This window comes from Aythya fuligula, chromosome 4 (assembly GCF_009819795.1).
Source record: "Aythya fuligula isolate bAytFul2 chromosome 4, bAytFul2.pri, whole genome shotgun sequence".
Classification (NCBI taxonomy): Eukaryota; Metazoa; Chordata; class Aves; order Anseriformes; family Anatidae; genus Aythya; species Aythya fuligula.
The window spans coordinates 43744263-43816351 of record NC_045562.1 but is presented as its reverse complement, the minus strand read 5'-3'; the positions used below and the strand labels follow the sequence as shown (position 1 = coordinate 43816351).

General features: G+C 40.9%; 1 protein-coding gene across 4 annotated transcripts; it reads right to left on the bottom strand.

Annotated features, from left to right (window-relative positions):
- Positions 1 to 26407: 26407 nt before the first annotated feature.
- QRFPR (pyroglutamylated RFamide peptide receptor) lies at positions 26408 to 42806 on the bottom strand. Of its 4 annotated transcripts, XR_004253222.1 has the most exons (7): positions 42436 to 42806; positions 32001 to 32159; positions 31593 to 31654; positions 30783 to 31018; positions 29104 to 29201; positions 28851 to 28973; positions 26897 to 26957 (listed from the first exon to the last, which is right to left on the bottom strand). XR_004253222.1 is itself a non-coding variant. In XM_032186818.1 (6 exons), exons 1-6 carry the CDS (start codon positions 42773 to 42775, stop codon positions 26554 to 26556), a joined length of 1299 nt encoding a protein of 432 aa, XP_032042709.1. In that variant the 5' UTR covers positions 42776 to 42806; the 3' UTR covers positions 26408 to 26553. The 4 variants fall into 4 exon arrangements, 3 of the variants coding, with proteins under 3 accessions (XP_032042709.1, XP_032042711.1, XP_032042710.1); XM_032186818.1 differs by lacking the exon at positions 28851 to 28973 and having other exon boundaries at positions 26408 to 26957; XM_032186820.1 differs by lacking the exon at positions 28851 to 28973 and having other exon boundaries at positions 26893 to 26957; positions 29104 to 29148.
- Between the last annotated feature and the right edge of the window lie 29283 nt (positions 42807 to 72089).

Sequence of the window (72089 nt, the reverse complement as noted above, 5' to 3'; positions counted from 1 at the left end):
TGGGACTGGAAATAGTTCAGCGGGTTGTTGTTGTCAGTTTGTTGACATCTGTCAGCTAAGCAACAATGATAGAGCTAAATTAAGTCTTTCCATGTGTACTGTTCCTGCGTTTAATATCCATCACCTGTTCAACTGCACTGCTATGGTTTCTTCCAGGGAGACCAGGAGTAATCAGATTTCTTCTAGTCCAGGACCAGGTAAAGCTGGGACAGTTAAGCCTTTAAGATCAGGTGCCTTCTTATCTGGAAGGCTGGGAAAAAAAGCAGACAAAGATGCCATTCCTCAAAGAAAATGTTTACAAACATTTCTAAGTCATTCCAAAGAATCCAAGATGAAAATGTGGGCTCTTCCTATCATGTTAATGCCAGTTTAGCAGCCACCTTGCCTCAGAGAGTCATATTGTTTCATTGTGAACTCTGAATAAACACTAGTGGCATGAACATAATGCTATTTTCACCACCACAAGGTAGGCACAACAAAATGTTTTGTGGAGACAGAGAAAAGTAGACAATGGAAAAATTGAAGGGGGAACCCTTTCTCTTAACCTCCAGTGGAAAATTGTGGGGGTAAAGCAGAAATCACACATGCATCTTTTTACCTGACCTCCCCGCTCCCCCATTCAGAAGAGGAAAGCCCCTTTGGCTACACCATAACGTGCCTGAATAATAAAAAATTCATTGCTTCTCATGCATACCCAAGCCACTTATCTATAGAAAGTCCAGATTGGATGGCTGCCATTCAAATTATTTTATTGTCCACTAAAGAACTGTTTGTGTAAGGGCTTTCCATATGGGAAAAATAAGGAAATGAGTTAGAGAAAATTTAATATAATGTAAAGACAGCAGCTTAAAGTACCGGATCCTAGGTGACTTGTAAAGGGCTTAATTGCCATGTAAGTATTACTGAGAAAAGATCACTACAAGGAAGAACAGAGATTGGAAAAAGAAAAAAAATCAAAGTGCTCAAAACAGTTCAGGACTCTGCTATTCTGGAAAGGAAGCTGAAGACAGATCTGCTGTACAGGAAGCTTCTGAGACTTAGTTTTTAAGTTTATACTTTGATACCACACTTAGGGCATTAAGAATTCATCTTGCCGAACAAAGGCAGCCTGCTATTGTCAACATCAATGTTACTCACTGGCTGTCTACAGCTGTCCTCCTCTTTTTGGTGCATGAATGAGAACCACTCCCACGCACTTACATTTTTGTCAAGCTAAAACACTCTTCTGCTTCACTCACAGAAATAGATTGGTCGCTATCATCATTTTTGTCTCTTTTTTAAACAGACTCAGATGCCCCAAATCAAGAAGTAGGAACACAAGGCAGTCAGTCCTAGCTGTCATGTTTTTGATGAAAACTCAGTTAATGGGTGTGGATGCATCTTGTCCACGCTCGATACAGAGTTGAAATACATTTTTGTGCTCACAGAAGTAACCTTCCTGGAGAGGAACATACTGCTACCCAGTTCTAACCTAAATGTTAGTGAACAGCTTTGATTTAGGTTTGGACTCTGTAGGGTTTTGCCTGAGATGTACAAGAAGTCAGAGCACTTCCCACCCACTCTGTTCCTGCTCCCTGTGTGGTTTACTGCTTAGCCACAAAAGAAAGACCACCCACAACAAATTCTCCCTTCCTTATGGGAAAACTGGAAAGGCCACAGCTACTTTATGAGGTCTTGGATGGTGATTCAATCAATTCTTCATTATTACTCAAATATATTTTTATGGATTTTCACTATTTCACTGGATTTTCATGAAGATGCTCATGAAGTTGATACATTCGCAAGGTAAGGAGAGACGATGGCAATGGTCTCACCTCCATCCAACCACACAGCTCTTTATAAGTCGATTGCTGCCTCAGATTTTGATGAAGATGGATATCTCATCCCCAAGTCATCACCCTCCTCCAGTATCTTTCCTATAAACTTCCACTGCAAGCATACAGCCTGGTCTTTTTTGAAATCAGTTGGTATGCTTTCATGTTTTTCCAATGGACCTGGTCTGATGTAAGGTCCATTGGAAAAGGAAGTAAGGTCTAACGTACCCGGTAAGAGCTAGCTGTTTGTTCCAACAGAGGAAGTTTGTTTGTTCCAACAGAGGAAGATACCTTCTCCTGGGCTATGCTTGCAGCTGACCAAGGGCAATCAGTGGAAATGAAGGCATCTCACAGGAGGTATCCTGGTTGTTGGTGGACAGGAAGAATGGCACTTTGCAGCAGAGGAGGATGGTGAATGGTGACATGTCCACTGCATTTCAGATGAGAATTGTACTCTTTCTAGGCTCTCTGAAGGACCTGATGACCTTTTTTTCACAACCACTAATACTCATCATAACAGACAGAGGAAGTCCTCTGTCCCCCCGAAAAAGCATATGAATCTAATTTTCCCTTTTTGTAAAATCAAGAATAATATCTGCTTACAACTTCACTATATGGTTTTGCAAGACATAAAAGCATGTGTGGTAAAGCTAATACCCACATTAGAGGGAGAGTTCTCTCACTGTTAGAAGCCAGATCCAAGCATTTCTAATATAGCTCCCCATAACATATGCACACAGACAACAACAAAAAATCTATCAAGACAAATGTTCCCATATATCACCCTACAAGAAAATTGCCTTAGAGTTGTTTCCTGCTACTAAAAGAAAGAACTATAAAAATAAAGGAACTCCTGAACTTAGGTTGCTATTTCCACCTTGTATGACCTGAATTTTATGGAAGCAGTACCCCTGTGTTATTCAGATTTACTCATAAAACATAGACAGACGCAGTGTACAAACATTGGGGAACAATCAAGAGCAAGGTAAAAAATTCTTTGAACAGTAAAGAAAAAGGTTGTTAAAATGATTAATTTTTTAAATGTTGTAAGGAAAAGTCATTTGCTGTAGCAGAGATAAGGTTGCTTTTTTTTTTCTCCTCTAAGAAAAAGAAAAGCCAAGTGCTTGGAGCACTAGGAGACTATAGCAAGCAGTTTTACTTCCTCTATGTACTTCCCCTGCAATCGTGACCTAAAAAAGTCAAGTACAGATTACTTTACAAAGTAGGGACAAATATATTACCTATTAATTATAACCTCTCTCTAAACCTTGGCAATACATCTCTGAGCATCCTATTTTTCAAGAAGCCTTAAATCACAGCAGAGAGCAAGTTAGTCCAATAAATGATCCATTACTCTCTTACAAATGCTAGCAAACATTCAACTTCTATTCACCATAATTTCTCTAAAAGGCATGTTCAACTTCTACAAATCAGACAGATTTAATCTATATGAGAGTATTATTCAAACAAGACAAATGGGGTACAAGTTTCAAAAATGTGAACTCCAGATCCATGTAGGTGTTACACTGTGGTGGAGCTTAGCAGCAGCTTCTGCTCAGCATGATGTGAGCCAGTCTAGGTCACTGGACACTAAGACAACCTCAGCTGCACCGGGTAAATGGTAAGCCCAGTCTTACTCACATAGGACCTTCACTGGAGCAGCCTGACCTATACTGGCCAAGCTGGTCGGCTCCCAGACCCAGGGTGACTCCAGACTGACCCACCTGAGTGTATCTTCACCGTGCTGCCCTGGTTTGCAATGCAGGGTTTGAGTTTTTCTATCCTATGGACCGGCCCAGCTCTTTTGGTCCTGTTGCCCTAAGAGGACCATAGCTAGGCAAATGAGACATTTTAGAGCATTGCTATAAAACTCAGTCTTTAGCACCTAAATACCTTTGAAAAAAGGTAAAGCCCCAAAATAGTTTTGGGACTGGGCTGTCTCTAGTCTCCCATTCATCTGGGCAGATGTTCCTCACTGTTAGAAAATGACTCCTGAGGTTATAGTTTCAGAGCAATGCCCCCTAAAAGCATTCTTCCTAAGGAAATCCCCTCACCTTCAGCTAAGACTATTTTTTTAATGTTCTTTCTATAAAAGCATTAGTCAAAGGCTATGGGAAATTGTACAACTTTGTGGCTTTTATTAACTTATTTCCTTTACAGCAATAAGCTGTAAAACCAGTAGTGGGACTATTTCTAAATTCAAGAGTGTTACTGTGGGGCCTTCAGCAACATCATGGTTCCTTTTCAATGCTTAATAACCACCGTATCTCTACATGTAACCACCCCCTTCCATATGATAATGAAGATACTGATATGACTTGCATTTAAGTAATACACTCAGGGATGGGGAGGGAGAGGTATTTTAGGTAACTTAGAAATTGGAATTGCTGAGTTCTGTTTAAATGACAAATAAAACTAGAAAGGGTCAAAAATATTATATAAGTGTACATATGTGTGTGTGTGTATGTATGTGTATATATATATGTATATATATATAAAATAGAATGGCTTGGATTGGAAGGAACCTTTATGATCACCTAGTTCCAACCCCCCTGCTATAGGCAGGGATGCCACAATATAATTATATAATTATATATTATTTATAAATAAATAAATAAATATGTATATATACATACATATATATATATATATATATATATATATATATATATATATATATATATAAGCAGGTATTTCCAAGTCTGGAAGCAGCAGAGAACAAGCTATCTCATGCAGCACAAAGGTAGATGTCACCAGCAGAACAGGACAGTCTGTATTACAGCCTGTAGAAACTGTCAGGTAAATAATGAAAATAAGGAAGGAAATCTGGAGCTGAAAGGGGGAGCAAATCAATTGTCCTGTGAATACACCTGAATTGCCTGCATATCTGTATATGCATGAGAAGGCTGGACCAAAGGCTATTGCAATTTGAAATTTCCATCTCCTGTATGCACACACAGTTTTGAAAGGTGATTAATCAAGTCTCAACATCACTCCAGATCACAGAATGTGGTAGATGAGGGTTTCAGAAGATGGCAACCTAAAGCAACGTGGGCTAAAACAGCAGTAATACAGACAGAGATACTCAGATCTGTAGTGAAACAAATTCAAAGCGTTTTTCCATGCCAGAGTAAAAAAGAAATCAGAGCAATTAAATTTTGAATCCAAACAAACATACAAAAAAACCTAAACCAGATCATGCTTCTTGCTGAAGAAATCCTAATATTCACTACTGGGAACTCACAAGCTTTTATGCAGTTTGTTTTTTTTGTTTCTCCCCCCAGCCCAGCCCTACAGATCTTCAGAGATTCATAACTGCTGAGTAATTTTTTCAATTTGAGATGTGTTTTGATCTATTAAACTTCTAACCTGCTTACTTCTTACTGGAATTGCCATTAATCTCCAGTTTAATAAACAAAACTGACAACAACTTTGCTTGTTTAACCTACTACTTCCGCAAACCTTTCTCTGTTTCAAACTACAACCTACACAATGGAACAGGATTATATTTAGCAATAATACAATTTAATAGTTGGAATCCCCTTCAGCTTGAAGCAAACATGGGTAGTGACTCATTACATAGCATTTTAAAAAGGGGATTTCCTGCTGAAGTAAAACACCAATGAACACAAAAAAAAAAAAAAAAAAAAAAAAAAAAAAAAAGCCAAGAAAACAGTAAAGAGGGATCCCAAAGATCCACTAGGGAGGCAAAATGATTAGAGAATAAAAGCAATGGCTTTTATTTCAACTGGATGTGCATGAACTGAGCTGGATTTGTTATTCTAAAACTGAAACCAGAAGACACACCGAAATTTGAGCCTTCGCTCTGAAACCCAGCTGAGCCAACACAAGGCTGCTTTCATCAGTCAGCAGCGGTTTTGTAGTTTTTCACTTCATCCTAGATTCTGGCAAAGACAGAGCAGTTCTATGCGTCACCTACAACACTGAATCCAACACAGAACTAGCCATCATTTCAGCTATTGCACAAGAAGACAGAGAAATGGATTATCAAGAAGCAAGCCGTTACCCAATATCTGGGCTCCCTTCCATGAGTCAGAGTGGAGCAGTCTACCGCTTTCAGTAAGTATGAAGGTCATTTTTGCAATTACTGTTTCTAGTAAAGATAAACTCCCCCACACACAGTGAAAGCAGGAGGGTGGTTACGAACTGTGTGGGATGTTTCATATGTAGGCTGTGAGAGCATGGGACACCTTCTGCCTTGGCTATGAAACTCCAGGAATTGGGATTTTTACTGACTGTGTGACGGCCCAATGAGCAGGGCTCCCACAGAGCACTGGCACACCAGCACATTTGCATTGGTGGCACATTAAGGGAGGAAGATCACCAGCAGGCCAAGGATGAAACACGGGGATGTTCTGCCACTGAATCACGCTGCTACCTCACCCAGTCACACTGCTGCCTACTTCCGTGCAGGACATCTAAGAAAGTTCCACAGCTTCACATTCATACTATACAGAGTCTTCTGACTGCTGCTGAGCACGGTTGAGTTTAGCTATCATCTTTGTACCGAGAGTTACTGCATAAATTCTACTTCATCACTACAGAGGTGGCAACACAGGCAATACCAGAAAGTCACACCATCCTCTGCTTCTATCAGCACTAAAAAAATATGTAATTGGTGATTCAAAGGACTCACTTTCAAATGGTAGAGGAACCAAAAAGAAAGGTAAGCAAGTAGTGTAAGTATACGTTAATTAAAATGAAAGTAGTATGAAGCACATCAACAACTTCGTTTCTGAATCAGCTGCTGCAGAACAGGGCCAACACTTCCACCAACTTGTTTGTGAAATCTTAATGACTACTAAATTAGAAAAGGTCAGACACCCTTAATGACTACTAAATTAGAAAAGGTCAGACACCTCTCTTGGTAAAATTGTTTTTCATTCGCAGGATGGTTTTGAGAATGGCTTTTTATTTTAATAGGCCTTATTGGACTGAGTTCCAGATCCAGCTATTAAAAACACCTTTTTTACTTCTTCTCAGCCAGCTCAATGCCTGCATATAGAGAAAAGACACAGAAACAAAACTAGCAATGGAATCAAGGACATCAGTTAAAGGACTAATCACACAACCCCACAGAAGCAAAATGGCCTGGGGTGGCTGAGGAAAGGACAGGGAAAATTAAAAATGGAATGCAAGGAAAGGAAAAGCTGTGTGTTTAGACAAAGCAAAAATCAATACAGCTGTGCTTGGCTGAAAGAGAATCCATAGCATTTTCTCAAAAACAAGTTTCTGGTTCCTTCTTCTCAGTCAGCAAAGGACCAAGCTAAATACACATTCATGGTTTTATAAAAACACAGATGAAACATTCTGCTGGGCATGAAAGGAATGGTCAGTCTTGTACATTTTTTTTTCCAGCACTGCTTTCCAACCACTCTTCAGGAGATTTATCTTACTGTATTTCCCACATTAAAGTTTCCTCACCTGTAAGCCTAGGTAAATTGGTTATAAATTTTCTTTGAAAAAAAGTTGGTTTTATTGAATTACCGTTTTCAAAAACTCTTCCGCAGATACACACTATTTACAACACTTTCACTGGGTGCAGAATTAAGTTTCTAGTGAAAATGAGAAGAGGACAAATACTGGGGCCAAAAGGAAGGAGGAGGACACACAGCTACTGGCCTTATCCAGCCAGTACCCAGATGACTCAGGCACTCTAGCTTAAGCAACAGCTAGCCTTTCCTTTGCCCTTCTTCACACACACAGGACAAGTAGTTGAGCCCCCACTTGCAGAGGAGCACACTGAGAACAGAGTACGCTTCCAGGCAAGATGAGGCACAGGGGAATACTGGAACCTGCTGCCCATTTGCTCCCCCCTCCACCCTGTGCACAGCTGGGCACCCCGGCCTCCTCACCCCCAAGCACAAAGGAGAGGCAGGTGTCAGGGAGGAACAGCCTCAGGGGCATCCTTTGGTGCCCTTGCTGCATATTCCTCTCAGCCAGTTGCTGAACTGCTACCTGGGGTCAGCACCCTCCTCACCTCCACCCCTTGTGCAACCCCTTGCAGGGGCAGATCAGTCATCCCTCATTCTTAGTCCTGCAAAGAGCTTCAATCAGTAAGCCAATGCTCTTCTGCAAAAATATCCTGTTAGGAAGGCCCCAACCATTACTAAAATTTTGTTAAATCATGCAATCCAGATGGAAGATAACTGCTCACCCCCCCTCTCCACCCCTGTCAAGTGAAACAGACTTTGTATTGGACAAAGATGACGCCTGTGGGTTGAATGCCCACGTGCCTGCCCTCCAGGCAGCATCTTGCTTCGCATTCCCAGTTGTCTACCTGCTTCAGAGTGCTTTCGTAGCATAGCTTCTACTTGCTTGTTCTTCTCCAGGCTAATATTACTACTTCACTTCTGGAAAACTATTGCAACTAGTTTCAAAATTCATCTATAACGAAGCATTCATGTAAAAAAAGGAAAAAAAAATAGAAAGAGAAATCACCCACACTCATTGGCAATCTGCTCTGGGATCAGAGCTCCCAGGACAGTTCTCTCCCGTGGTGCCTAACCAAATGACAGAGCTCGTGGGGAAAACTCATAATCAAACCAGCAAACTGAACTGACCAAATACCAGATATACATCCACTAGAAGGAGCCTGAGTATATTTGTTTAACTTCTAAATATAAAATACACCATTCATGACAGAAAACAGCATAATTTTGCAACTTGCATTTTTTAATTCAGTTGAGTTAGTTAACTCAGTAAAGTTACATATTGATTCAAGTAAAGGCAATTCTGCTGTTCTTCAATCCTCCTATTTTGGTATTTTCCCATGCCTTAATTTAGCATCACCAACAGGCATTAAAAATATTTTTGGTATACTTAGCATGTAAGACAAATAGAGGGTTCAGGTTGAGGTTTGTATCTCCAGAGTTTGCAGCAGTTTTCAGAATTGTACTGAAGAAAACATGCAAGTTAACCTTAAAGCACCGCAAGAAAGAAATTCATTATGAAATAGATTTCTTTCACAGAAGTTATTAGCATTTATTAAGAAAGTAGTGGATAAAAATAATTCCATTGAAACCATTTTATATAGGCCAGGTATGTTTTTCCTGGTATTAACTAGGAACCAGATACCTTTCTGTCAGCCCAGCCAATTGCATTTTATGTAACAAAGCTACGTCCTGTAATCACAGAGGTAGACACATTGACTGTGAAGATTAGAAAAATAACTTGGCACCAAATTGTCCAGAAATAATAGCAAAGAACAAACAAAATGCTGCCTGTGCAAGAGAGAAGCAAGAGAAGCAGAAATTCCAAAGGCATATTCAATGAAACCACTGAATAAAAACAATGAATCTGCTATTTTTCTCATTATTTTATGATCATAATTAAATCTTATTCTTTACTAACAGTTATTGTTATTTTAAAGAAGGGCTTATAATAGATTTTTGTGTTTGTTTTAAGCAGGTATGTCACATGCACACAGGGCTGCTATTTCTGGCATGCAGCAGTGACTTCACTCAGCAAAACGTTCTTTTTCTCAAACATTTGCATGCAAAAGAAACGACAGCTAGTTTTGCCACTTACCTTGTTTTCTCCACTGCCCCAGTTCACCTCCTCACCTATGCACACCTGGGTTTTCAGCAGCTTTGGGAATGGCCTTCTTCAGCCCTCTCCTCTACCTTGCAGCTGTCCTGCATCTAAAGGATAGTCCTGAAGCCACTAAACTGAAAGTTAAAGGTCACTGTTGAGTTCACTGGAGCAGAAACAAGCACCCAACTCTTATTTTTCATGGCACTCGTGTCTTTCTGAGGAAAAAAATGCGACCTTTAGCTTATCTCTCTCTTACAGATTAAAGTTCACTGCAAGTTCTCAGGTTCTAGGAACAACTTTAGTGGCACATAGCCAGGGAAGGTGAAACTGTAATAGACTTTTAAGTCTGCTGTGTTTCTAGATTTCAAAGCTAAACAAGTGAAAGGCAGTTACCATCTTACCTGGCTAAGTGTAAAACATGAAAAAAAAAAAATATATATATATATATATATATATATAAAGAAATAGTTGAGAAAGCATGCCAAAGTGCTTTGGACAATGATATATACGCCTTTTGCGTGTGTTTGTGCTGGTCTGTTATGGGTTTGATGTTTCAAGAAAAAATGAAGCTAGAATATCAGTTATAGTCCACAGGACCTACTTATTTCAAGTGCATTATCTCTACCTCTTTTTGCTGAGAATACTTCATCAGAAGTCTAATACTTCATTAAATCAGCCTAATTTGAAGTCCTGTTGAATTAATTACTAGCTGAGTCTACAAGGGGATGTTGTTTCAATTGACTTCATCTGTTCACCCTAAGAAAAAAAAATGGTCTGACAAAAATCAAGAGCCAATATTCTGTTTACAGAAATTCCACTTTAACTGGTGTTTGCAAAAGATCAGCTAACTGTTTTGGTACTTTTTGTTCCAGAATGCAGCACTTGGGGGGGGGGGGGGGGGGGGGGGGGGGGAGTGCTGATTATGTAAACAGAGAATTCAGTAAGAACAGTAATTGCTTCCAGGTGTTTTGTAAAGAGTACTGTATATAACATCAATTTTAAAAACAGAGAAACAAATGTACTATTCCAAGGAAAGATTAATTCAATTAATTTGCTGCATCAGTTCTGAAACCTCAGTTTTAAACCTGAACATCTGGCTTATAAAGTAGCAATCCCAGAAAAAGTACTGAATGAAAATCCAGCAGTCATCATGAAAATCTGACAAACCAAGTATCATCTTTCTGTTCTCTGCTGTCTGTAGCGGCCAAATAGTATCTTGGTTGTGTATTTATTTTATCCTACTAACTACAAGTTACAATGGGAGTCCCGGAAGAGAAAAGCAAACAAGCAAACCCAAAACAAACAAAAAAGGCAAAACCTCTAAACTGGTGCAGAAATTCAAACATATCTCATGTGGAGTATTTGGACAACTTCTTGTTAAATAAGCCTTTCAGTTTGTTTATTCCTCAAAAAAAAAAAAAAAAAAAAAAAAAAGTGAAAAAAAAGAAAGGTGAAAAAGAGTTACAGAAGATTCTGTAAAACATCCCACAAGGTGTCACTAGAGATGCATCAGCCAAAATCTTCCTCAAACACCCTCCCCTACCATTGCTAGCTAAGATAGCCTTTCTCTTTCCCACGGAGAATGTTATGGACAGCTTTGAAAACACGAGAAAATAAAAGACAAAATGTGGACAGAAGCATGTTTACTTGTGTAACTCTGTACTTTAAGTTGTGGCCTATTAACCATCTAGGCAATAATTTGAATAGTGAATGAACCAAGCAAATATTGATCAGTGGGAAAAGCACTGCAACTTAAGCATCAGCTTTCAATGAACTGTCTCAAAAATATGCAACAAGGTAAGTTTTACATAAGAGTCAGCAGAAGATGCATTGTCCCTGTTTTCAGACTCCTAATATAGAAAGAGGGACAAAATCAATTACCAGATCTGCCACAGTTTCCCATTAATACTAGGAAAGATGTCATGTTTTATATTCTTCATTAAGTTTTATACCCATCTTTTAACATTCACACCTATCCCTGAGTGTCACAGATGTCTTTCAAATACCCATTATCTTCAGATATGATGGCACGATAGGATCCCCATTTCCAGTAATTGCTTAAGACCCTTTCTATCGAGTACTGTATGAACAAAGTATGAATGCAAAGCTACTGTGCTGGACAAAAATTACTCCCCCTCCCTGTGTTCCCCCACTCCACCCCAGATTTCCATATCTAGAAAATTATGTACCACTTGAGAGATGTGTATTAATACAGAGCAAGTCAGAGAGCTCAAGTAGCAGTTACATTTCAGTGCCCAATTGTTTCTATGCTATGAAAATTGAAGCAGACGGCATGCTGAACATGAGCAGAACAGCTGAGCAGCACAGAGGTACATTCACGGACCTAGTCAGTCTCCTGCCCCAAAAAGGCACAATTATACCAGGTATAATGACTTACATTGCTTATTGCCTGGCAGCCTGCACTGTAGTTAGTTAATTGCAGCAGAAAGTGTTCAGTTCACCTCATCCCTGGGCTAAATGTCAGGTTCCAAAGGATGTCCCAAGCAATGCAAGCAGTTGAGTCTTATGTGCTCAAGCTATGATCCATAGGACTCACCTTTATTCATTTTTATTTTTTAAGGGATCATCCCTTCTTCCTTTGAGAGAATCCCTCAGATGACTGCTTGTCCCTTGTTTCATTCTTCACAAGAAGCAGGGAGATTGAGACAATCTATCAAATCTTTGCAGAGTGATACCAGGCAGCGTAGCTGCTAATGAACCTTGTCCTCGCTACAAAAACCAATCTGGTCAGAGAGATTCTTAAGCAAAAATGAAACCACAAAGGATGAGTTGTTTTTTGTTTTGTTTTATCCTTTTTTAATTATTTTGAAATCATCAAAAGTTATGAATATAAATGCAATTAGTTTAGATATGAGAAATCCTTCATGAAGGACAAATACTGGCTTTATGGAGCGAAAAAAAATTAGTACATATACACATTAGTGTAACAGTATTTAATAAAAACTACAGCAAGTACAGCACATATATCAATATTGTTTCTATTACACAGTATACAGTTAATACAAGAACACAAAATGTGACTGGTGACAGGTGCACTCAGTATACTCAGGTGTTTTATCTGGTTGATTTGTACATTATATTCATGATAACACTAGTAACAGCCTATAATATGTCCAAATACAACCTGTAAATAGTAGTCATCTTACATTTCTAGAATAAGTAAATAAATGATTTTGCATGGATGAGCATAAATAAGAATATTTAGCATAAGGCCTGACAAATTTTATGCTGAAGTTGTTTCTCAATATCTCAGTCATCTGTGAGACAAATGAAGCAGATAACAATGATTACAGCACAGGTTCTAAGAAAAAAAAAATCAAAGGAGCATTTGTGATCGCTAAAATATATTAAAAAAAAAAAAAAAAAAAAAGGAAGTAATAGGATGACTACTGCAAAAGTAGTGAATGCAATTTTGTAGAAGCAAAATTGCCTATAACCATTCACCTGGAACAAACAACTATGTTTTGTAACCTATTTATAGCTGATGATTTAACTAAAGGCTTGCTTTCTCGATATTTTCCTCTCCAGTCTCACCATTGCGTAAGTTTACTTGGGAAGTTTTACTTTGGAAGTGGAAATGCCACACGCTAAGAAAAATAGTATTTTTGTAATATGTCTATTTAAATACAATATTTTGCCTTATTTTTCATGTGGCTATCACAGATTTCCTTTAAAAATAGTTGAATACTGTAAACTCAGCAAGTTCATCTTCCTTTTTGTTGTTGTTGTTGTTTGTTTGTTTGTTTACTTAATCATTAAAGGTTTTGATTGTTTTTGGTTTTAAATGCACTTCTTACCTGTGCAAGTTTTTAAACAGGTATGCACTCCCAGGAGCAGAACTTCTATTTTTATTTTTTGTGTGTGTATCTCTCAAGCACATTCTTGGTTATTCTTTCAACTTAGTGGTCCTTAAGCCCTCTCTTTCCTTCCGACGTATTTTACTTCGACAGAATCTCAGTCACTTTTTATTATTTTCCTCTAAAACTCTCTACAGATCTAGCTGATTCTTAGAGCTCTAGCTGCTTCTACCTTGAAAATAGTAAGTTTATCTGAGTCATTTTTGCTCTGGAGCAGAAACTGGAGCAAAAGCTCACTGAGAACTGGCTACCCCACTATATACCTTGTTAAAAAACAAGACATCACACAGCCAAATAAAAGTAGCTTCTTACTTTTTTCAACCTTTTTATTTTTTTACCTCCCACCCCCGATAGGACTCAAAATGCAGTTACTTCTGCAGGGACCACCACATACAACTTGCGCTGAAGGCACCATGGCCCTCACCTTTCCTGTGACTTGGATGCACAGGGAGGCCACCAGCCTCACACCAAGGGGGACACAGGGCACGAGTAAGCAGCCAGCCTGGGGGGAGGACTCCAGAACAACATGCTAAAATAGCAGCTACCTGCAAGAGGTGAAACAGAGGTACAAGCAAAAGAGTCTTGTCCATTTTATGCTTCCTAAAGGACTGTGGTTTGATTTGTGTCTTGGGCAGGCTTGCTGAGCAAGGCAGTTACCTGATCAACATACAAAGACAACGTTGGCAGAAAAGATGGAGACCTGCTAGTGGGGTTATGCCCAGCCAAGGAACAGAATAAATGTTCTTTACCATCTCCAGACTTGGCCAGAGGCCCAAATACAGCTAGCAGTGCTGAGGAAAGACTGCTATGGAGTCTCTCGCCTATAATCCCTGTAAAAACATATTTAAAGATCCCCCATCATATTCACAGGACTTTTTTTTAATTTTAATTATTGTACTTGGCTGCGGACCTAGAGGACATCTAAGACAGGCAGGACACCAAAAGGAACAACATACACCTTGCCTTGACTTACACTAGTGTTTCTATCACTATCTGCAATGTAGCTGCCTCATCAAGCTCAGCCCAACCTCTTTACACCTCACACCTAACTCTGAAAGTATTCAACATGTAAATTGTGCCAAAAGTAGCCAAACAATTAAGTAGAGAACGTATATTACAAAGCTGTCTGTTTTTATTTATACTTGTATGTTTTTAGTTGGTAAGACTACCATAATGATAAGAAATGTGCCCACAGAATAAACAAAGTCAAACCACTGGACAGCATCCGCTCTAGGGGTACCTTCCACGTAAGGCCAGGGGACCTTCTGGGGACTCCAGAATTCATTGTACTGACTTGTACACTCTTTTTGCTTCCCACCTGTAAAGTATCTTTAATCCACTTATGACTTTATAAACATACATCAACAACTTTTTGAAGAGCTTTATAAATATATATGCATGGTCCACATTGTAACAAAGATGGCCAACTTTTTTCTCATGGTTTATATGGTCTTGAATAGCTAGGGTTTTCTGTGTTGTTTTTTTTTGTTTGTTTGTTTTACTTTGTTTTGTTTTGTGTTTTTTTTTTTTTTTGTCCATTACCCAGCTCTTTTATATATATACACATATATATATACAAAAATATGCTATTTATGTTCCATAATAAACCATAACACTTTCCTATATGTATATATTTTATGACTGAACACAACTTATACAACCTCATGATAGACGTAGCTCACTAGATGAGTGCCCACAGTTTAGGAGAACTCTGGGAATAATTTGGTCACATGCCCTAGTGTTCACGAAGATTTAATCTATATCACCATGGTAAGACCTCTTACAGCTGATTTTGACAAGTTGCCAAGTTTGTTTCTCTATACAAAGGTAATTTTTGCCTAAAAGAAAAAAAAAAAAAACACAACACATTGAAGCAATGATTCCCCACTCCCTTTGAGATTTTAAAGGCTATTTTTGTGTATAACATATTTTAATGAATACCTGTGGAGACTAATAAAAAAAAAATAGGTCACTTTGAGACCCTTTACATTTGAAAAGCTTCGTAAGCAGAAGTTTTCCAAAGGCAAGAGGATGACTTCCAGCTGTCCCTCTCAAATAGAAAAACTTAAATCATTTCAGATAAGACTTGACCACAATAAATAAAGCCAATTGCTGTTGGATTGCTTATGCAGTTGATCTTCAGCCACTCAACAGCTCTAACTCCCTTGTTGAGGTTTTTGTCCCCACAAAATTTCAGGCCATGGCTAAGCCCAGAGGAACTCATACCCCACATAAGAGGGTGTCCATCCCATTTCCTGCCAAGAACATCCTCGTTCTGCAGGGCAAATGTCATTTTAATGTTCCAACATTTGATGTAGATGTTTAAATTGACAAAGTCTGTAATGCGTTGGCTTTCATTTTTGGTATTTTCCAAAACATCGCTGCTATAGTAGCCTTTTTAGAATTATCACAGAAACCCCAAAGATGAAAATAAAGAAATTCTTTATTAAATCCCTTGTCACATACAGCTTTCACAGGGAGCTGAAATAACAGAACCAGTCTTTATTACTCCTGTGAGAGAGAAAGAGCTATGAAACCAATGCATTTCAAAGCACCATCACACAAACACGCAAACCTAACACCTCTCCCATTGTTCCTTCCTAACATTCAATTCTACAGAGAGGGGAGCTCAATCAACCCCCTACCACCTCCTATCAGCAAACACATGCTTTCAAAAGCTCGTGACAAATCCCTTTGGAGTAGGGTCACTAGAAAAGCAAGCTCGGGATCACTTTTGGTGTACAGCAATGGTGCCATCTACAGAGTGAGCTATGCCACAACACAACCATATGGAGTTAGCGTAGATGAAATGTTTTCAGACATTTTTGTAAAAAATTACTTTTCAAGTCTGAACAAGGATGCAGCTTTAATGTGATATTTAGTAGGATGTATTTTAATACTTTAGCTATGGATAAACTATGTTTTCTTGCTATTTGTTCTTAGGTTGCATGAGCTTTAAAGACTCTTCAGCTATGGACTGAACGCAGTAATAGCTAAGCCTGGTGCTTAGCAGATGTGTCTGTGGAATACAGATGTTTGAGACAAAAGGTGAGAAGCTGAAGAGCATAAGATTTTTATTGTCACACGCATACAGGACTCCAAGAAGAAAGTTACTGACCTTTTTGTAAATCATAGTTCAGCCGTTTCCTTTACAATCAGCATGTGCCAATGTACATCTTATTTGAAGTAAGAAAGTCACCACTCCCAGTGCAACTGGCACATCACTAAGAAGCCTCTAGCTTCTTATAAATATGCAGTCAAGTTCAGAAATAGCAATCCATAGTACAGGCAAGCTACCATGAAGAGAGCATAAAGAGAGTACCTGGAAGCCTGTGCTAATTCAAGGCCTGGAGAAATGGAGAAAACATTTTGTTTATGCAATGTCAAATGGTGCTGATCTATTTCAGTGCTGCCTGGCTTGGCCTCCATCATACATCACTGCACATCCCTCCACGTTATCCCATCTCACCACCTTCCCTGTCATTATGGCTGCACCCAGATCTAATGCCAAATATGTGCCTGACAGCTGCATACACTCCTCTTAGTGGATCTCCAACTCCCATAATATATGCAAACCTTGTGTTACAGAAGTGCAGGGGTGTCAGTAATTGCAAGTTCTTTCCATATGCAAGCCAAATGTAACCAGTGCAGTCAGCAAGGTCTTCCCAAGAGCAGAGATGGCCTAAAATAAGGATGGGAAATACAACTCATACATCTGATAGTCAGACTTTTGGAAATGTAAATTCAAAAAATGCAGCAGTTTCACTTCACAGACACAATTTATTACACCATCGTCTTAATCTGCACAGAACAGATAAGCAGGTCACAGCAAAAACCGAGGAAATGCTGTAAGGCAAGCAATAGAGCACACGGAAAAGTAAAACAAACTTATAAGGAGAGAAAAGGAAAAGAAGTGAGACAAAAGGCAGGAGTCACATCTTGGTTTTCCCCTAAATGCATGCATGTCTTAGGAGCGATCTCAAGCAACAGGTAACTGCAGAGTTCGGTGACTCTGTGAAGGCACAGAATCAGAAGAACAGGATTACAGAATGGTTGAGGCTGCAAAGGACCTCTGGAGATCATATAGTCAGAGTGCCCTGCTCAAGCCTACAGCATGTTGCCCAGGAGCACATCTCACATCCAGGTGGGTTTTGAGGATATCCTGGGAAGGAGACTCCACAACCTCTCTGGACAGTTCCAGCGCTGTCACCCTCACAAGAAAGAAGTTTTTCCTCACGTTCAGAGGAAGCTTTCTGTGTTGCAGTTTGCACCCATGGCTTCTTGTCCTGTTGCTGGGCTCCACCACAGGAAGTCTGGCCCCATGGTCTTGACGCCCTCCCTTCAGGTATTTGTATGCATTGATAAGATCCCCTCTCAGCCTTCTCTTCCCCACACTAAACAGGTCCATCTCTCTCAGCGTTTCCTTGTAAGCCAGCGCTGCTGGCTCATGCTTAACCTGTGGCCCACCACGACTACCAGGGCCTTCACAGGGCCTGTACTGCTGCAGGGGCTGATTCCTCCCGAGGTGCAGGACCCCACACGTGCTCTTAGTGAAGTTCATCAGGGATCTCTGGCCAACTTTCCAGCCTGTCCGGGTCCCTCTGAATGGCAGCACAGCCTTCCAGTGGATCGGCCACAACTCCCACTTTGGTGTCATCAGCAAACTTGCTGTGGGTGCGCTCTGTCCTTCAGCCAGGTCACTGAGGAGGAAGTTGAACACGACTGGACCCCGTAGGGATTGCTGGGGACCCACTAGCTGGCGTCACTGGACTACCAAAAAGCAGAGTTTAGGAGGTAGCCCTCACGCAAACTGAAAACTGCAATGCAGCCTTGTCACTGAGTGACTCCAACACAGCCCAGCGAGCAGACTTTTTGTCCTTCACAGCACAAGCTGGATCCTGGAGAGTGAATCCACTGTGATCTATAAAATTGACACCACTTCAGCTGCTTTCATGAGTTTTGGGATTTCTTAGCTTTTCCTTACCTTTACTCTTTAGCTGAAATCAAGTTCATTTAAATGAACTCATTTCAGCTTTGCCGAGCAGCTGCTCTTGCAATTGCTGCTACAGCTGCTTGAGTCCCCTCCCCAGTATCACAACCCGTGACCTTGGGGTTTTCAATGTTTATTGTTCACTTAGTTCTTCCTTCGTGCTTCCATGGTGGGCAGAACAGACATGTCACCCTGCGCAGAGATGGGGGGCAGCCTCTCCCCTCCCAGCCACACACACAGGCAGTGATGGGACCGAACTGGGGCACGCTCCTGGCCTCTCCCCCTCGGCGGGGAGCTCTCCGAGCCCTGCAGGGCAGGCAGCACAGCCCCAGCCGGACCCCAGCACGCTCCCACAGCCTGCTGGCACAGCCCCGCAGCCCTGCCCAAACACCAGGGCACATTTGCCACCACCCAGCCCGGGCCTGGGCTCCACAGCACCTGCTGCCCCCCCCCCAGGGATGCCCTGCCCATGGCTCAGCAGGCAGGGGGTGCCCCATGTCACAAAGGGGCAGGGACGGCCTTGCCCCAGAACGCTGGCCCCAGCGGCACTTGGGCCCTGCCATGGCTGCCCGTGCTGACGGGGAGGCTGCTCGGCTGCCTGCTCCTCTCCTGCGGCTCCAGCCTCCGCTCTGGACACAAAGGCGAGCACAGCAACTCAGCTCCTCTCTCCTCAGGCCCTCACCTCAAACAGCTCTCAGCGCCCTACAGGACACTGACCGAACTCAACCACCGCACACTCCCGGCCGCTCCTTTCCAGCACTGTGCTGGATAATTGTTCACAACCTACAGGACAGGTAAGATCACCCCAACCCACACACAACATGGTTTCACAGCGAGCAGCCAGGTGACATGAGCGGGCCAGGACTGCACTGACCACTCCAAAAGGACGACAGGACACGGATGGACGTGGTGAGACTTTGAGACTCTCGGGCACAGAGGCAGAGGCTGCCTGTGGTCACAGGGGGATGCTGCTCCCTTTGGTGATTCTTCTCCTTCAGACAGAAACACACAGCGATGGGTCCAGACCACGGCACACTCCTGGCAACTCTCCCCTTGAGAACTCAGCCGGAAAAGATGCCAACACTCTACAGGACAGGTAAGACAGCCCCAACGCATTCCCCACCACGGTCTCACCTCGCTAGGTGGGAACGTGACACGCTTGTTCTACGGTGAACATCTCCCGGGCATCAGGAAGATGTGAGATGGACGGCACTGTTATGAGGCTGGGAGAGCCTCGAGGAAGGAAGGGAGGGCTTCCAGTGCTGGCAGGGGGTGGCTGCTGGGTTTGTCGCCTCCTCTATTACAGCTGGACAAACTGACAATGCTGGAATGCAGCCACGGCACACACCTGGACTCTCTCCCATTGAGAACTCAGCTCGACAAGGTGTCAACGCTCTCCAGGACAGGTAAGATGACCCCAAACCCACACCCAACATGGTTTCACAGCAAGCAGCCAGGTGACACGCTTGGGCCAGGACAGCAGTGACAGTTCCATCAGGACAACAGGACACGGACGGACGTGGTGAGCCACTGGAGACTCTTGGGCAGAGAGGCAGGGGCTGCCCATGGTAACAGGGATGCTGCTCTGTTTGGTGCTTCTTCTTTTCAGACAGAAACAGACAGTAATGGGACCACAACACAGCACACTCCTGGCCTCATTGCACTGAATCACTCAGCTGGAAGGAAGAGCTGCCAACGCCCTCTCTACAGGACAGGTAAGATGACCCCAACCCAAACCCACCACGCTCTTAGAGCGAGCAGGAAGGTGACACAATCAGGCCAGGATGGCAGTGACTACTCCATCAGGATGACATGACAAGGACAGCCTCGGTGAGATGCTAGAGACTATTGGGCACAGAGTCAGGGTTGCCCTTGGTCACAGGGGGATGCTGCTCCCTTTGGTGCTTCTGCTCTTTCAGACAGAAACACACAGCGATGGGACCAGTCTATGGCACAGTCTTGGCAACTCTCCCCTTGAGAACTCATCCGGAAAAGATGCCAACACTCTACAGGACAGGTAAGACAGCCCCAACGCATTCCCCACCACAGTCTCACCTCACTAGGTGGGAACCTGACATGGTTGATCTACAGTGAACATCTCCCGGTCATCAGGAAGATGCGAGCTGGACGGCACTGTTGTGAGGCTGGGAGAGCCTCGTGCAGGGAGGAAGGGAGGGCTTCCAGTGCTGGCAGGGGGTGGCTGCTGTGTTTGTCGCCTCCTCTATTACAGCTGGACAAACTGACAATGCTGGAATGCAGCCACGGCACACACCTGGACTCTCTCCCATTGAGAACTCAGCTCAAAAAGGTGTCAACGCTCTCCAGGACAGGTAAGATGACCCCAACCCACACCCACCACGGTCTCACAGCAAGCAGGAAGGTGACACACTCGGGCCAGTACAGGAGTGACCGCTCCATCAGGACAACCGGACACTAATGGAACTGGTGAGACCTCATGACCCTCGGGCACAGAGGCAGGGTCAGCCCCTGGTCACAGGGGGATGCTGCTCTGTTTCTTCCTTCTCTTATGAAAGCCAGACACACACAGCGATGGGACCAAACCACCGCACACTCCTGGCAGCTCGCCCCTTGAGAACTCCGCCGGAAAAGATGCTACCACTCTACAGGACAGATAAGCTATCCCCAACCCATTCCCCACCACCGTCTCACAGCATGCCAGAAGATGAGATGGGTGGGCTCTGATGGGCATCTCCTGGCCGTCAGGGGGACGTGAGATGGACGGCCTTGGAGTGAGGCTGGGAGAGCCTCACGCAGGGATACAGGGCATGGCCCTGGCAACAGTCTGGGGCTGCTCTTCTTGATAATTTTCCTTTCTCTGCCCAGCAGAAACCCCTGAGCACACCAAGGTCTGCCACTGTCCTTTCCCTCCTCTGCCTAATCCCTCCGCGGCCACTGACCTGGAGGCTGCTGCAGCTTTCTACAACCACAGCCACCAGAGGAGCAGGAAGCACACCAGGACCCTGTCTCTACTCGCCTATGGTCCTACAAGCACAGCAACAGGCCCCGCGGCTACAGACAAAGAGCGCTCAGCACGCCTCCGCACCACCCCACCCCACGTCTCTGTCAAACCTTGCTCAAATAAATGTTCTCATTAACAACCTCATCACTGCTTGTTCCTGCCCTTCTTGGGGAAACTTTGGGGGGCTCTGCCTTTTGCAGAACGAGCAAGTGCACCAGCCTTCTTCACAGGCTGGCATCAACAGAATTTCAAAGCAGACTAAGTGGCCTAATGTAAGACCAGATTCTGCAGGCCGTTCAGGTAAGCGTTTAATGACAAACACTTAGGCGACTCTGGAGGAGAGTAGTCTACTGTGTTCTTCATTTATTCCTGCAGATGGAATACAGCATTACAGTTCAGTTGCTGAATCTAAACACATTGTGCCATTAGTTCTTCTGATGCACCAGCTTCATCTACAGTTACGTGAGGTTAAATACCTTTAACAGTAATTTACTCCAGCATGACTTTTGTTGTCGTTATTCATTAAATGAAGGCATAATGAATCACCTTTTTGTTTGTTTCTTTGTTTGTTTGTTTGTTTTCCTGCAAAGATTAACACCTCTTTAAAATTAAGTCTGAAGGAGGCAGCTCTGATCACTGCCCCTGCTACTGACAAGTCAAAAAGGAAAACTCCCACTTCTGGCAAGACAGAGGAAAAAGACCAGAAATCCTAGAACAGGAAATTACTCTTGCAAGTAGGAGTAATCAGAAGCTGGTAAAGACAGTATCACATCTTAACAGCAGGACCAGAGATAGCCACCAAATCCAGAATATATTGGAGCATCAGAGAAAGTCTGCATAAACGACTAGAGTCACTTGCAAAGCACTGGTAATGACATAGTAATAGCATATATTCCTTCCTGTCTCAAGTCACCAGGGAGACTTCTAAAACAACATCATGAATGTCAACTCCACAGAGGCTTCAGAGTAAACTAATGATTCCTAAAACTTGCAGCAAGACTGACAGAAGCCAATTTCGAGGCGTTAAAGCAGGACTTTTGGTACGGACAGAAATAAAAGTTTATGTAAATGTTTCTCAGCTCAACACCAGACCCACTCCTCACATTCCTTAAGAAAGATCACCAGACAAGGGACTGGTGTGTGAGCTTCATGTAACAACAAACACCCCACCCAGCCACTCACTCCCTCCTTCCCTCCCAGTGTTCAGCAGGGGGCAATACAAAACAAGACAAATGATTTCTCATTCTTGGGTCAAGATAAAAAAGATGGAGTCTGTTTACCAATTACTGTTGTGGGTAAATTAATTCTTTGCCAATTCAAATATATTAGGAGATCGAGATGGGGCCTATGGTCAGCACACAGCAGTTCATCTCTCACTTCCCTCTCCCTTTCCCTGCTTGGCGCCATGGCTCCCAGGGCCTGTGGTGAGCTTCACCACAGGGCAGCCCCCACCCTCTCCTCACACAAGAGCCCAGGAGCCCCCTGCCAGCACCTTGACACATCAACCCTGTCCAGGTGACAAAACCAACACTTAACTCTCTACTGGAAGCGCAATCAGTGGAGACCAGCCGCCTGGCACCCTGAATAAAAACAACTCGAGCTGTGGATTCCCTGCATCACCAACTAACCACCTCCTAAAACAGATCCTGTCTTCTCCTTGGAGTGTGCTGTGCACAGCTCCAGCTGTTCCTTGTCCCAGATAAACACACCCAAACATCACGCCAGCAGTGCCACATGCTCAGGCCCTCTTCCATGAGGCCTTCCATTATGCCTTGGCTGCACATAACCTGGGCTGCCCCGACAGGGCCCCTGCTCTCAGTACCACAGATGTCCTACAATAACCCTGCTGGTGCTGCAGGGAACTGCAAGCACTGTTCATTACATTCAGATTTCTCATGCCTAAGTCACATTGTGCTAGCCCGTAACAGAACAAAGCGTCCTCAATAAAAGCAGAGCTCTCTGTCTACTTGAACTATCACAGCCTAGTATGCATTTCTACAGTTTAAAAACATAGCCATAAAAAAAAATCCACCTGATATCCTAAGAAACTAATCCCCCACAAACATTAAAACACTTCAAGGAAATAATTTCATGTGATTTTTATCCCTTTTTTCTCCCCATCCCAGAGAAAGCACTCTGTGACAGCTGTACAGTTACTGGAGTGGTTCATTGCCTTCTACTCACTGCTCTTCATGTTTATACCCTCTGAACTCACCTGAGACAACTGCATCAAGACTACATCTCTGATGCTTTTTTTCTGGTCTATTCATGTTTTCAGACTCATGGCTTCATTTCTACGCCAGTTGCTGGCATCATTTCATCATAAATTTAGAGGTATAGATCCTTACAGCTGAGAACTGTTAAAAATGTAATTTGAGCAAAGAAATTTTATTTATTTGTTTCAATATGTAACTGAAATTAAAACAGATTAGACAGGAACTTTGCAGAAGAAGCATTTTTCTTCAACCAACGTAACAGCTCATAAATGCTCTCAGTTCGGGAAATCAGCTTGGTTATCTTTTCTATTCACCAGTAAATCTCTATCCAGAAAGCTTTCTGATCAGGCTCACCATGAAATTCTACTAACAGAAAATAGAAAGAAGCAGGCAAGCTGGGAGAAGAGTGGGGCTGTTTTTTTTGTTTGTTTTTGTTTTGTTTTGTGTTTTTTTTTTTTTGGTTTTCACAGCAGCATTTGCTTTCCCTTGGATAGAGTACCCAGTCACAGCTGAACACTCAAACACATGATATGAGCCATTGCAACAGACAGGGACAGGCTACTAGCCTGGACAGAAAATTGACTCAATTCAACAGAATGCTGTGTTAGTTAAATCAAAGCTAAAGCTCCAGCAAATTAAGAAAACATGGGCAAAATCTTGGTTCTGCTCAATTCAATAAAGCATCTTCTATTCCTTGCAGCTAGGATTTCTCACAAGATTATCTGGCTCGAGACTGGCACTAATGATATAGTTTATTAAGATGTACAAGAACTGTCTGTATTAGTTTGGCTTAGATTAATCTAACTGTAACCACGTATCTGCGCTGAAATACCATTTTTCTCTCCTACAACAAGATTGGATTTTTTTCCCCGTCCTACCTTTTTCAGTAAAAAGCCTTTTAAATCACATCTCTCAGGATGACAGTAGCAGCTGGAACTTGTAATAGAACTGGAAATTAATCCCTAAAAATGTAAATATAAGCTTATATAAATCTCCAAACAAACAAAAAAAGACTCGAAGTTCATTGTAGATGCTCCCAGTGCAAACAGCACTAGCAACGCCAAAATGGAATTTTAATTAAAAAAATACAATACTATAACAGTCATTTGTTGAGATAACATTTTATGATACAATAGAAGAAACAGTTAAAACAGAAACACAAAATACTTGGAAGTTTTACAATGCAGCTATCAACTTTGTTGGTAAAATGTCATTGAAATTAGCAATACAAATAAAGTGAAAAGCTTAAGATAAAGTGCTTTTCAGTAATATGTTCTGTTAAACCACGCAGTTCTCATCATCAGCCAGATCAACTCTGCACCTAGGAAAATGGTGGTAAACCTTTGAACCCCTATTTGCAGGGTATAAAACTTCACTGCGAGACACATTTCTAGAAATTTGAACTAAAAAATGCAAAGAAAATCACAGATGTAATCACAGGCAAAAATTGTTGTTGTTGCTTCCCAGCATTATTCAAAGGTAATGCACAGGGGAATGTTTGCATGACTGAGGCAAAATCTGATTTCACTCATGCTGTTTCACCCAGACCTAGCTCTCTGAAATCAGTATTTTATTTAATATATATACTAATATAAGCAAGAGTGCTCATAATTCCTGGCTGTCAGGGCAAGTTCAGAATCTTTCTCTGTAATTGCATCAAAGTATATCATACACAGTAAAATAAATACCAAAGAGTATGTCACAAGCCAGCATCAGAATGCCTTACCCAACTGTAAATATTACACAGAAGGACCGGTGTACTTCCAAATTATCCATGAATATCAATAAATCATTTTCATTGACAATTATGTGTAAACAAAATACAAAATCTACTAGGGAAAGCAAGGGATGACAGAAAAGCATCAACATTTCACAGGCAATCAAAGGATTCAAACCAAACTTAACTGGAGTTGTAAATTATGTATTTCAAAGCCTTGCTTGAGGGATCAGATCACAGTATACCATTCTAGATCCCAGTTTTGTTTTTTTTTCCCAGTCCCACAATCATAAGGAAATTTTGATTTTACAAAGTTTCAGTTGGACACACTGATAGCAATGTTTATTTATTTTTTAGAATTTTATGGATTTCGACTTTGTAATACTGGCTTTCCACAGTATTTAATCTACTTCAAGGATGAAGGAGAGAGAAAAAAGTTTGTACAAATCTCCAGATTTTACATCAGGTCAAAGAGAAACAACAGGTCAAAAGACTACAATATTCAACTGGAAATCTTCTGTAGAGTCCAACAGGCTCTGAGCCTGGCCCTCATATACCTTCAGGAAACAGCAACACAATTTCAACCCCATAAACTGCATATGAAAGCATGACTAAGATAATTCCAGTGTTTACAGACCACACTTCCAGGATATGCAGGCCCTTGATTTGTATAGCACTTTTTCAACTTCTACCTTTTCCAGGAAGAATAATGCAGCGTACAGGGAAGGACATTGGCCTTTAAATTTGTACCCAAAAATTAACTTGTAAAAATAGCACATTAGTTATACATGCATTGTTAGTTTCTATTAACTTCCTGTTAACAAAATCCAGACATGCACAAAATCTAAATCATAATTTCTTCAGAACCAATTCTGGCTGGCTTTCACATACTTTGCAAAACAGAATTGCATCTCAGTCTGCATTTTTCCTGAACTCAGATACGAAGTTTCTCTGTCCTCAGAGCTGCATAGAGCATATCTTATAAACAGTGTTAGACCCATGTAAGATTCCTAAGCTGTCCAAAGGAACTGTATACGCTCTCCATAGTTCTTGTCTTCTGGCATTCAGAAGAGTACAGTCCAGCAGAGTGCCAGGAACCAGACAGAATAAACAGACCATGTATACCAACAGTTGTTTGGTATACCTAAATCAGAGGGCAAGTAAGCCCCAAATTAGCTGAGGAAGAAAAATGTTTGTCTGGAAATCACAGTGAGATTGTTTTCCAAAATTTCACTCCTTTTCCTTATAAAATATATTTTCTTGACCCTTATTCCAACATAATAAAATTATTTTCCCCCTCTCTCATTTCAACACTTAAAGTAGAAAACTACTTTAAATGGCTTGTTCAAAGTTATGATATAAAGAGAACATTTTTTTCCCCTTCTGAAAACCTTTGTTATGCTACTGTCCACTTCCCAACACAGAATGCCCAGTAATCTCAGAGCTGAATAAGGAAAGGTGCTTTTTCAAATTCCTTTTTGAAGCCGGTTGATCACAGAACTTTACTTCAATGTTGCCATCGCTGAATGCCTCCCTCCTTGCCTCATCCGAGTCAGTGGGATCTCTTTGAGAAACGCTTGCCTTTTGCTGCCTCATAGAAATCCCTGAATTTCCAAGTTGCCTGGTTGGTGACACATTTTCTTTGACAATGCAGAAGCAGATGGCAGACAGGAAATTTTTCTTGAAGTTTTCGTTCATGAAAGCATACACAATAGGGTTGCAAATAGAATTGAAGAATCCTACAATTTGAACGATTGCAAAGATCATTTTGACTGTTACATCATCATACTCCTTTTCAAAGTTACCTGGAAAGGAAAAGGAAGTATGCTATAAGCGCAGAATGACATAAATATCCACTGCTTAGTCTATATGTATCCAGTATGGCATTAGAAGTTTCTGTTTAATGTCAACAAAAAACCTTGCTAGAGGCCTTTAATATTATCAACAGGATTTCATCAGCAAGGAAAGAACACAATCTACAACCCAGCCCTGCTTTGTATATACATCAGGAAGAACACAGTAGTCCAAAATAAGCAATTTATTAGCCAAAAAACTTGCTTAGTGACAAAGCAACAGAAAACATCCATTTCCTAAATATAGGCCTTGTTTATTTTTCTTCTGGCTCTGCATTTCACATCCTTCTCCAACGTATAAGTACTGTAATACCACAACACCAATCCCTGTCTTGCCACCAACTATTCATGTCTTCTTCATCTTTGCTGGCACAGATCATCTCATAGTATAAAAAAATGTATCTTCTTGGTCATATCTCATTCTTAATTACTGAGATCACACTGAATTCCTTGAATTCAAATACTTGGCTACCAAACTTGGAATAAGCAGTATAGATGTTTACACAGCAGAATAAAGGCCATGCAGCAGCTGAAATAATCCACCAAATTGGCAGTGAAAAAAGCAAAGTATTATCCTGAGCCCCATTCATATATCATTACAGGCAACCCTATCACGGGACAACTCAAACAATTCTAATAGCCACAGCTTTGTATTTTTTGTTCTTCCCACATATAAACGTGATTTGGTTCTGCTAAGTGGCTACAGAACTGCTAACTTATCTACAATCTCACCTGCAAGAGAAGGCAACTAAATGGCTGCTCCATTTTCAAAGTAGAGTACAACAGCCACTGCTGCAGTAGGCATTGCCAGCTGCAGTCCCACATCCTGTCACAGTACCCAGGTAGGAGATAGGAAGTGAACTGTGCAAGACTCAAGCAAATTTAGGCAAATAGCAAAGAGGACAGATAACAGGAGTGTATTTCAAAACCACTGTCCAACCCAGAGTACTGAGGAAGTTCAGATGGATTATAAGATAATAAGAAAGGGATATTATCATAAAATCAGAATGGCTTGTGTTGGAAGGGACCTTAAAGATCATGTAATTCCAACCCCCCTGCCATGGGCAGGGACGCTACCCACTAGATCAGGTTGCCCAGGGCCTCATCCAACCTGGCCTTGAACACCTCCAGAGATGGGGCATCCACAACCTCTCTGGGCAACCTGTTCCAGTGCCTCACCATTATCACCGTGATGTCCAGTATTTATATTTCCAACATGCCTACCTCATTAAAACCAGGCCAAGTGGAAGGATAAATATTTCACAGCAGTTTAACTCAAAGTGGTATGATAATTTATGTAGATGCAAATAGAAGTCTTCATGTATCAAATTTAAATTTAATTTCAAAAGTTACATGTTCAAGGGTTTTTCTACTTGCAAAGAACTTTTACCTTCCAGCCTGGTATTTTTGACCTTTCAGCAAATTAGGGAGGATGACAGACAGAAAGAAAATGAATCTACAGAGACAGGCTCACCATCCTAATATTCAAGTCTTGCTATTTCTGGAGTCTCGTTATGAACAGTAAACCTCCTTTTCAGAACTGGATTATGTGCTGTACTAATTCAGAAAACAATGGCAGCCTTCTCTTTTAGAATATAAATTCTAAAAGAGCTGGAAGAGAGTTTGGGTTCCTTCCCAACCTTCCTGCAACAAAGTCCAGTCAGGTTTACAGTAAGAGATAAGGATCATGTTTTTTTTGTTTGTTTGTTTTTTGTTTTTTTTTTTTTTTTTTTTAAAAAGTACACAGCAGGAAAGAGGGGATATGGCTGACACACAAGTATATCTCAGATAAAACAGATTTCCCAAACACTACATCTGATAAGAGGTTTTTTGAGATGTACTTACATTTTGTGTGAGCACGGCAGAACATTCTATCCCTCAGACTTCAGAATAATTCATCTGCTGTTGATTACGCACCTCCATTACAAGACAGTGATTCAGGATTTATAAGCACACCATTAACCTGTGCTAACAGACAGTATTTTATAGCCACATGCTGCAGCAGCGCTAGTTTTTCATAATCTGTAGTTCCATTATCAGAAAAGAGAAAAAGCACACTAGGAAAGACTTTATTATATGACACATTGCAGATACTCACTGTATTCTATCATCATGTGGATCACATGGAAAGGGGCCCAACAGACTGCAAAGAGAAACACCACTGTCACCATCATAACAATTGCTCGCTTCTTCTTCCTGAAATTGCATCAAGACATTCCATACTGAATCACTATGAATTGATTTGTGGTTTACATATGTTTCACTGAGTGAAACACGCAAACATGTCTGATGATTGCAGATGCAAACAAAATCCTGGAAGATGCTCAGAAGCACGTCATTCCCTTTGAACGAGAACTGTGGTAGCATATAAAACTAGTAAATAAATAACACCTGTTATTTCCTTGTCAGGAAAGCAAGGCATTTCCATAGCAGCAGCAAGCAATGACATGAGCCTGTCTTGCAATGCATTTTCATTCTATTCAAGCAGATGTAATTCCAACAGTAACAGATGGGTTAAAAACCATGAAATTCCATTAATAGCTCCAAAAACAAGAGTTCAGTCTTAGAACTGGGAGCACTGCCATACGTCCAGCACCTGATTATACAAAGAATTTGAGAGTAGGTGAAGCTATGCCTGCAACATTCAGCCTTTGTTGGTACGTAAAATGCTGGAATTGAGAGCAAGAAATACTCTCCCTTGCCTGCACCAGAATGCCTAACAAGCTCAAGGTACCCATGAATTTATCATTTTTCTCCAAATGATATATTATTCATATAACCACATTTCTAGATCCCGAGATAGAGATCTCACTTGAGCTAAAGAAGTAACATTTGCAGTTACAGAATCCTCCCACTACATGGGACATTCACTAAGCCACTGAGTAGCCCAAAGCTCACATCATCTTAACTTATGTAAGACTGCATCCTCTTTCAGTTCCGACTGATAAAATTATCTGCTTTCTTGGGTACCCTATTAGACAAATGTCTAAGGAATCATTACTTACAAGCAGCTTGAAGCTATTTCTTACAGTACATGTTTAAGGCAATATGCTCCTCAATTAATTGACCTGTTAGAGGTTTCTAGCACATCATTCAATGGATCAATTTGCCAAACTAAAGGCAAAAATGTGAGGTAATATGAAGGGTAGCCCATATGTAGTGCCATTAGCAAACATGTAAATGTAAACAAACTTACAAAAATCAGTAATTATCAGTGAACAAAATTCATAACTTCTCAGATAGAGAGCTACCATCCAGGTAGTCTCACACAAACAAATATGAGACCATTCAAGAATTCTTTGGAAGTTATAACAAGATAAACTGTGTGAAAGTAGTTTTAAAGTGAATTCTGATTCCTCCTCCCACACGCACACACACACCAGTTTAACTTATAAGATGATAAAGCAGTATTCATAGCCTCAGAATTCTATAAAGAACTTTCCATAAAATATAAGGAAATAACCTACCAACATTTTCCCAAGTTACTTTTTAACTCATGACCTTCATCTTTTAAAAAGAAGGATTTCATGATGAAGGATATCAGATTTATTGAGAGCTAGACATTTAAGGTATGGCAATTCTACATTTTGATGAAAACTGTTTAAGTTGCATTAATACGGGCATTTTGTTTAAATAACTAGCTAGCTTTAAAAATCCAGGCTATGCCTGCTGAATTCCCCACAGATAAGATGGGCTTCTTTGCACTGGTTCTCAAAACCTGTCCATAAAAATAGCTTTCTAAAAGTCAAAATGCCAATTGTATTTTATTTTACAAACCTTGATATTTTAGACATTTCATTCCCATGAATGGTTTGAAGAACAGAAGCATCTCCCACTCGTTTCTTAATCCATAGTTCATAACCAATTTTAGTGTACAAAAAAAGCATCAATATCAGTGGAAGAAGAAAGAGTATAACAAGAATAAAGGTGGTATATATCTTCTGATAAATTGGACTGGCCCATTCCTCCAGGCAGCAAACATAGACTTTTTCATACAAGAAGTCATATTTAACCTGTAACAAGCATAAAGGAGTCACTACAGTAATTATCCCAAGGGTTAAAATAATAAATAAATAAAATAAATAAATAAATAGAATAAATTTGTAACATTCAGACTCAAAAGCAACAGATTCTGGCAAGTCTTTTTTTGTTTTGTTTTTCCAGAGGTGTACAGTAACTCCTTAAACTATAATGGGCAGTTGATTACACTTTAAACTAGATACAGTTCTTCAAAATCTTGCAGGAGACATCATCATCCTGAAACATCAATCTAAATCCTACACTACTGAGTCAGCACACTTCAAGAAAAAGAAAAAAAAAGGAAGCTACAGTGCAAATCCCAGATACAATCAGTGCTCTTTGACCTAATGATTGTAGACATGACTAGTCCCTGCTGGCAGTCCATTTTGTAGTGCATGCAAGTCCTAATTATTCATCTTTCTCATGCTGGCACATAAAACAAAAGCTCCGTTTCTGTTATTCCCCTCTTACATTTCTCAAGAGCTTATTCAATCTCATTGCTAAAGGTGCAAAAAGATCCAGGAAGGACTGAGTTGAAAATACAAATTCCCATTTCACCAAACATACCTCAAGCCGTTGAACATGCCACATAGGTGACCCAACAATAACTGCCAGCAACCAGACTATGCCTGTAAACAAATAATTTTTTTAACACTCTGTACAAGGAGCATAAGTTTTGGTATGAACAGTTTAACAGCTTCATCTTTAAAAACCATGCAAAATACACTATTTAATAGTGATTTTCAGTGACGCCATCATTCATATCTATAACAGCAAGATCTTCTGTTATCAGTTTCTCTTCTCTCAAAATACCTTCATTTATCAGTATGTACGTACAAATTTGTGTAAGCACAATTACCTATATTATTTGTGTTACAATGGAAGGATCATTTGCAATTCCGACATTCCTTTAGCAGTGCTTGCACATTTTGAACCTCTCTTCTTAAAAAAAAAAAAAAAAAAAAAGAGGCTTACCAAGCATCGTGAAAGCTCTTTTATTGGTGTACTGCCACTTCATTTTTAGTGGATGCACAATTCCCTGATGTCTTTCCACAGCAATGCAGGTCATTGTAAGAATCTCAGTTACAATAGCAGTGGATTGAACAAACGGTACCATCTTGCACGCAAAGGCACCTGCAATAGTCAGAAAGTAAAACATGCAACTGTTGTGGCTCAAGAAAAAACACTAAGAAGTCTACTGTTATACAAAGTCATATCATGCAAAAGAACAAACTAGTATTTCTGTGTGTATATAAACAGTTAAACTGCTAAGTCTCCTATTTAAACAATTCATCAAATGCAGCTTCCAGTAGTCGTTCTTCCATTGTGCATACTACACCCGTAAGAACAACAGTTGTAAGGACATATTAATGCCTACTGTTATTCCCACTCTACTCTGCACTGGTACAGCCTCACCTCAAACACTGTGTGCGGTTTGGGGTACCACAATATAAGAAGGACATAAAACTATCAGAGAGTGCCCAAAGGAGGTCTGCAAAGATGGTGAAGGGCCTGGAGGGGAAGGTGTGTGAGGAGCAGCTGAGATCCCTTGGTTTGCTCAGCCCCGAGCAGAGCAGGCTGAGGGGAGGCCTCATGGCGGCCTGCAGCTCCCTCACGAGGGGAGTGGAGGGGCAGGCGCTGAGCTCTGCTCTCTGGGGACAGTGACAGGACCCGAGGGAACGGCATGGAGCTGGGACAGGGGAGGGTCAGGCTGGGGGTTAGGGAAAGGTTCTGCACCCAGAGGGTGGTCAGGCACTGGGACAGGCTCCCCAGGGACGTGGTCATGGCACTGAGGAACGTTGGGACAATGCCCTCAGACACTGGGTCTTATTTTAGGGTGGTCCTGTGTGGAGCCAGGAGTTGGACTTACATGATCCTTGTGGTTCCCTTCCAACTTAGGTTATGCTATGATTCTACATTCACTTGCTCTGTATCAGTCCAAGACTTATTCCTATTTCGCTTTTGACCAAGTCTTCCACCATTTACTGTCAAATGTAAAGTTACAGAGATACTATCTTCTACCTCGGCAGATTACCCTTTAGCTTTTACAAGGTCTTAGTGTCACTTGTTTAGAAATTGACTTTTTCCTGCTGTTGGAAATACATTTCTTCTGCTCATTTAAATACCACTCTATTTGTACACTTTGACACTTAACACAACCTTCTGCTGAGTGTTATATTAAAGAAGTCCTCTGCTATGCATAACTTAAGAGAAAAATTCAACCTCTTCATCATTTTTCCATTCTCCAAATCACCCTTCTTCCCACCAATTAACTCACTATGTTGATGTCAGTGTTGAAATCCAGTGAGATGCTGTATTTATGCAGCATCATGCATTTATTCTCCATTACTCACGCTCAAGTCCAGCCATCTCAGAAACTGTGTTTAAATAAGTCTTCAACAAAAATCTTATGTTAACACCTTTCCCAGCCTGTTCCTTGTTCACTCATTTTCTGTCCACTTCTGACCCTGAGATCATTTTGAGTATCTGCATTCCTACAGTTCTCTTACATGACTACAGTTCAGTGCTCCTGGAGCAGCTGTCAATATTTCCTTTACATCATCATTATTTACACCTTACCCAGATACACTCCATAAACTCATAGTAGAACTGGATCAGATAACCATTTGTCTAAGTTAATCTTTATGATGCTACAGGCACCTTCTGCAAGAAAAACACAGGGAACATTAAGAACACAAAATGGAAGCTATCAAAACTCAGTCCTGCTCTCCATAAAGGGAACAAGGACCAGGTAAACTTCTGTCTAGAAGGAACTGGTTTGCCACTGGTTTGATCAATCCTAACTGGGAAGGGGAGAAAAAAAAAAAAATCACTTTCTGTAGCTCAAATAAGGGAAAAGGAAGATGGTATAAACGGATGGAAGTCAAGGGCCTTTGAAATACATAGTCAACACCAGCACAACAGTCAACACGCTCACAGATCTGTCTTAAAATAGAATTAAAAATATATACCACACAGCCCAATTTCAAACTATTCAACTGAAATTTTAGTGTGGTCAGCAGGAACTGTATAGAAGGCTGTATGTCTGCTTCTCACCACAGTTTCTGACCTAGAATGTATTTTGCCAGGGAGATGGCAAGAACAAAATAAGCCTCTCATGAAACATGGTCATTATCTTACTAACTTGGCATCATATCTGTTTCTCATCAGACCCAGTATGATATGGGATGCACTACACATATAAGCACCAGACCCAGACCATCAAACTCATAGCCCTTCAACCAGAAGGTGTTGAAACCATTGCACTGAGATAATAAAAAACAAGCTCAAGTTGCACCTTTGCGCGTGTTGAATGCTGAATACAACCAAACAAAAGGCTATGGCTCACAGTCTCTGGTCTGTTCTAAAAATCAGATTCTCATTCAGTTCCAAATCCTACTCCACTGAAGGAAAAGGAAGTTTTCCGCTATCACTTTCAAGTTTTTTCCCCCCCCGCTAACAAAGTAGTAGAGGTGACTCCTGACAAAAAGTAAAAATATTTAATTTTTGCTTTTCTGCTCATGTAGTTTTTTAAGTGTACAATCTTCTCTTTCAATAAATGAGTCCAAGTTTGAGTGATGGAGCTGTGGCAAAAAGCCTTTCATCACATGCTGATTTTCATAGCCTGAAAGACGTCAAATAGTTGAGTCCATTTGAACTATACTCCATTGTAGGGGTTTGACTGTAATACAAGATTCCTTCACTGAAGTCCCAGACTTTCATTGCCTTTACTGATATGTTCGCATTTTCTTCCCAGTAACAGCCAAAGAGCACAGACTACCATTATGCCATTAGTTTAATCTCCAAGAAAAAAGGCTGCAAAAATTGCTCACTTCTCATCTCTGAAGGCAAATTCCCCAAAAGTGACCAACTAAACTATAAGTAACTGGTAAAAAGGTAGTAAAAGGAAGAGTCTGCATAGTATCTGTAGATTAAGCCTTCTGAGCTAAACGAAGAGAGGCATTACCACTTCCAGAATCATGAAACAAAAGGATGCTTTTCATCGCAGGTGAAGTTGGCTGAAATAGACACTTACTCGGTCACACCTACACATCTCAGTTCCTTAATGGGTTGAACTTTTGTGGCCAAGGAAAAACAACAGCCATATACATTTTGTAAGCAAAAAAACAACAAGAAAATTTCAAAAGGACATTAATGAAAAGCTATTCAAAAAGCCTCTAGGTATCAATAGTAAGAACAGTATTTCAACCTCCCTGAAGCTCCTCATGCAACGTAGGCCAGCATCTCTGAATATCAACTTGCACTAATGTTACTACATCACTTTAGGGGAATTGTTTGCCTTGAATTGTCACTCACTACACAAGTTCCTATCTTCTGAAATTCTGAGGCATTCCAGTGTTTCATGTGTAAAACTTCACCAAACTTAATCTGACCTCAGACTTGAGATCCAGCTCCATCATCCTTAATTATATCTGAATTGGTTCCAATCCTTTTTCAGCCCTCTGCTGAACGCAGCCATTTATAAATACCCTGTACTTGGAGTCTGAAACTCAACACAGTGTTCTGGACACTAAACACAACCTTGCCTATGTTAACAGGTGAGGGATCTAAGCCTTCCCCAAACACAGATGATGCATTTCTTCCTTCCCCTTTAGTAAGGGAAGGCTGTAATCACTGAACAAGAGAACTCCAGAAAAAGGGCCCTAGAATCCTTGCTTCCAACCTCAAGAAGAAAGCCCTGCCACTAGGGCTCCAGATATCCTGCAAGGGCAACAGCTTCAGGGCCACTCTCTGAAATGGACATAAATTACTAAAGCCACCTTCAGTGCCAAGTGAAGGAATTTAAGAGAAGCTCCATCATTCGCTATTTCCAAGTTGAGCGGGTTGCTCTGTTATTTCTAAACCTTTAAGTTCGAACTCCCGCAGCCTTTAAATCATTGAAAACAAAGCACAAAATTCATTGTCTGTCTTGTCTTCCAAAGACAAGAAGTGCGATTAAGAGCAGAAAAATAGCTCCATGAATGTATTATGGTAATGGGCTAAAATTAGATTTCTTCTATCGGGCTTCAAAGTGATAGATCGCCTGGTAAATACAATACATAGGATTAAAGAGGGAAAAACTTCAAAACAGAAAATCATCTTCTATCGACTGCTTCTGTGCAGCTCATCTTTGATATAAAGAAATTTGTAGCTTATTTGCAGGAAAAAAAAAAAAAAAAAAAAAAAAAAGAAAGAAAAGGCATTTTTCCTCTTCTTCTCCATTCCTTGCCTCACTCCCACCCCATCTACTCCTTAGGTTCTTCTTCACTTGCAGGAGGAGCTGTGTCTATGTTCAACCCTTCAGAACAGAGCTTTGCTTCAGTTATTTTGCAAACCATGAAGTGGTTTCAGGAATCTGGTATGTAGTGAAAAGAACCTGACAAATATCCTTCAAGGACTTTCTAAAGGCCATTAAATTTATTTATTTTTAAAGAGAAACTTGCTGAGAAAGTATCTCTTTTTATGCCTGCTCATTTTCCACTTACGTGTCATACTCCCACCATACAGAAACAGGATTTTTTTGAATATTTTAAAATATTCATATTTAAGATGTGATAAAGTATTAAAACATTTAACTTTCTACAAAGTAAGTCTTTCAGCAAAGACCTCCAATAGATCACTACTTAAGAAGGCACTGAAGCATTTAATACCAACCGTTTCCAATGAAAAAAAGAAAACTTACAGGGGGATTACTGGGAATGAAAATAACTAATTGCTTCTCCTTTGCAAGCAGCTAAGACGCTCCCAAAAGTATTCCTCATGCACTGCCAAAAACTGTATGGTTTATTCAATCAATTATTAGAGTTTTCCCCAATGACAACATATTCAGAAGGCTGCAAATATGAACAGTATGCCCTTAAGCAATTCTTCGCATCTTCATTATCAGATGTTGTCTCTGTATCTCTAAGTTTGCCATTTTATCACCACTGGTTGGAACATCTGTTTATTTTTCTTTTATTAGGGTAACAAAGGCAAAATTCTAAAACCATTCTAGTAAAAGTTAAATAGCAGCTTCCTCTGTTAAAGTGTTATTGACCAAGCCCTTGCACTGAAAAATCTCTCTCTCAACTTCCAAAACAGTTCTCTCCAGCTTCCTTGATGCAAGCAAGGTTTGATTTGTTTTATTTTTTTAACTTCGGGGCAGAAAACAAGTCAGTTGCAATAATACAGCTTGTATCCTTGAAGGTCCTTCATACTAGGTTGGGCATGGCACTGTATTATACTGATTCTTGGGTATACAGGTATCTTGTATCTTTAGTAGTTTGCTATCTGTGACGCACAAGCCTCTCACCTGTGCCCTGTAGAGAATAATGAACATTATGCACTGCTCTGCCCCAAACAACATACAAGCATAGCACACAATAATAGAAGATCTGTAGTTATTTATACCTCACTGTTTAAGGTCAAGTACAGCAGACAAGGCATAAGGGTTTGGTTTGAGCCCACACAATTCGAGCACGTACCTTGAACAGCCCACATTTGTTTACCAATACGTGGTACAGTCCACACCATCCCATCTGTGCTGTGATTTTAAAGTCTGCACGCAACGTGGGCTAGCTGGCCAAGGAATCCTGTCTCCACTGTCCACACTCCTTCCCCAAAAAGGCTCACATTCAGCTTTGCCCATGGTTTGACAAAGTCACCAAAACAGGCATCACAGCCTTCAGGCCAACTCAGATCAGCAAAACAAAGCAATCAATGAGTGAAAACAAATACCAATGTGCAAGGATGCAGGAGAGCTCTGCAGCAAAGCACTGCTGTTAGAACACCAGACCACCAAAGGGCACTATGCCATTTGCAGCTGTAGCAGAAACAGCAAGCAGTACAGCTGAGGGGGTGGCAGGGAGCAGAACAGGACATGGTAAACAGTCTCCAGACAAGGCAGAGGTTGTCAGGTACTTCTGCCAAAAATATAACAACCACCCCAGATAAAACACTAACCAATCTATCCACATTCTTCAACTTGCTTGCTTTCTCTGCCTGATTAATGCAACAAAAAACATTTTACATCAATCATTGTGTTGAATATTGATCCACGACTTGCAGTAATTCCCTGTGCTAAACGTACAAGTTTTCTTCTATCAGCATTCTTTTGCTGCTTTTGTCAGATGTCATCCTGCCAATATATTATATTATACTTTTAAAAAATCCTAAGCCCATTATTTCCTTTACTGAGGTATTCACTGGATAACCTGTTCTCAAACTATCTTCATCCAGAATTGTATTGCTACCTCTACTTAATAGCACATACGTGAAAGTAAACAATAGTAGTGACAGAATGAATGCAAAGGCAGGATTTCAACAAAACAGAGAACTAAAATCATCTTGCTCTCACAGACGCAGACAACCCAAAGACATAACCTCTTACGCTGCAGGAGACTGATGAAGAGTGTTCTTGCTTCTCTGACTTGATTTACACCAAGTCTAGACACAATTTAAATTGAAAAGTTAAAAAAAAAAAAAAGCTTAAAAAAAGATATCCAGTTATTGGAAGCTCATTTCCAGTTTTACTGCCTTGTGTTAACCCTAACAGCATGTCAGCAGAGTTTGAGAGCGTATGGAAACTGTCCGGCATCAAGGAACATTCCAGAAGTGAGCCAGGGAGGACAAGGTCTTGAAGCAACACTGAAAATAAGAAATGAGAGCTTAGAGATCCCTGTGAACATCAGACAAAAGGCCGAGTGATTTTATTGATGACGATTTTGTCAGAAGGGAATGTTTATGCATTCTCATGCAGAAACTTTGTAAGGTAGCGTACTGCTTGACAGAAGATGTTCAGTGCAGAAAGCACACTCAGTGCAGAACCAGCTACGACACACCACTTGGTTTTCAGCCAAATTTTTAGAGATGAGGAAACTGTTGTGCCAAGGAACAACTGAGGTGCCTAAGAAGACCTTTACTGCTTCTTTAGATGTACTCAGGAAGCAAGGCAGCTATACATAATGGGCAGATAAGACAGCAACAGACAGAAGACAAACCTCTCCTGCATAGTGCCTGGAGTCCAGAAAAGATACACGAGGTCATCTTGAGTGCTGCTGTGTTTTATAGTGTTTCAGGTGACCCAATACTCCCCAAGCGATAGGAAAAAACAGCCTTCAACACCAGTTTTAAGAAGACACATCCTGTCTGATAAGATGCAAAATTCACGAGCAAGATGCAGCACATGTATTAGGTCTACAGTAATGTCATGTTTTGACTTTATCTTTTGCTGGGGCTATTATATTTATACAACATGAGAAGTAATTTTCCAGTTGCTGCAGGCAGTTCTGCAAAGATATCACTGTTACTCAGCTAACCAATCCGTTTTGGAAAATAAAGAAACTCTTAGATATTTGGCCCAGGCAAAAGCCCAAATTGACACTTAACAGGGCAGCTATCAGTATGACCACAGGACCTCTACTGCTATCTCCCACCTGTGATCATAACTGAGCAAAATCCTCAAATCACTCCAGTTTGCACCAAGATCACCTTTGCTGCATGCACCAATTCAATTCTTATTCGAGTTCCACTCTCAACCTCTTCGTACAAATTATACCAACGATCTTTTATGCCAAAGCCACAATTTTAATTTTCTTCCACAGGATCTTCTGCATTGCTGAGAGATTAGTTTGCTGAATTTCTATGTAAAGGTCATCTAGAAATTACATCCTTTTTATTTGCAAAGTATAAATAAGAAATTGAATCTTATACCATCACTTTAAGAGTCTCATGCTGTTGTACAGATTTGTAACGGATTGCAGAATTGAAAATGATACTGATTCACCCATTTTTAGTCAAGATGGAGCTGGTCCCAGTTACTGCATATGTGGAGCTAGCAGCGATGTTAGCACTGCACAATCACCAGGCAAAACAAGCTGCACGTTCAGTTTGTTGAAACTCCAGGTGCTGAACTGTAAGTGAAGTTAAGTGTGTTAATGAACATACTGTGGAAGAAGTCGTATCAGTGCCTTTCACATCTCTGCTGGAAATGAATTAACTTCTGGTAAGTGTAACAGTAGAAATCTTCTGTTTCTAAAGAATTTTGACAAACACAATCTATTTCAGAAGAGTGATTCCACCATTCAGTTTGACTCACTTCACGTTGCCAGCTATCAACGTTTTCCCTGGAGTCCTATTGTAAATTAAGCACAGCTGGAGGCCTTTTGGGTGAAAGTGTTTCACCTCTCACTTTAGAAGAGCAGAACGGTAATTATTCCTTCCTGATAGCATCCCATTATAGAGATAACGTTGAATAGCTTAGAAGTTAACAGCTACTTTAAAGCTGTGGCTGTTCTTACCTCTGCATATTCTCTATCTCATCCTAGAGCAACTGTAGTTCTGCCCTCGCTTCTGCTCTGTTGTGTCTTTTTGAAAAGAAAAGGAAGATAAAGAAACACAAACAGCTGCACACAAGCATGGAACTAAAGGACCAATTCCAACTCAAAGGTAAGTACATAACATACTTGTGTCTCAGCACACCTCAATTAGTACAGATGCTTGTTTTAGTGATACAAGTGCAGCTAGAACAAGAAGTGAAGTGGCTCTACATGCTCAGCAACCCAGAGCTATTTCATGCATCAAATGACTCAGTACACACCACTTCGTCCAGCAGGAATATACTGCATAGTCAAAGCAGATTTTTCTTAACAGAGCTGGAGCTTGCACTACTCAGAGCAGCTTGCATTAAGGTGTATGAGATAAAGCCTCCTCAGACTAGGAAATGGAAGGCAAAAGGAAAATTACACCTTTAAAGCAAGCAAGGAAAAGAGTCCTCCCAGTCTGGCAGGCTCTGATTTGCAGTATAACTGTAATCACCATTCATGCTTCACGGTGTGAGCCTCAAGAATCAGGCACCCCTGGGACACCTTCAATTTACATCTCATTTCCCTGAGTTTTGCTTCACTCCCTGCCCACCCACTGAAGGGCAAGATTCATCTATTATGCTACTTATTATGCCCTGCCAATACCACATTAGTTAAATCCAGTTATATTACCGGGACCATAGAGGTTGAAATCAAAGTCAATGAATCCATTTGCACTTAAAAAGCTCTAGCACTGCAAAGAAGGTAGGCAAGAAGTACAGTAAAATCCACACAATGGCACACTTCAAAATATCCAAGTGCTGAATATCCGAAGATATTTGTCGCAACCATGCCATTTCTACACTCACTACTTGTAGATTTCGGCAAGCATCAGGTAACATAAGATGAAGGGAAACATACATGCTTCACTCACACTGTTCCACATGCCTCTGCTGTATCTGTTGCAATTCACCTCAGGTGGAGGCTTCATCGGACCCTGCTTTTAGATGGCTCTTGGTCAGATGCATGGTCTGAGGCTGACAGACTGTCATCCCCAATACAAGGGAGGGGAATCACAACTCTAATCTTGGGGGAAAGACAACTCTAATCTTTAGGGAAAGCTACCCAATTTGGTCCTCTCACTCATACGTGGGACCTCCTGATGCCTGCAACAACTTTCTGCTGTGTTCATCTGCAAGGAGAACTGCAACTTGAACAGTCAAAATGAAGGCACAGCAGTGTAGCTATAAAACAATTTAAGTTGGATTTACTATCATTTGCACCTGTGGTTTCATATTCATCACTTCTCCCAGACAGTTCCTGGCTTTGAGACAAAAGTAAAGCCGACTTCTCCTTGCGTTAGGTGTCTGGGTGCGTTTCAAATCCCCTCTGACCAATTCCCACCCCGCACTCGAGTCCATCAGATGTGCTGGAATTCAGCCTCGGTGCCCGGGAGGTAACCTCCACTATCTCCCAACAGGAGCACCACAGGAAGCCTGGAAACTGCAATTTAACAGCATCACTTCACAAACAATCTTTTTTTCCTGCAAACATTTCAATTTGCAGCCACACGAGACCTCGTCTGCTCCTTGCTGCAAAGCCATCCCTTTTATTTTTCCACTTAGGATGGCCCTAAGGCCAAGAAAAGGACAAGAAACACCCTTTTGCTAACGTTACTTCAGCTTTGTCTTTATGTTACTTTAATTCTTTCGATCTGGGATGCATTTTATTTTTTAGAAAAGGTGTTTTCTAGTTATCATAAAGGTCCTTTATAATGGTGGGAATACAACATAATCCCTAGGATAAGAGGATGCGTTGAAACTAATACATCGCTTTATCGCTTCGAGATAAACCCTGTGCATTTCCTCGCTCCCCCGTTTCTCCACAGACACAGCCTTCTCCCCACCAGAGGCTGAAGAGCTCCGACTCCAAGTTTAGAGCAAAAAAGCCACCTCGGGAGCGCCTCACGCAGCCCCCCACGACCTGTGCACAGCCCCTTACCCACACACCGGCACCCCCGGGGGCGAGCAGCTCCTGGCAGCCCCGGGCTACCCCAGGGAAGGCATTTTTGGGGAGGAGAGCCCGAGGAGAGCTCGTCCCGTCCCGTCCCGTCCCGCGGCGGCACGCACCGCCCAGCCAGTTGGAGGAGATGTTCTGCAGCATGGTGAAGGGCACGCAGAAGAAGGCGATGAGGAGGTCGCTGAGCGCCAGGGAGCAGATGAAGATGTTGGTGACCGTCCTCATGGCGCGGCTGCGGGTGACCACGTAGAGCACCAGGCAGTTGCCGAACAGCGCCAGGGCGAAGATGAGCGCGCAGACGAGGACGAAGGCGGCCTTGGCACGCCGGGGCAGCTCGGGGATGTAGACGAGCGGCCGCAGCCCGTACAGGGCGATGAACTGCTCCCGCGTCACGTTGTTGTCCCGCAGGAGCTGCGCAAACTGCTCCGGGGTGATGTTCAGGGACCGCATGGCGACACCTTCACCTCCCACCCGCCCTCCTCCCAGCCCCTCAGCGCGCCCGGCCGGCCGCGCGAAACGCTCCCCGTCCGCAGCGGCGGAGCCCCCGCCCCGCCGCGGCCACCGCTCCGCCCGGCGGCAAACTTTGAGGCGGTGGCGGCCTCAGGCCGGGGCGGGGGGAGCGGCGGCGGCCAATCAGCGCGCAGCGCGGGACCGTCCCGATAACGGCCCCACCGCCCTGTGAGGGGCGGCCGTTGGGCGGCGCCGCGGCCGCGAAGGGGCATCCCCCATACCTGTTGTGGGGGCGAGTGCTCCAGGCTTTGGTCCCAAAATTCAGGCAGCCCCTTTCACCTGGCCCTAGCCCTGCCATATCGGCCAGAAAAGCTCACTTTTCAGTCCCCAAATGGCACTGCCAGGCTTGCGTTCCACAGAGCAGGCAGGCTTCTTCGGGGGCTAATTGCACTAATTTGACCAGGTGTAGCCTAAAACAACTCCTTCCACTCAGCTTTTTCACTGCTCCTCTTCATTCCAGCCTTAAACGAGATAAACCACCCTGCACTTTCCTCACACACCCTTTCCTATCCCTCCTTTTCCCTGCTCTTCCCCCCATTACATTAGTAACAAAAACAGTATTTAGAAGCTCTTCCATTAACACCCAAACTAGCTGCGTTTCAGCTGATTTCATTCCCGTCAGAAATAAAGGAGGCTCGAACTTCGAGAAGATCAGACGTTGTGTTTGTGGAGTGAAGTGTTGTATTATTGATTGCAAACGCATCCAAGCATATCTGGAACTTTACAAACAAAGGAGAATAAGCTTTCACCTAAATACTGCAAATAATCAGGTTTTATGGCTTACAGGGACATTTGTTGCACATCTATCCTTTTTTATTACTATGATTGCTCATTACAAATAGTAAAACAGTTGCATTAAAAATGAAATACATCTGAATGGTCTGCATAATACGAACAAATGTTGAAGCTGTAGGCTACAGAAGCGTGCTATTACATCTGCTGCAGATTTAGCTGGCTTTTTAATGAAAAAAAAAAGCACGACTCAGGTAATTCTACAGACATCATTTGTCTTGAGTATTTACTCACATGGAGAAGATGACTGTAGGATTTACTGAAAGTTTTGTTCTCTGTGAGCGCTGTTGATCCTCCTGGCTGAAGCAATAACAACATGGACATCAAAAAAGTGATGTGGCAAATCACTAGTAACCGTATTGCCCAGCTCCCTGACCCGAATTAAATTTCATTTGGAGGAAATAGGGCTGAGTTACAAAAGGGATCCTCATCTAAAAACTGCTGAAATTATTGAAGTGACTTCTCAGCTTTCTGGGACTATGATGGGTTGGTAAGCAGGGAGAAGGACAGCTCAGGGCAGGCGGTGTTCTGCCTCATCCTGCACCCCATGGCTCAGCACCCCTGGCCACTGCTGGCTCCTGCTGCTTCCCTTCCTGCAGGTCATAATGGCAAGCAGTGCAGGGCTGCTCACACTCTCCTCACTGCCGTTCAGCTCTTCCGTGAGATGAGCTGTCATGTAATGTCTTTTCTTTAGAACTGAAAGGAGAGGGTGTGCATGTGTAAGAAGGCAGTACTACCTCGGTTCTTAGAAGGAATAAATGAGACTTTTGAAGAAAAGTAGTTTCTTTTTCCTCAGCTGGCTTTCCACTTTCTAGAATTCAGCAACTAAACTGCTACCTCACTTGTCAAATACTTACATGCATATATATATATATACTTTCTCCTGCATGACTTTTTTTTTTTTTTTTTTTCCCGTTTTTAATAAAGATTCTCCTTATCTTTTATCTTCTACTTCCAAGCCTACTTCTGTTTCCATCAAAGTCTATGGAGTTTTGCTATTTACTGCAATGGGACATCAATATTGCCATCACATGATCTTTTTACTACTTAACAAGTTTACGTCTTAAGTACTGCAAGAGGTTGTACAATGCTGTGAAATAAAGGCTCTTAGTAGCATGTACACGCCTTTACAAATCATAATTTACTAGAGATTTTTCTGTTCCCCTGATTATTATTCATGAAACTGATGTGTTTACAAATATAAATCAGGTTTTGAAAATATGCACAAAAAAATATTCTAACAAATAATTAGCAATTAGCTGTAGAGAAACAATGTATTTTTCATTATGCTTAACCAAAATACTTAAGCCTTTTACCAATTAAATGGCTCGAAATATTTTAATTCTGTATCTAGTATTCTGGTGAAACAACCTTGCTACTTGAACTAAGATCAGGTCTTGGGTTTGCCAGTAATTTGAATTCAACTTGAAGTAAATTATATATTCTTTTTCCACAAACCTATAGATTGATAAGCATGAAAAGCAGTGAAATGTGAGTTGTACCAGACTGTACTGTCATAAACACTCATTTCTTCATGCCACCATATGCTAATTTTTTTTTTGATTAGATGATTCATCAGGATGACACTTTCTTCTCAAAAAGGACAGTGACTTTTCTGCAGGTTGAGAAATATCACCAGTCAGCTCATGCACAGGTGATAACCTTTTCTCTTCTGAAGCTAGGAGAAGTTATAATTTCACTTCAGCTTTTCCCCTTTTAATAGCAAGCATTAAGTTCAGTGAAAGGAAAACAAAAAATCAATTTGCACAGGTGAAGTTTTTAAAAACCGTGATCAGCAGTCATTTTGCACATTGAGAAATCAAATGCTTACTGTGTAACCCTAAAATAGAAAATTTTAAAGCACCTTTTTTTCTTCCAAATCTTCATGCACCTTTCTTATTAAGGGTGAATGAAATTGATGACGATGATATCACCAGAAAAAAATCCCTCCTCTTCTTTCACTCCCCTGAAATTTCCAAAGACTTTGGAAGAGATACTTCCTTTCAGATCCATATTACCAGCTTTTTAACAATCACTTCGACCAATGGCTAGTCAACATTATTAGCCTTGGTTCTTTTGGTAAATATATTGGGAATGTATTCACCTCTAATCCATGTTAGCACCACTGTTTTTTGGATCATTCTTCAAAGGAATGGAACAGGTTATTGTTATCATTAGGTAATCTCAGAGTACAACAAAAATAAAGCACCTATTAAAATAATACTTATAATTATTAATTATAATTATTAAGAAAATCATCAAAATCTATAGTAGAGTTGCACATAGTTACAAAGTATATTGGACGACTTGAACAGAAAAGGAATTACATTAGCCTAGGTTGTGGACCAACTCCCAAATGTTTTGTTGCATGCTGTGTGATCCTGCTGATAAACACTGCTGGCTGATAAATCTTTATTCTTGTGAAGTCTTTTGTCTCTGAGGTTGGGTCTATGCACACTCCTAGATTTAGTGATCCTTGCTTGGTTTTATATCCCAGACCCATCTCTCACTGATACTCATGTACAGGCCATACATGGATGCATGACAGAGACAAACTTTACAGCACCATATAGCTTGCTCATCGTATTTCATACAAAGATGAAACAAGAACAAATATGTGTAGGAGAGCAGTGTCTTCATTTAATCTAGGGAAGCCTGACCTCAATAATCTTGTGTTTGAGGAGGAGTCACAGATAGCCCAACACCTGGAAAAAACAGCAGCCATCCCCAACAGTTTCTTGCTCACCCAAACCAAGACTTCCTTGCTAAAACTGTTCTGACATTACTTGCTTTATAGTTTCTATCCTCTGCACTGCCTCCCAGCCCCTCAAATAGTTCAGGTGGCACAGAAATTGTTTCATTGAGCAAGAGCCTTTTAAAATCACCTTGAGAAGTTGATGGAAGTCTCTCCCCTCAAAAAAGCACATTTCTAATAGGTCCCAATGTGCACGATACTTACCTTCGTTTACTTTTCACTACACTCTGACAAACTTCCCCTGGGCTCCTTCCCAGCTTTTCTCCCTACCACAAGTGAAGACTTTTCCAACAGTTTTTCAGATATTTTATCTTGTCCTGCCATTTGTCATCCAGAAATATTAAAGGAGGAAGTTGGGGAATCAAAAATAAGCTGCAGAAAGAGGAAAGCTCAAAGAAAAAAATTAAAATTGAATAATTTTATTCTACTCTCCTTCTTTTCCTCCTCTATTCTCCCCTGTTGAACAAATGAAGCCAAAACAAACAAACAAAATCAAACAGTTTTCTTAGATTATACACACTCTTCAAGTAAAAAAAAAAAAAAAAAGTAGCCATTATGTACATACCTGCAAGCATCGTTCATATATATATATATATATATATGCAAAAATGCCAACCCTTTGATTAGTGTTAAGTAGTCATATCACTTTCCATTTTCATTTTTATCATATGTATAGGAAAGGAGGAAAAGGAATATTTCCTCCATTTCTTCCACATGCTTGTGCTGAGAAGCAGTTCATCCATCCTCACATCCCTAAACTGTTCTCTTTCTGATGGTAATCCCAATCAGTATTCTCTTTTATTCACATACACAGAAAATCAACTTCTTTTCACAGCCAGTTATCAACTGCCACACTTTCCTCCAATGTTACATTAAACTTCTTTGTCTTCTGATCCACTATCAAGACTAGACCATTCACTAGGAACAGTGACAAATTCCTCAGCAAACCACTTTCACCAAGGGTAGTCACAAATCTAGTTCTGTTATCCTTTGACTGGTAGTAACATACACCAGCAAATGATGGGGACAGCACCATGATCCTTCAGCACCACATCCTCACTCCTTATAGTGCTCGTGTCCTTTTCACTTCTTTCACTGGTTTCTAGACAACATGTATCCCAAAATCCGTTCAAACCTTCATGTAAACATCATTTACAATTACAGCCAAGGGATTTAGATAATAAAAATCTTCCAGATAGCTGCCTGGTCAACCCCAAATACATAAAAAATCACAAATTACCTCTTGATAGTTCTTTCATTTTAAATCATCATCTTTGTACTATTTTTCAAGACTTTGGTTGAATATCACACAAAGCTTTATTTAATTTTAAAAGACTACTACCTTGCACCATTTTTAGCAGTTAACTTCTATATTTTATTTCTTGAACAAAAACGTGGAAATTACCTTGACTGTTTCTAAATGGAGAAGTCAGCCTGGTGCAAGCTGAATAGAAGGTTATTTCATTTCTTAATAAACCAGTTCTCATTTTCTCTTCCTCTTCTTCTATTGATACTGATATTCAGCGTTGTCATTTGCAAAGCATTTTATGAAATGTCTGTACTACAGTATTTTTTCCTCTTCTCCTTCTCAAATAAAGAGCTATTTATCACAAACCATCATATTCAGTACTAAATGCCAAGCAAAAGCTGAGTAAATCCTTGGATCCAAATTTCTCCAGGGAAATACAGAGCATGGTGTTGCAGAGATTGACAATGCTGTTCCATTTTGAAAGAAAGCTCTTTTAAGAACTGTCCTTAAATTTTGAAATTTAAGCGAGTCATGATTTTGTGCATTGACTATTATGAAAATGTTTTGATATGAGGACCATACTGTAATGCTCTCAGCTATTATAAATAGAAGCATTTAAAATGATCAGTTTGATGTTGTCAAGTAGGGATTTAAACTGTTTGACCTATCTGACAAAACTTCAGTCACCCATTCTCAAGTATCAAGTACACCTCAGAAAAAGTTCTTTCCTAAAGAATGTAATGCTGCAGTTTTATGCCTTGTCATGTATTCAGTTATATAAACTATCCTAGACTGTTTCTGAAAAATAAACTATTAGAACATATACTTTAAAAAATAAAATGAGCTTATTGGACATATGTAATCAAGATCATTTGAGCCTACCTTCTTTTTCCAAGTTAAAACTTACCATTTCATCAATCATCTTTTGTAAAGCTTACTGAAAACTGATCAATTTTCTCCCGCTTTGCACTTGGATCAGGTGTCACTTGATAATTACTAAAAGCTATAAGAGAAAAAGGTGATAAACGCTCTGTGATAATAAACACGAAGGAGACTGAGTTGGTGACAACTGTAAACTGTGCCTGCAGACAGAGCCCCAGCAGCCTCATCGCTGTGCCCAGCTGGTCAGGCACGTACACTGCTCTTCTTCTGGAGCAGCTACCAACACGATGCAAGGATGCCCAAACTGCCGGAGTTCTTTGTGAGGAATTACAAGTAGCATATGTGGCTCATGATCCACTGACTGGCTTAAGAAGCAAATCAAGTCCCAAATTAACAAGCCCTAAAACCCTGTTGATAGACAAATTAGCGTGGGCTAGTGACCCGTTGAGCATACATAGTTAATTACTGTGCTGAAAAGTTTCAGTGTTAATATAAGCATCGATATCAATCATGGTGTGGCAATCTTACAGCAGGTGACCTTGGTCTTAACATCAAAGCCAACGCTGTCAGCTGAGTGGAGCATCAAAATGCTGATACTTCATCATCCCCTTTCCTTGTTCTCTAGACAGCTCTTCTCATTATCACCAGCCCTGGCATCAGACAGCATTCAGCTTGCAAGAGCTCAGTTGTGTCTCAACTGGTGATGTTCTGGGGGGTCAAAGCTTTAAGTTAACTCACAGTGGAAACAAAAGTCAGCTTGTGATTTATCCAACATTAATTAAACCTCACAACTAATGAAAGGCTATTGAGCCCATAGGAATACTCTGTGGAAGATGCAGGCCATTCCAAATTAGCTCCAACTGTAATGAAAAGAGGTGTCAGCTGCCCTGCTTTGAGTTCAAATACTTGCGTTCAATCTGCACTTCCTTTGAGAAGGTAATTAAAAAAAATCACACTTCTATGGAAGCCACAAAAACCATCTGATGACTTAACAAGAAATATTCTCAGTGAAGTCAGTGTACATCACCACTTCCCAAAATCTCAGGAAATGGCTAACCCTACCCTTTTTGACCTGGGTGTTCACTGTTTGCCATGATTTCAATAGCAGCTGGATCAGTCCCTCTAAACTCCAGAAGGTTTTATTACAGCATAATGTGTTTTGTTAGATGTTGGGTCTGATGAGCAGCAGTTTCCTAACCTAAAAGTGATGACAATATTTCAGAATGGAGAAAAAAATCAGTTTATGAAATCCCCTGTGTGCCGAACAGCACTATTTTTAACAATTCAGGCATATTCAAACAGGGATAAATCACAGGCTCCTTAATCTGGTCAGGACAGGCAACGTGGGGTTCATGTGAATGATGATAGAGCTCTCTGGCTATAACCTGTGTCTTTTAAGCATTCTGTAATGCCACTGTGACTGCTAACCCTGCTAAGATGCTACTACACAAGTTTGTTAGGTGAGATTAATTTCATATACCCCACATTACTGTAAATCAGGTCAGCTTGCTATGAATGAGTCATTTCTCTCTTTCAATTAGGATATTAAATCATGCTTATTTTTTAATATTTTGCATAACTCCAGATAGAAAGAATAGCACAATGTGCTAAGCAGTACGAGGCTCATTCTATCACACATCTGCTGCTTTTATGCATGTTCCCAACTGCTGTTCACCTCCTCCAAAAAATATTTCAGAAGTAGATATATTTGCAAAAGCACAGACATGTTCAAGAGTATAATCTTTATAAATAAATTGTTTTAGGCTATTTAGCTGAAAGCTTATGGAAGATGCCAGGACCAACAATATCCAGAAGTAATTGTTGTACTTTTAAGGGTCTGGGGGGTTTTTTGGACTTAGCTAAAAGATGACGATCACTTCTGTGACAGGTTGGCTAATTTACTTTCAGTTAATGTATCTCCATGAATTGTGTGTCACAGCCGTGTCAGCACATACTAATGGGAACCAGGATGCGTCTGAGCGCTTTCTGCAAGCATACGCATTACTCTGTAGAATACAGGTTAATCTCCAAACAACGTTTTGTTAATGTCCTTAGGGTTAAGAATAAGGGGGGCAGAAAAAGAAAGGATATCCAGACATGACAGTCTTATCATGTCCTTCAGGCAGCAGTTATGGAAGAGGAACAGGTACAATTTCTCACACGGAGAAATGTCAGACTAATGAGGTGGTCACTAAGGCAGTGGCAAAAATGATACTGAGGGGAAAGGATGGGCAGAGGGAGAGATGGAGTTGCACTCTCACAGTCCAGGTTGGTGAGAATATTTCCCATCTTCAAGCACCAACTCAGCACTTTGTTATAATTTGCTTTTGCAATAGATTAGAAGTGTTTCCAGTTCCAACAGAATTAAAAATAGTATTAAATGGTTAAATAATTACACGCCATAACCAACTAGGAAAAGCTATGTAGGATTTTCACTGTCAGTTACAAAAACTTCAGCCTGAGGCTGAAAAAACAAAGAGCTGTCAGACACATGCAATCACCAAAGACTAGACTTTTAGACTATTGTATGCACTTAGATGGAGTTATGGTACAGAAAGCTTTTATACGCACATAAACTCCACTCCAAAGAAACAGTGAGATTTCCAGAAGTATTTAGGTACTCTGCTGCCATCAACTTCCAACTCTTCTAAGAGCCTGAAGAGACCTTCATCTTTGTATGCTGCTACACAACACTTGGAAAATTTGGCCTCAAGAGCCTTGAGACAAAAAAACAAGTTCCTCAGTGTAATTCAAGGATTAAAAAACGCTTTGTGATTTTACAAAGGGTGGTTTGACCATGGCTCCATGCACTGTTCCAGTGCTTTATTTCATAAATGAAGTATTTAGATGAAATAGACAAAGACATTTTGCCAAAAAATTCCCGTAAATCACAAAGTCTTATGTCTGAGCACAAGTCAGAGGTTTCCCAAATCCTCAGAAGTTAAATCACTTAGCTATTAAGCACCTTATCCCTTTCTCCCTGCCAGCACAAAGAGTTTTCTCGAAAAGCTGTATTAGTTACACAGCCTTAGTGAAGTTGGTATTTGATCCTGTTTAGAATCACACAATCACTTAGGTTGGAAAAGACCCTTAAGACCACCAAGTGCAACTATCAACCCAACACGGACAAGTCCACTACCAAACCACTAAGCACTGCATCCCCACATCTCTTAAAAACCTCCAGGGACGGCAACTCCACCACTTCCCTAGGCAGCCCATCCAGATGCCTAAGCAGGCACATTCCCCAGGACAGAGAGAAGGGGAAGACAGACAGACAGACAGCTCTGGAAGTGCATGCACTGGACCCTGGGAAAACTCATTATGTTAATTTTTCTTTGTTCTCTAAATGTTTCTGCATTTTCATGCACACACTCAAGCAAATTAAATCTCTAATCAGTATTTATGAGCATACCACAGAAGTGAGAGCCTGTTTAACCACTCATCAATCCATTTTAATCAAGATAAATATATTGGATCATAGGTGGGGAACTACATCCTTTCCCGTGGTAGAGGAAAATGTCCGAATACCTTTTGGGGGCTACTTAAGGCCCATGATACATTGTCATGACTTTCAGATCAGGCTGTTTACCCAGCAGTGACCTGGAGCACGCACAGAAGTGCTGGCAGCATTTCTTTCCATCACTGCCAGCCCAGGGTGAGCCGGCCCCTGGGAGCACAGTGGTGGAGGAGCTGTGGCCGTGAGGATGCAGCCGAGTGTTTTGCCAAGCTGAGGTGCAGCCAGAAGCCTCAGGCCAGGCCAGAGGACAGCAGCACAAGGGCTCAGGGGTAGCAGGGCACTTGTAAAACTCACACTGGTGTCCAGCTGGAGGATGGCAAATTCAGATCTCAAGTCACATCCAGCCCGGAGGCTGGGAGCCTAACACTGTTTTTATGAAGCCTGAAGATCACCATCCTTTTCAAAACGAATTTGAATAGCCAAGTGCTACTCAAAAGACACATGGTTGTATTAATGCAGCACCACATCTAAGCTAATATGACCTCTTGCTATTTAGCTTGAATACAGCTCCACAGCTTCCCAGGCAGAGCTGTTTTCCAACCAGATGGCTGCAAACACAGGCCGAGTTTGTTCAAAGGTGACTAATCAGATCCTGTAGGTTGGTGCCAGGAGATTAATGTCACAAGAGCTCCCTTAAAATCTTCCCCCCTGTTCTGAAGGTATTGGAGAGGCAGGGAAGGACACATATAACCTGATTAAACCCCTATAGAAGTCTTCCTAAGGTTTGAGGTTTCTTATTTCTCCCATAACCAGAACAAACGACCAGCTGCAGACCCAAAGGCCACATCAGTGAACAATGACTGCAGATACAACATCATAGGCATGCTACAATATCAAGGTCATTGTCCCATAATCCTATACACCTGGATCTTCTGGTTGCTCTGATTAAGTCCACCATCTGAATCAACAGGCATGTTTGCTTCTATTTGTGAGTACTACAACATCCCACTGGCAATTGCATTATTCATAGAGCTTGCCTTTCTGCTGAAGAATTTGCCTGGTTATATTTTCTATTTTCAAGCAGACAACAGCATAAATTTAAAAAACACAATTCCAAGAAGACAAAGTGTTAGGTTTTCTAGGTTATAGACAAGTCCATTGTATTGAAATATTAAACACATCAACAACAACAAAAATGAATATGACCCACATCAGAGAATAGAGAGGGCTGTTAGTAAACATCATTTGCTCCTCTGGAAAGCCGCCAAATCCTGCTCAGTCAGGTGCTCATTCGTTTCAAGGCCCAGGTTTCAGGCTGTCAATATTTGACAAACTTTGGAAATTGCACTCCCATGACTTTCATCTGCAGAAGAGTAAAACTCAATCCAGGCACTATGAAGAGCTTTGTGCTTCCTATGAGAGTTATTAAATCTAGAAGAAAAAAAAAAAAAAAACCTTTAAGATGCCCCGACGTTCAACTCAGAGGTGGCAGCTCCCCACATCAGAAGCCAGACTCCTGAAGTGCTATGATGGGGCCCTTCAGACAGGGTGCAGAGCTGCAGCAAACAGCGAGGCTGTTGCCACATGGCTTCTGTCCCACTGTTTTCGGATGCCTACATTACCAGGGGCAGTGATGGGGCAGTCTGCAAGGAGAAAGCAAAAAGAGGCACAACCCCTCCTAAAGAGGAGGACATGGGTGCAATGGCCTCTGAAGAGTGAGAGGTGAGCGGAGAGTGACAGGCCCCGAATATGCACAAGCACTTGCCACCCTTCTCCCATCACAGGCTCAGGATAAAGCCAGCTGTATCTGTGGAGCACAGAATAACATCGTGACTGCTTCCTCTTTCACGTCGTCACCCAGCCCACCTGGCATCAGCTGCCACGTCACTCTGCACCACATGGGGAAATAGTTATGTGCTGGACAGCATCTGTGGTGGCGTGATGGCTGGGAAAATGGGTGCTGACCAGCACCCGCCTACCAGGAACAATGTGACATAGAGGGAGCAGGAAGCAGTTACCAGACAAAGAAACACAATTTTCAATTACTGCTGATGTTATAATGACACAGCTGACTTTGTATTTTTCTAGCTAAAAAATGCCGGTATACGGGATGAATATGCATCTTCTAATTACTCTGTCTCTGACATCCTTGAGTTACTAGCAGTCAAGCTATTTCAGTGCAGACTGAAACAGAGAATTATTTTTAACCTGCATTGGTTTCTACTTATCCAGAAGAATGAAAATCACTGCATTTAAAAAATAATAATAATAATCTGCAGCCTAAATAGTTTTTCCTTAACACATTTCCCAGTTAAGATAACTTTTTAAGGAACTAAAAAAATATATAAAAGTAACTAACAGTTTTTAGAATTGCATATTTATTACCAATGTTGTAGAGAAGGAAGACCGCTGAATATGCAAAGTCACCGACTATGGGATTGCTTTTTTTTTAATATATATATATTTATTTTTTTTGATAGCTGGCAAAATGAATAGTATTGAATTGAGCTTAAAGACTAAAATTCATTGCAAATAAGCTCACCATAATGGTTACTGTTCAGTGTGGGTCAGCTTTTCTTTACAAAACAATTAAGTGTGAATGCAAAATGAAAGTAAATTCATTTATTAAGACATGATCACTTGCTTCTTGCTTTAAATCACTCTGGTTTGTATCAGTCAACATTATTTACTGTTATCTTTGCCTTCAGCAAAATATTATTGAGGGCTTTTTATTATTTCCATGGGAAAAAATGCATTTTCCAGAATATTATTGTGTTTTATTTTAATTCAGAGGCAACATATCTATCATGACAATTAGATATTCAGTATTTAATATTTGATAATACTAGACACCATCAGAGAACCAACTGTCAGATGTTGAGATTTCATTTTAGAAGGGCATATCTGTCTTTTCTTAGCTTCACAGAACTCTGCTAACTCCAGAGATTATCCTTCCTTACCAGGCCTACCGCTACAGGCACAATAGAAAAGTTTAAATTAAGATGTTTGCTTTTTCTTGCCATACCTCAGCATCTCACAGAGCCGTTTCCCCAAACTCTTTTCCATTTTAATGTGGCTCACTGGAAACACTGTTATATGCAGAAGCTAAAAATCTGAAATGGGGCAACTGGATATGCAGGAGACATTTCATGAGAAACCAGTACTTTTTTGGACTGCTTGTGGCGCACATTAGTTTCCCAGCTTAAAATGGCTGTTCTCCTTCTCAAGTGTTTGCTCTTAATGCATTGCAAAAGAGCAATAATCAGCTTCCCTTGCAGCCTTTTTTTTTTTTTTTGGCTGGTTATTTGTAGGAGTTAACCTTCCTAGGAGAACTTCACATATATCATTTGTCAGTTCTCTTCTTTTCTTATTTAAAGCCATGAGTCATTTAGCTGAGGCATAAAACAGAAATAAACAACGTGTCAAAGAGCAAGTGGTAGGTTGGCTGGGCACCCCTTTTCGTCCTTTTCTTCCTGTCACTTAAATCAGAGGCTTTGCTTTCTTCTGACCAATGTGCAGTTTTCAGCCTTCTGAGAAACATTTCCCAGAGGAACTGCAGCCCTCTGGGAATTTGGCAGACATAAGTAGCCTTAGAGTAGACATAAGAGCAGCTATTGTTCTGTCATCCTTTTACAGACAGTAAGTAGTCCACAGCCCACAGGCTAAGTGCTTCTTGTTGCATGGGCTGCCCCATTTGAGTGCTAGCCTAAGACATGGACAGTTTGTACTGGCAGTGGTACAAGAGGAGAGAATGCTTGAAACTTGAATTAACTCCTAAGAAATACTATGAGGTGATTAAAACCTCTGAAAAAAATAGACTATGATGTTCTTACAGGCTAAACACACTAATTAAAAAAAAAAAGTTTGTAACAACAAAAAATTTGCAGAACTTCACGTGTATAACATTTTCAACAAACATTTCATTTGGGCGAGCTTCAATTCAAAGTTGCATCAGGATCCATTGGGTTCTTCTCCCTGCTGGGCAACAAGAAAATTTACCTCCGAAAACAGGTCCATGAAGGACAGCTAGGTTAAAGGAAATTCCTTACCACCATTCATCTGTGGACTCTTAATAATTCACCTACATTTGGACTACAGTAAAGATTTTTGGATTTTAAAGCCTATCATAAAACTATGTCATCAACAGCAATGAAATCATTTACTGATAAAAATGAGTTTCATAGCAATGCAATTTCCATAGCAGGGAGCAAATGTACACAACTTCAATTCAGATGACATTTACATGTCATTTTTATCACGTGTTATGGCTTGGAGCTTCATATCGGACGTTAGGAAAAGGTTGTTCACTGAGAGGTGATCGGGCAATCAGAGAGGTTCCCTGAGGCAGTGGGCATGGCACTGAGCCTGACAGAGTTCAAGAAGCATTTGGACAATGCTCTCAGACATAGGGTCTGATTTTTGGGTGGTTCTGTATGGAGCTAAGAGCTGGACTCAATGATCCTCCTTGTGGGTCCATTCTAACATGGGATATTCTGTGATTCTGTGTGACTGTCATTCAAAACAAAACCAGAAAAACAAACAATTTTGAAAATAAGGAATAGGAATGCAAATCACCTTTATTTTTCCTTGCCGTTGACTTATACACTAGGCCTGTCCCTGGACAATAATTCTCCAGTTTGTTTTTAGCAAACACACGTAACTATGTGCCAAACTCATTTCATTCAATCAACCTAGATTATTTTCCTGGAATATTACATTGATTTCTATATTAAAAATTGCAGCCTGAAGAACATGGTTTGATTCAAGTAGCAGTGGTAGGAGCCCTTTTCTAAATTAGCAGAGTTATTTCTGTCTTCTTGTTTATTATTCCAGAAATAATGATTATGGTGTTGTATAATTGCCTACAGTACACAATCTGTACTTACAAGTACAGTATTTTTAGGCAACGGTTTAAGAAACCACAGCTAATGGTGAATACTTTCCCCAAGACTGAGATTTGGAAAATTTCAGCATAGGTTCCTTTTTTTCTTACAGCTCATTAATTTTTAATACCAGGCTGATTTCATTCTCACTTCAAGCTTTTACTTTGGGCTAAAGGTAACACATAGTGATAGGACTGATCAATCTCAACATTGTTTTCCAACCAGCTTTGGAAATGTCATCCAATTTATTTTTTTTAGCTTCATGGCAAATTTGTTAAATAAAAAAATAGCATTTAGAAAGACATCTAGATTTGAATGGAATGCCCAGCAAAACTATATTGCAACTTGTGAGCATGCTCCAGGTACACACACTATGCCCAAGTGCCACATAACCATCATAACACCGCCTTATATTTCCAGTCAACACAAGAATACTCATGCACCTTTGTGGGTAAAAACAGTAGCAAGTTTATGCACAAGTTTCTAACGCCTCTTAAAACTCTGCCTTAGTTGCCATCTGGTAACTGAGATTTTTTTTTTTTTTTTTTTTTTTTTTTTTTTTTGGAGACAGGAAAACACTTGACAGATGCTCAAGAATAAAACAAAACAAAACAAAACAAAAACCCCAGCATTTTCTTCTTATGTGTCAGAAAGATTTGCCAGCAGAGAATTCAAGAGCACTTTGTCTTCAGCCTTCAGGACATTATTCATGCTTTGGTGGCCAACCTGGCATAAAACATTCTTGATTTTGCCTCCTGTGCCCTGCTCGCACAGTTTACCATCTTCCCATTTGAACCAGTACAACAGCTTATGAATTCATACTATGATCCCAGCAACTGAAATGATGCACTTCAGAAATAACCCATCACAGCCAAAGCACAGGGCTTTAAATGGCCAGACAGGAGCCTGCCTTTTTGACTAAAGCCATTATTTTACAAAATTATACTATCAAACCCTTGACTTCTGGGGTTTGTAGTGTGCACCTTTCAATGCCCACAGCCATGGAAGGGGTTCATAGTTTTAGATTTATTTTTATTTAAGGTAGCTTGGTCTCAAGCTATTCATTCTGTTAAAGGTTGGGAATTAGGTATTAAACCAGCATTAGAAGCTGACCAGGACATAACACAGGACCGTGAATATAGCAGTGATATATTCTTGGAAGACCAAGTGTTGAATGAGCTCGGTTTTGTTTGGTACCAGTGGACAATCTGCATGATTTTCCTGTAAAGATTCAATAATGCAACTGGAGGTGACAAATGCATGGATGATTGCTGCCAGGTACAACCAGTTAGGATTGCTAAAGAGCAGAAGGCATGGGAAGGGCCAGGCTACGAGCAACTGTGGCTAGCATTTAATTCAACAGTAATTTAGCGAGCGTTGCAATCATGTTCAGCAACCAGGCCTGAAAGATGGAAAAAAAGGGCAAAAGTTCCTGTGTATTACACAGCAGATGTGCCGCAGACTCATTGAGTTTCTAACCTCTAAGTATGCATATGTGCAGATGCCATTTCTGTCTTAAAACTGGGAAAAGCTGGGTTGTTGTTGGTTTTTTTTTGTTTGTTTGTTTGTTTTTTTGTTTTGGTTTTGGTTTGTTTGTTTGTTTGTCTTTTGTTTGTTTTTTTTTTTAAGTACGAAGCCTTCACATTTCCTTACCTTCCTGTCTGAGCTTCAAACTATTACTCTTACTAAGAAAAGGCAGTTCAGAATAAATTGAAGAGCAGACATCTACACAACATTATCTCAAGAGAGAATCACTCCTGCTTTGTCAGCAGCAGCAACGTCTTCCTGAAAGCAGCAAGCGTTCAGTGTGGCTTTTGCAGGAGTCTCAGAGACCAAGGGAACTTCACCAACGCTGACAGTCTCAGCAGTAGTGAAATCCTTGCGGTACCATCCTTTCATTCTCTAACTTTTGAAACTCCTGAAAGATAACAAAAGTAAATCAGTAGTAGAGATTTTTGCAGGCATTCCTAGGTTTGCTTCTTGTTGATAGTATCTTCCCAGGAAAGAGGTTTTTTGTTCTGTTGATAGATACACAGCAGCTGCTTGTATGACCCCAATAGCAACTGGCTGCTAGAACTACTAATTATTATGTCCTTCATGGAAAGATTTTTCTCATGCTGCTTTCACATTTATTCAGGTATATATTATCTACACTCGTTCATCTTAAAATAGATTTTATGTACAAATAGATAATGCCCATCCTCAGAAAACTGAAAGCTTTATGCTTTCAGCACCTATTTGAACCTGCTTATCTTGGAAAAATTGAGTTGCAGGCAGCAGTATGCCTTTGTGCTTCACGTTAGTATTGAATTCAAAGTAGATACATCTGACTAAAGGCACAAAGGATAACAGCCTTTAATTTCTGCACCTCTACCCTGCTTTTACCCATTTTTTTATTTTTTTTTTTTACATAGAGTTACTTTAAAGGATACCCCTGAAAACATTTTGCCTTCCTCTGCATTTGCATTCACCCTTTCAAGTAAGAAAGAAAACATCCATGATGAATTGAACAATCGAAAGAGCTGCCATAAAAATAAAAAGCGTTGCCTATAATTAAAACTTACCTCATCTCTGATACAATGGGTCAGAAGGTCAAAGTGATTCTTCAAACATAAGTTGGGTCTGTGTGGGGCAGTTTGGTAATATCACAGCACATTCAATGCTTCTCTTGCTACTAAGACTGCTAATTAGTTTAATAAAGTCTTACTCTTTGTTGTTGTATAGTGTAGGATTGATATGTCAGTTCATCTGAAATGTTTCAGATGGCAACAGGAAAGATTTAAGAGAAAATGACTGGTCACATCTAAATCATTAACTTCACAGCTCAGCAAGGGGCAGTCCCATCTTTTGGACTGCTCAATAACTCATGCATGCACCTGCAAGACCACTCTTCTTCCACTGGGGAACCTGAGCGTTGCAGAACTCCACATATGAAGATTACTATAAACACACTTTGCCAGAGAGAAATAAAAGAACATGGGAGATAAGGTGTCTTCACCGCTTTTTAGAGAGGAATTATCACCACCGAGGAGGTAAGAGACTGAAAACAGAAGAGAGGACAGGATCATGAATTATTTTTATAACACATCCTGGAAGCATTAACCCTTCACATTTTCACTTGTCAACCTAGCCTGTCACAACAGGAACAACTTTTAGAGTTCCAGAAATATTGGCATTACTCTAGTACATTTTTTTCCTGGTTTGCTGAAGCAAAGCAGTTTTGGACAGGTGAAATAGTAAAAATCATTAAATCTGTTATGAGAGCAAAGGACATGTAGAAAGGCTGCAGTCTCCTTGCTTTTTAAAAAACTGGTATTTTTGCATGTCTCTAACAGCCAAAACAGTAGGAAGAAGAAAGCTCAACAATAATATGGGAATATTGTCTATAGAAGAAAAACACTATTAAAAGCAGGTCTCGGGTGAATATATGGCCATACTTTAGAAAAAAATTCAGAAAATGTTTGAAATGGGAGTTTGCTACTTTTATGAATCATATGTTAGGGAAATAGTACTCTGAGAAGTGATGTTTCTTGGGGGACTTCTGGAGATGCTTTAGAAGAGGAAGCCCACAGAACGGTTCATTTGATGGAGAGGAGCGAGGCTCCAGAGCTGAAACATTTTTACCACTGCCCTGTTCCACTCTGCACCACTGATCAGAGGCAAAATCCCTGCTGTGAAAGAACATCTCCTACAATAAAACACAGGCATTTCTCAGGACTTGCTGCTCCAGACAGAGCTTTGGGATTCGTGGAAAAAAAGAAACTTACTAATTTTTTGTTCTCATTTCACCAAAGCGAAATAAAAAACAGCATATGAAACTAAGCTCTGAAAAAAAGAAAACAGTGGTAATGTGAAGACTTAAAAGTAATATTTCCCTGACTTATGAGGACGTAACAATGCGTGTTCATTTTATTTTTTTCCCCAGTATGAATATTCTACTATGAACTAAAGAAAAGATGTGATAAGATCATGCAAAACTAGCTTACTATGCATTCAACAAATGCCCCATTTACATGCAGAATCTTTGCTTATTTTTCAACATTTTCCATAGGGACTTAGTATAATAGTCTTTAAGTTATCTACACTTAATCTAACAAATTCACCCTGTCCATCCCAATTTAATCTGATGACTACAATAACTTACATATCTATTTCTCCAAATTAAGTGTTTAAATCACTACAGGTAAATTTATGATATACAGGAAAGTAGAAGCTGACAAGGTACTTCAGTACTTTCCCCATTAAACTATTGAAGCGTGAGTTATAAGGAAACTTTGAAAAGTTTAATATCTGTAAATTGTTACATGCAAGCAATAAGAGCGGTGAAATTACACCAATCTCTCTCTTATACCGCATTGTACCACCTACATATTTATAACCAAACAGTTACGAGGAAGTATAAAAATTCCTACATTGCTTAAAAAATAAAATTTGCAACTACAAACTATGTAGTTTCTTCCAGAAAAGTACTTGCAGTTTTCTTTTCCTTTAATTGATTTCATTTCAAGAGCAGTGCCTTTACTTGACCCCAGCAGATGTATGTGGCTGAAAAAGGCATCACTGTGTAAATCTACACTTTGTCAGGCCTAAGTTATTCATGTTTCATATTTATACCTCAGAGGAACACCAACCCTCCCTAACAGCATTGTAATGCTTGCGCTGGCAAGCAGAGTGTTTTCCTAGACATGAAATGTCACTGGGCTTTATATAAAGTCAAGTCCACTTCTCAGAATAAGTGCTGCTCTGACATGGCTGCAATTAATTCCCTGATTAATTTCCTTGTTCAACTCTGCACAGCGACAGGTTATGAAGCCCTACCAAAAGCTGAGATCACAGTGCTGTAACTCACCCAGCGGCCGTGAGATTACAGAAAGGGAGCTGAGCTCAGACACCTGCCCCATGGAGTTCACCTGCTGCTGAGAATGGTTCCCAGGCAGAAATTTGGCCATCCATGCTTTGGAAGGGACTGATTGCTGACACTGTACATGAGGAGGGCACCGCTGTGTTGTATTACTCCAAGGCAGTAAACACGGGGTAAGGTATGAAAGAGTAAACACAGTTCCCTGTTGCAGAATGTGACAGACCGCATTACTCCCGACCCCTGCAGCGATGCTCTCACGTCTCGATGAACTCGCCATTTTCAGGAGGGACTCCTTTTCCCTGAAAAATGCTTTCATTTTAACGCTGAGCTCTATTCACTTTGAACTAGATGCCATCCTCCTTACTGCTGAATTGAAAGACTGGTGCTTTTATTTCTGCCTGCGATTTTTAGGTGCTGATAGACAGACTGTCTTCAGAGTAATCTTCATCAGATAGTTCTCAAAATTTCAGACACAAGAAAGATAAACGATCTGGATGTAGGAATAGAAGGTATTTTGAGCAAGTTTGCTGATGACACCAAACTTGGAGGAGTTGTGGACTCAAATGAGGGCGTAAAGGCCTTGCAGAGGGATCTGGACAGGTTGGAGAGCTGGGCGATCACCAACCGCATGAAGAGCAATAAGAGCAAGTGCCGGGTCCTGCACCTGGGACGGGGAAACCCTGGCTGCACGTACAGACTGGGCGATGAGACGCTGGAGAGCAGCCTAGAAGAGAGGGATCTGGGGGTCGTGGTAGACAGCAAGTTGAATATGAGCCAGCAGTGTGCCCTGGCAGCCAGGAGGGCCAACCGTGTCCTGGGGTGCATCAAGCACGGCATCGCTAGTAGGTCAAGGGAGGTGATTGTCCCGCTCTACTCTGCGCTGGTGCGGCCTCACCTCGAGTACTGTGTGCAGTTCTGGGCACCACAGTATAAAAAGGATATGAAACTGTTGGAAAGTGTCCAGAGGAGGGCTATGAAGATGGTGAAAGGCCTTGAGGGGAAGACGTACGAGGAACGGCTGAGGTCACTGGGCCTGTTCAGCCTGGAGAAGAGGAGGCTGAGGGGAGACCTCATCACAGTCTACAACTTCCTCGTAAGGGGGTGTCGAGAGGCAGGAGACCTTTTCTCCATTAACACCAGTGACAGGACCCGCGGGAACGGGGTTAAGCTGAGGCAGGGGAAATTTAGGCTGGACGTCAGGAGGGGGTTCTTCACAGAGAGGGTGGTCGCACACTGGAACAGGCTCCCCAGGGAAGTGGTCACTGCACCGAGCCTGTCTGAATTTAAGAAGAGATTGGACTGTGAACTTAGGCACATGGTCTGAACTTTTGGGTAGACCTGTGCGGTGTCAAGAGTTGGACTTGATGATCCTTAAGGGTCCCTTCCAACTCAGGATATTCTATGATTCTATGATTCTATAAGAAAGCACAATCATTTCTGACCTGATAAAAGAACATATCATGCCAGTCTAAAATCTCTTTTCCTTTAAGGACAAACTAATAAGTCTACCCTGCATTAAATTTATAACCACCCTTGCATGTTTTAAGACATCAATAACAAACATTTTAAATTGCTTAAATACTCCTAGTCTTTGTGAGTTTTCTCACTGCTGAGCATTACTACAAAATTCTGTTTTTAAAGAATTCAAACCAGCTTATAAAAAGTTGTGATCCATCTGCTATCCGTGCAATGAGAGGTGATCATGGCATTTGACAGCTACTGACTGAAAGGGCAGGTGTTTTTCTTCTAGGAAGAAGTGAGAAAAGCTACACTGTGATGAGCTGTGAAAACATTTTACTCCTTCAGCTCAGATAGAAATGCAGCAACACTTCTGCTTTGCCCTGTTTTGTGGAGCAGAAGGCTTCCTTGGCTTGGACACACCATGGCAGGCCAGGGTCCAGGCAGTAGCAGCACGTGGAGAGGACTCCTCCAGCTCAGAGAGTCTCCTTACCTAGACCTCACCTTCTCTTTGGCACTCAACTGCCACTCTGGCTTTTATAGATGACACTTACAGGCACCTGATCTTTATCATATATTGCAAGTAAACTTGTGTGCTAACTTCAGGCTGTGAATCCTAACGCACTGGGGGGCATCTAAGAGTTTAGCACTGTCTGAGCTGAGGTCCTCTTTTAAAGGCATCATCCTGCATCCTACTGAGAGTAACAGGTGAGTTACGGGTAATCTGATGAGTACAGAATGAATAAGGATAACTACATGGCCTCCACTGAGAATAAGTCTTTGAATTAGAGATGATGATGCCTACAGAAATACAAGAGAAACACTTCTCAAGAGGCCTGCAGATCCTCACATGCCTGGTATTCCAGCTGTCTTGTCAGGAACTGAAGCTTTAAACATCTACTGGGAGAGACTGCAATTTAACAAGGGTTTTAAAGCAACCATATGGAAGGTTTAGGCAATCATTTATATTGGCACCTCCACAGAAATATTTGGCACAAATCTCCCACTTTGGAGTCTAAACCAAGGGAAATTAAATGCATTAAAAGCTGACTTCTGACCTCTCAAAGCCAAGCCTTGAGCACAAGGATATCAAACTCCTATGTTTTAACAAATTTAGAGGCTCCCACAGATTTTCTTCTTCATCCGTTTAAAAAACTTTCTGAAAAACTGCTCTGTATGACCTCTTTCACCTGGAAAGGCAGTGCTGACCACTCGCTTCAATTCCTTTATGTTGCCAAAGTTTCTCTCCAGTCACTTCCTTTGTGCTATTACAGAAATCCTTACCTGTGGAAGGAAAGAGGTGGAAGACTTGTTCTCTTGAACAAGTTCTCTTGATTCATACAAAAGTCAAAGTAAACTACTGTTAAGTAAAAGCACCATATTCAGACAATTCTGATTTATTCATGACTCTAGTGGATGCCCACTTCTACGTAGCAGAGAGGGTCATTCTACCTTCACTCCAGGTGGTTGGGATAAGGCTCTTATCAGGAAAAAATATGAGAGTAATATTAATCTCTTGCTAAATTAGATTCTGGTGAAGTTTTACTGTATCATATCATTTAATGGAAAGCTCTATGTTTTAATATTTGGCCCAGTCAGCAGAAGCTAAATAGGAAACAATCATCAGATGCACATTTTAATCAGAGCATAGCAGCTGCAGTAGCTGTTTCACAATGTCCCATACAACTCCAGTAATATGACTCACCAAATCAAGGTAAATCTCAAGACTTCTTCTGTTTGTCTGGCATGACTATAAATAATTTACAAACCATCAGAAGTATAAAATTGTTTTGGCCTCAGATGGCTGCAGTCAAACCTCCATCTGTATTTAAGAATACAGACATCAATAAAACCAAGGACAAGGCACATTTCAGCTTGTCAGGCTCGGTCTAGGTGCAACAGTGGCAGCGGAATTGGTTCTAACTGATCCGCTGCTGCTATAAACGAAGGCGACAGAAAAACTTCCTGGAGTTACACTGACACCTGATATGCAATTCTCACCAAAGGAAACAAGTAGCAGTGATACATTTCGTTTCTGTTCTGTCTGCTGACTTCAGCTTCCAGGAACATGGCAAACAACAGAAAATGTTTGTACAACATTCTGTCATGAACACTGTTTTGTTTAGTTTTGTTTCTAGGGAAGAAAAAAAAATCATCATCACTTTAGGTCCCATTGAGTCTCAGCCTACTATATTATATATGTTAAGAAATACTTGGTAATTATCTGTTATCTCAGGATAACATGAATCCAAAAAAAAAAAAATTGTATCAATCTGAACATTTTAAAAACATGAAAATCCTGAGACTGCCACCTCTTCCTAATCACTTCAGTTCTCTACTTGTATTTCTCCTTTCCACTTTTGTCAATCTTATCCATTTAATAAAACAGGAATTCACCCTTACTGTCTTGCTTCCAACTGCAGATTTCCTAAAAACACAGTTGACATAACTTCTCTATATGTCACAGATTATAAAAGCATCTCTGCTTTGCCTCTTGACAGCAGTGGAAAAAAATAGAAAAATAAAAATACTGGAGGAAGTGCAGGATGCCTTCAAATACAGGTTCTTGTCTGTTCAGATATTACTTTACAATTAGTTGCAGAATCTTTACATGGTATTTTAGTTCTGGATGGCATTTTCATCCTCAGCCTTTCTGGGAACTTGAACAACTCTGAAGACGCTTCAGCAACAGCAGTGCTGCATTACTCAAATCCTCTGAAAGAGGATAGCTGCTTTGAGCTGTCCAGAGTGGGCCTGGTAGATAAGAGCCAAATAATTGGCCTTTTAATACATGGTGCTTTATGAAAATAAAATGAAGATATTAAGTACCAAGCATACACACAGGTACTAGTGCAGATTATGAAAGTCATTAGACACAACATTATTTAATGAAGATACTCTGTTCACAGTATCAGCATAGAAACCGTGTTGCTGATCAGATCACAATAATCTAATGCATTTTGGAGCAAAGGGTGTATTACAGAATCACAGAATCGTCTAGGTTGGAAGAGACTTCCAAGATCACCTCGTCCAACCTCTGACCTAACACCAACAAGTCCTCCACTAAACCATATCACTAAGCTCTACATCTAAACATCTCTTAAACACCTCCAGGGTTTTTATAACCTGTAGCATTCAATATGCTGGCTTGTCCAGATTTGTTAGCCTAGTTGAAATAAATAAATAAGCCACTATGCTCTCTTTTTAAAAGTTTTAACCTCCTCAGTTTACATGCAACTTCAGGTTTACAACTTAACCACATGATATCCACTGAAAGACCCCTTGATCTCTGTCATTGAAAGCACCAGGCTGATTTTATCACAGGTTTGGCACCTGTAATACCCTTATACAGAGCAGACAGCAGAAACACACCACAAATAACAGTAGGAGAAAAATAATGTTCATAAACAGCACACATTTTCACAATTGCAAAAATAAACCATGTCCAGCATGAACCAGTTTCAAGGCGCAATCTCTGTCATGGAATGTGTTGGAGCACCAGATATACCTTGTCCTATTTCACCCTGCTGTGAGTCACAGGAAAGGGATAGGTTTTGCCACATCCCAGCATGCAGAGAAGCACATACTACCCAGCAAGCATGAGGTGTCACAGCTTCTTACCATGGTCACCTGCATCATGAGGTGGAGAAAAAGCTGTGGGACCAAACTGAGAAATGGAGAGGAGTTTGGGAAAGTTTGTGCCTATGCAGAGATACAGGGCACACACACTGAGCAGGGAGCAGCATTAGTACCAACACCAATAACGGCTTCTCCCCACCCCAAGTCCCTTCCTTCCCATCTCCCTGGTATCTTGTAGATCTCTTTTGAGTCTATTCTAAGGATTCTTCTAAGTCCTTGCTATTAATATTACTGTCAGCACCCTGAGCTATGCTTAAAAGGCCTTAAATCAGCCCCATACCTAATGAGAGTGATATGTAATTCAGTGCCTGTAGAAATACATATGTATATATTCAGGTTCATTTTAATGCTTAAAAGTCTTCAGGAAAAAAAAAAAAAAAAAAAAAAAAGAATAGGTCTCACTGTGGAGACATAGAAAGGAGAGTGAGAACCAGAGGAAAGACAAATTAACAGGTTAAGACCAACATGGAAATATAATCAGGGACCCAATGAAAAGAAAACATGAACAAGTATGGTTACTCTCAGTCATTCCTCTCCTGGAAAATAAATAAATAAATAAATAAAAATTAAAAAAGCAGGTTTCTATCAAAGAAAAACATAGAGGGGAAAAAAATCACTTGTTCCTTAAATTGAAAGATTAATTAGGAATTCAATTTCATCAAAAAGCTTTTAGGAGTGAATGTTAGAGCTAGTCTTGGAGGCCATTATACTGCAGCTTAGAAGTACGCCTTACTGAAGGGTGTTCAATACAGCCCACACATGAGTTCAAGACTTGAGTTCTTTCAGAAATTTAACTGCAGTTATTCATCATACCACAGTGAGAATGTACAGAATTATTAATGTATAGAAAAGAATTAACAACTGTTAAAAGCAATTAGATGTAACATCAAATGCAATTTCAGAAAGAACAAGAACGTTAATTCCTGATTGCTTTCCTCCACTAATCACCACTTGCATTGTACAACTTGAATTCATTAATAAGTGACATTTGTACTACATCAGGAGGTGACATTGTATGAGCAATACAGCAATGACGCCTGTAAGTTGGCAGCAGGTCTGAGGTGAGGGTGGGATTGCTCCTTTCATAGAAGTCAACAAGTTCTTCAGCTTTTGGCACTCAGCGGTCATGCCGAGTATGGCTCCTTCATGGTACAGAGCCACCACCACCCCCCCGTTCTGCTCCATTATTGCCGTCCTGGTCATATCCTCTCACAAGATCAAAGGCAAGAGATCCTAGTCCCACAGCTTGTAAGTCTACCTTCGACACCCACTTAGAGAGCCCAGAGAATTTGGCCAGTCCAACAGACTGCAACTACCAGGTGACACCTGCTTCACAGAGAGAGAAGACCACTTACCAGAGAGGCACGTATTCTCAAGATGCCAGCAGTAGCAGGGAAGTGGTTGAGATAAGCCTTGACAACCCCAGCAAGAGAACTGTTACCCAGGTTTCAGGGAAAACTGGAAACCGGTAAGATCCCTGATGGCCAAATTAATTTCTGTCTCCCAGCCAAAACTGAGTAAACGCGTGGAAGCAAAACCATCAGGCAAAGACCAGGCAAAAGATCCTTTGAGCCAGCATGAAGGACTGGCCCACATGGGTCTTATGCCCAACTTGCAGCTGAGATCAGTCCCTGATGCATCAAGAGGAAGGCAATAAAACAGATTTTGTACCACCGATGGCCAAGGAACAAATCCTTTCTAGCCATGACAGGAGGCAATAATTACAATAATTTATCCATCCAATAGTTACAATAATTTGTCTTAATACAGAACCACAGCAACCAAAGTGAAGAGCAAGCAGGCAGTGAAAACAACTCCAATTATCACATTTAATGACAATTTTCAATCACTGAACATAAGAGCTTGATTCAAATCATGAATTCCAATCTTTGTGCTTTACAGCAGTTTTATATGTTCAATTTTCACAGACGCCATTGGGATTTGCAAATTAAACACATCGCCTCTTCACTAAAATCACTGCTACTTTTCCCCAAAATGAGAGGACAGGTTTAAATACTTGCATAACAAGATAAATGAAACTCGATACTTATTTAACAGATGATCAGCGGATATTTTGTTTAAGAAGCAAAGATTATGTACTAATTCTGATTGAAGTCACACCAACATAGTACTCAATATTTATACATTCAGACAGCCCTGCTTAATGACTGTCCTGGGGACAGCTTCTCATGAAGATCAAACATCAACTTGTCCCTCGATGCATCATTTTCTACTTCCCCAAACTAGGTGGGAAATACTGTTAATGAACTTAGTCCAGCATAAGGCAGGGTTTGTCTCATATTCTTTTGGTCCAACCCATGACACAATGTACAAACATACAATTTAATGAATTTTCTCTCTTCATAAACCACAGTTTCCTGGCTAAAGAGAAGCTGTTATCCTGCACTCCAGGTTACAAGTTCCAGCCCTAGCCATGCTCAGCCCTGCTACCTTTCCTTGCCCCAGCACAGGTACACCCAATAGAGATAATCACCTACACCATTCCCTGGCCACCTGCTCTTCTGCCTCCTTGCTGTTTTTCCTAACTGAGTGCTTCTTGTGTACTCGCTCCAGCCTTCAGCAGCTACAAGGTCACCCAGGTTATCTTGGCTTCCTTTTACTGAGGTTTGAGGTAATTCAGTTACCTCATCTTTGCTTTGGGTTAAGAGCACACACAGATACTTAACGCACACCCTTTGTTCCCTCATTTACTTTCGGGATACAAGAGAGAACTTCACACAAATAAATAAATACATAAATATATCCAAGTTGTCTTATGTTTTAAAAACTGGTTTATATATATTTTTCAGAGTTCAATACCCCATACCTCAAAACAACCCACCCATACTCCAGCCAAGGAAATAACTTGTGTATACATTATATAGCCCACTTGCATTTAAACTAGGAATTCCATGTGACTGTCAGGAAAACTAACAGAAAAAAAAAAAAAAAATTGTCCAAATTCACTCTTATTTAATTTGAAAGTACTTATTTCTCTTTTTGCTACAATGAGTTTCCTCAATTTGTTATTTTTAAAAGTGCCAATGATGAATTTTTTCCTGCTGCTAGCCTTCATTCTTCCCTATAGCCAGAAAATATTAAGTACTCACACTTCTATGACTTCAGATACTTCTCTGGTTTTGGAGCCTACACAAAGAAATTCACTCCTCACACTTTTTAAGAGAATATATGCTTTGTAATTCTCAGGCTTAAAAAGCAGTATCCTTTGACACTTATTGATAGATGGCAACAATGAAATGCATGTGACACCCTTTCAACATACTTCTCTTGGATGAGGGACCACATCTAAACCTCAGCTAGAGTTCTTCAACCACATTTGGCTTTAGGAATTGCTGTATAGCCTGTCACATCTGACATTTCTCCAGTCCCTTAGCTGTTATAATTAGCACAGCGCTGGAAGTCTACAGGAGATCAATTAGTTGCTTGGCTTCAGCAATGAAGAAAACTACACGATATCACAGAGCAAAAAGTTCACTGGGCACAGGAGAGACAGCACAAAATGCAAGACCCTTTGTGTCTCTGCATGGCATTCAGAGTCCTTTCACGAGACATGCAACCCACCAGGCCATTTCTCTCCCAATTTCCTGCTGCCTCCACTGCAACAGTGCTCAGTGGGGATCTTTGGAGCAAGAGCACCAAGGCTCACCAGCAGGATGCCCTCCAGGAGAGCCCCAGAAACATGGGGTACACTCCCATCACCTCAAATAATCCAGAGCAGGTTACTCATCAGCAACACTGCCAAACTTTAACCAAGGTACACAGAGAGAGCTGAATACCTGCTCCTGGATGGCTCTGGAAATGAAAGGCTTCAGAGCAATTCTCCCATTTCCATCTGCTGGGCTAAATCACTGTTTTCACCAGTGCTGCCTGGCAGAGCTTATTTATTGGTACATTCATCTTCATGCTGCTAGGCAGCAATTGCAAATCTAATTACTGCTAAATTGGCTCTCGGGGCTTTTGCACAGGTGTTTTGTTTAATATTAAATCTAAATAAAACATATACTAGCAGGGACCAGTCAATAACAATCTGTGACACTCACTACCGCTCTGAAGGAGAAGAGCAGCATCTTTTTTCCCTCCCCACCACTCTTGCTGCTTAATTCCTCAGGCAGCGCCACTGGGCAATCAGCACTCATCACCACACCACTTACAGGTAACAGTTGGCAAGGCTGCCAAGTGTTCACCCTCAAGAGGGGCTCTCCCTCTCTACCTCTGCTGGCAACAAAAAGCTAATTGATTTGTGAAGTCTTATCTCAAAAAGGACAGCTTTGTTCATTTTCTTCAACTCTTGTCTTCAGTGCCACCTCTATGGTCCCACAGATGCAACTGTCAGAGACTGATAATTCACTTGACACAGTGCAAGAACAAATTGCAAGTAAGCCAAAATGCTTCAAAAAGCAATTTAAAATCTATTTGCTACCCTGCGAGGAACAATTTGTACATGCTCAAAGGTACATGCAGACTGAGAAGTTGCCCTTGTAAGCATATTGTAATGCTGCAGCGTAAAAACCTTTTAGGCCTGAAACAACCAAACAAAAATAGGTGCCATGTTTCTCATAGAGTTTGACTTCGAAATGATGGAGTGAGGATCACATCTGTGGCCAACAAAAAGAAAGACATTGTAGAAAGTGCTGATATTCATTGTTCTTCATTCCTTCTGTATAGATTTTGATCCGTGCTTCGAGATTTGATATTAAACCTCCATGTGGGTTGGAGGAGTCTTAGATGAGCCGTTTATTGTCAGCTGTACTTCTCTGGTTTTCACAGCAATTTATACTACGTGGTCAGAAGGTTATTCTGAGAGATTTATTTAATTAGCTTGACAAGCTTTTTCCATTGCTGGGGAATGTAAAAATCTCAGAAAACAGCACTACAATAAAAATATACAGCAGTTCCTTTTCTTGACTTTGAAGAAGTTTTGCTTAAATTCCAGCTTCTTCAGGGTCTTACACATCGTTTACAGGTTTTAAATCAGCCAGCAATGCTCCGTTTCTATCTCCATCACTGATCACTTTGCACTGCTTTTACTGTTCAGAGGAACTGGAATATCCCTCCAAACTGTGCCCAGTTGTTGCTAACTTCTGCAAGGCAGCTAATATTTCCATTTCTGATCCTGCCAAAAGGAAAAACTAGAAGACCAACCTGGGAAATACTTTCTCCAGCCATTATTCACCGTAGTTAGAAAACCTGGACAGCCAGGTATATGCTAGCAATTGTGGAGCTTCTCAAACTAAAACGTGAAATAGCCAAACTCTCA

Coding starts and splice junctions, on each gene's coding strand:
- QRFPR (XM_032186818.1), bottom strand. CDS start 42,775: ATGCGGTCCCTGAACATCACCCCGGAGCAGTTTGCGCAGCTCCTGCGG. Junction 32,160..42,435: donor CTCCTCCAACTGGCTGGGCG/GTGCGTGCCGCC, acceptor TGACTATTGCAG/GTGCCTTTGCGTGCAAGATG. Junction 31,655..32,000: donor AAGAGCTTTCACGATGCTTG/GTAAGCCTCTTT, acceptor ATTTGTTTACAG/GCATAGTCTGGTTGCTGGCA.